General features: G+C 36.3%; 4 protein-coding genes, 1 non-coding gene and 1 pseudogene across 7 annotated transcripts; 4 read left to right on the top strand and 2 right to left on the bottom strand.

The window, feature by feature from the left end:
• The first annotated feature begins 35,773 nt into the window (after nucleotides 1-35,773).
• On the top strand, nucleotides 35,774-39,342 carry LOC145157348 (vacuolar fusion protein MON1 homolog). Its single transcript, XM_079076404.1, has 14 exons — nucleotides 35,774-36,445; nucleotides 36,586-36,665; nucleotides 36,872-36,943; nucleotides 37,072-37,111; nucleotides 37,230-37,331; nucleotides 37,413-37,534; nucleotides 37,618-37,750; nucleotides 37,854-37,945; nucleotides 38,032-38,113; nucleotides 38,192-38,256; nucleotides 38,358-38,639; nucleotides 38,724-38,815; nucleotides 38,896-38,960; nucleotides 39,055-39,342. Exons 1-14 carry the CDS (start codon nucleotides 35,912-35,914, stop codon nucleotides 39,148-39,150), a joined length of 1,857 nt encoding a protein of 618 aa, XP_078932530.1. The 5' UTR covers nucleotides 35,774-35,911; the 3' UTR covers nucleotides 39,151-39,342.
• A 3,314-nt stretch (nucleotides 39,343-42,656) lies between these two features.
• On the bottom strand, nucleotides 42,657-44,188 carry LOC145157343 (CASP-like protein 5A2). The gene is made up of 3 exons (XM_079076400.1): nucleotides 43,721-44,188; nucleotides 43,179-43,311; nucleotides 42,657-43,080 (listed from the first exon to the last, which is right to left on the bottom strand). The coding sequence occupies exons 1-3, from the start codon at nucleotides 43,939-43,941 to the stop codon at nucleotides 42,889-42,891; spliced, it is 546 nt and encodes a 181-aa protein (XP_078932526.1). The 5' UTR covers nucleotides 43,942-44,188; the 3' UTR covers nucleotides 42,657-42,888.
• A 466-nt stretch (nucleotides 44,189-44,654) lies between these two features.
• LOC145151549 (U6 spliceosomal RNA) lies at nucleotides 44,655-44,757 on the top strand. Its single transcript, XR_013732117.1, has one exon. It is a non-coding gene; the product is annotated as a U6 spliceosomal RNA (small nuclear RNA).
• A 9,822-nt stretch (nucleotides 44,758-54,579) lies between these two features.
• LOC145157334 (uncharacterized) lies at nucleotides 54,580-60,250 on the top strand. Its single transcript, XM_079076392.1, has 20 exons — nucleotides 54,580-54,872; nucleotides 55,201-55,304; nucleotides 55,465-55,551; nucleotides 55,631-55,706; nucleotides 55,802-55,876; nucleotides 56,001-56,054; nucleotides 56,162-56,221; nucleotides 56,330-56,446; nucleotides 56,554-56,648; nucleotides 56,739-56,950; nucleotides 57,025-57,122; nucleotides 57,212-57,315; nucleotides 57,386-57,551; nucleotides 57,638-57,760; nucleotides 57,847-57,929; nucleotides 58,029-58,173; nucleotides 58,251-58,280; nucleotides 58,366-58,436; nucleotides 58,531-60,001; nucleotides 60,084-60,250. Exons 1-19 carry the CDS (start codon nucleotides 54,834-54,836, stop codon nucleotides 59,189-59,191), a joined length of 2,400 nt encoding a protein of 799 aa, XP_078932518.1. The 5' UTR covers nucleotides 54,580-54,833; the 3' UTR covers nucleotides 59,192-60,001; nucleotides 60,084-60,250.
• LOC145157339 (ubiquitin-like protein 5 pseudogene) lies at nucleotides 59,765-60,250 on the top strand (annotated as a pseudogene). The gene is made up of 2 exons (XR_013737181.1): nucleotides 59,765-60,001; nucleotides 60,084-60,250. The product of XR_013737181.1 is annotated as a ubiquitin-like protein 5 pseudogene (transcript).
• A 4,066-nt stretch (nucleotides 60,251-64,316) lies between these two features.
• LOC145157322 (GATA transcription factor 11-like) lies at nucleotides 64,317-66,372 on the bottom strand. Of its 2 annotated transcripts, none has more exons than XM_079076382.1 (3): nucleotides 66,200-66,372; nucleotides 65,075-65,344; nucleotides 64,317-64,977 (listed from the first exon to the last, which is right to left on the bottom strand). In XM_079076382.1, exons 1-3 carry the CDS (start codon nucleotides 66,209-66,211, stop codon nucleotides 64,408-64,410), a joined length of 852 nt encoding a protein of 283 aa, XP_078932508.1. In that variant the 5' UTR covers nucleotides 66,212-66,372; the 3' UTR covers nucleotides 64,317-64,407. The 2 variants fall into 2 exon arrangements, with proteins under 2 accessions (XP_078932508.1, XP_078932514.1); XM_079076388.1 differs by having other exon boundaries at nucleotides 65,075-65,302; nucleotides 66,200-66,369.
• Between the last annotated feature and the right edge of the window lie 5,717 nt (nucleotides 66,373-72,089).

Genomic DNA, 72,089 nt, shown 5'->3' with positions numbered 1-72,089 from the left:
CCTTGGCACTTGAAATTGGTACGAATATGTGAGGACAAAGGGTGGGCCGATTTCTAGAAGTGCTAGCTATTCTCTCAAGTTTTCCAAGGTGTTTTTGGTGATTTGCGATTCCACTTGAGGCTTCCACATTATTGGGGCTAATCTCTTAAAGTTCAAGACTTCAAGCTACACCAAGAGGTATGTTATCTAACTAGGCTTTTGTAGTATAGTTACTTCATAATATGCTAGTTAGGATAAAACATTGGACTATTAAATATTTACATGTATAATAGAGAAAACATAGATCCAAGGTTTATAGGGTTGCATGTACACCATAGGAGTGTTAGAATGCTCAAAACCCAACAGTGGTATCAGAGCCATGGGTTGTTTTCGGTTATATTCATGCAAATGTTTGATTTTCAAAGTTGAAAAAAAAGGAAAAAAAAAACATGAAGTTTGTCAAATTTTAAGATAATTATTTGTTTTGTGAAAAACTAATTATTTGTAAAATTTGAATCATTTGTTATATGAGTTGAATTAGGTCAAATTTAGTAAAAGATAAAATGATATGATTATTTTATTAGTTTTAAAAGTTTGATCTAAATGTTTTAAGGAGTTACAAATTTTGTCATAAAATTTTGGAGCTCAAAAGTTTTTTTTAAAGTTGTGATCTTAAGAGTTTTGAAACTTCCATAAGTTATGGATATGAAAGTTTTTTTTTTAAAAAAAATGATTTAAAGTTTTTATGGAGTTACAAAATTTGAAGTTAATGTTTTAAAGAATTCCATAACTTGTTCTTAAGTTATGGAACATGAAAAGTTTCATCATAAAACAAGTATTTAACTCCATAAGTTATGGAATCCAAAGATTTTCAAGAGTTACAAAACTTGCCCTCAAATTTTGGAATTTGGAAAAAGCTTTTTATGAAAAAAAAAGAATTGAATTCTAAAACTCTTGGGTTCATAACTTAAACAATTAATTAAATGGTTTTAATTTTGAATTTAATAATTGGAATTATGATGTTTTATTGAATAATTCAGTTAACTCTTATGGACTTTATTAATAGATAATTAAAGTGTTTAATTAAAAGAGAATTAATAATTCCATAATGACATGGTTTAAGTTTAATTAAATTAAGAGTATAGTTTAATTAATAGATTAAACCACCAAGTATTTTAAATGTCTAAAATACACTCTTATACTATTATAATATTAAAAGTTTAATATATTATATGTATAAGTTAAAAGTCGGTCTTACCGTTAGTAGGCCTCATTCACGAAGCCGGTCTATAAGGGGGGTATAAGGTTACTGCCTATAAAATGGCAGTTTAATGGGTGTCCACTCTCACCCACCGCTTCCTTGACTGGTGGAGGGTCGTTAGCCAAACGGGTAGGACAAAGACTAGAATTCTCCCTTCATTAAAAGTACTAATGATAAATATAATGTAACTAAATGTTTTTATAATTCCCAATCTTAGTTACTTTAGGAAAAATGTGAATAAGGTGCTAACCCATGAAATTACACTTTGCACTTTGCTTAAGTCGTTAGTGGAGCGCGTGTGGTTAACTGGCACACTAACATGGACTTAACAAGGTAGACAAAGGGTAACTGAATGTTTATCATAGTATCGGTGGAGCGCGTGTGGTTAACCGGCACATCGATTAAGGGGTAAATTATTAAGGGTACCAAGTATATTTGCATGGTTATTCACACCTTGTTTTGTGATCCTCGGCATCCCAGTCACAAAACCTGAAGGGTACACTCGATATTGAAACATGTCATTGAACAGTTCAATGAATCTCAAAAGAATCTAGGAGTTTCAAAACCAATTAAAACCTAATAATACATTTCGTTTATCTTGGTGGAAATTGGTGAATCGTCATTCACCTACCTTCAAATATTTTATAGCTTAGATTACGGCATCCCTCTTCCAAGTTATAAAATAGTTTGTTGGGTCCTAGCCTTAATATTTCATATTGGGTGTTATATTAAGGACTTAAATCAACTTTACTTGAACTTCTCCCATTGTTGATGTCTTGTTTAGACAACAATGATCTTCCCAAACCAAGCTTTCCTAATGAATATGACTTCCCGAGTTTGGCTCATGGAAGTCATACTTCTCTTCCTCCACCTCCTCCAATTATTCTCCCTGACCCACAAGTTTAAAGACTTGAAAAGTTCAAGGTCACTCAAGCCCTATTGGCAAGCAAGGTCTATGTGTGATCACATCTTGGAGATGAAGTCACATATTGACAAGCTGGGAGAGTTGGGTGTCAAAGTCTTGAGAAAGTTGGACGTTCAATCACTTTCTAAGTCACATAGTGAGTCCCTTTGGGACTACTATGAAACAGACTATGACATGACCCTTAATGATCTTATCTAGTTGCTTGGTGCTGCTAAATCAACTATGATTTGGAGGACTAGTAAAGCAAATTTTATTAGAAGATCAACTTCCCAAAAGGGTCATTGTTTGCGAAGCTGCTAGATTTACCTGAAAGATATGGTAAAGTTAAAAGTTTGACTCTACTTCATGTAAAGTCCATTAATCTAACTCTATTAAGTTCCTATTTGAGATTCTTATACATGATGTGACTAGTTCACATGTTGATGTTTTAAGAATCAAAGAAAAGAGGAAGCTTAAAGGAAGTATATGTTGATTCTGATCGCGAAGATGGTTTTCGATCGCATGGTTCGGTGATCAGAATTTTGAGCAGTTGCTTAAGAATTATGATATATTGCTTGGGAATAGATAACAACAAGTTTTCATATGCATTTGCATTGTAAGGATAAGTTTTTCCGCAAGTTTTTAAAATAAATAAAGGGTTTTAATTTTATTTATTTTAAATATCCTTACAGTGGCATTTGTGAAAAATGGTTGTTTATATGATTCCATTGATAGCAATATTGGAAAATTGATTTGATTCTTTCTTTTGTGGTAGAGTCATAATTTCCAAATAAGGAAAGATTCTCATCACCCAAGTTTCAGTTAGACCGAAACTTGGAATCATGCAAGTTGTATGAAGAATGAGAACTTCCATCTTTGGAAAATTAAGACTAATTCCTTGTTCACATGTATATGTGAGTCAAGTGAAGGACAAAGGGATAAAGTACACATTTTTGTGCGCTAGTTAAAGTCCACCACAAAAGATCAATAAGACTATTCATCATGATTTACTAAAGTTTAGTAAATATGGTTATACTTATAAGCTTAAGTATAATTCTGAGACATTGGAAAAGTTTCAATGTATGGCAGAGCGAATGAGAAAAATCAAATTTGGCAGAAGGATAAAAGTGTCTCAAATCTGAAAAAATAGGAGAGCACTTTAAGTATCATGTTTTATGATCATCTTAATGATTATGAGAGCTTATCACAATTTATCCTCTAAGTGCATTCTGATGGCTAAGAAGAGGAGTCATGAATGGTTGAAGTGGTTAAATCAAGAAGATGATTCATACGTCGTTCCAAAAAAAAAATCTTAGAGTCATACTCCAAGATTGTAACTTGAGTGACATATCTTAAAGAAGGTTTATTAACACTTGTCAAATGTAAGAGTAAAAGTTTTCTACTTTTACATTTGAAGTTGGTAAGTTGTGATGTTTTGGATAAAAACAAAGACCAACTAAGGCCAATTGTGTGAAGTGTTTGTCTTGATTAGAATCCACACTATCTCTTGAATATTTGACAAGAAAGTCTTATAGGTCAAGAAGACAGTGGGAGTATAAAAGATCATGAAATAGTTTCAAGAACTAATCAAGAATAAAACATGTATCACTAGCACACGACTAGAGGTTTATAACCTATCCTGTTGACATTTCTGTGCCCATTCCAGTAAAGTTGGCTATCCATTTGAGTTCTACATGTTCTCAATTGTTTGCATAACTACTTGGAAGCAATGGCAGGCCCTGTAGTTAAGATTGCACAAGTTCAATCCATATGAGTTTGAATTTTTCACTAACCTTGTCTTGTGATTATGGTTTTGACAAATTCACATGGATAAGAACACATACACCATAAAATCTAAGTATCACAAGGTTTCTCTCCGACTCATGAAAATGATGGTGAGGAAACACTTTCACTAAGTAGTTTTTAAGAAGATAGCAACTGTGATATTTGTAGTTCTCAAAGTCGTTAGTGGAGCGTGCGTGGTTAACTGGCACACTAACATGGACTTATGAGAAATGGCAAAGGTCTAAACAATTGAGACTATGATTATGGCATCCCTTTTCATAGTTCTGAAATTGTTTAGACACACCTGTAAGCTATCTAAGATAAAGTGTATGAGTTTGATAAAGTCTTATCAAAGCAATCTCGTATCGGAAATCTGAACTTTGGTAAGAAAGTCAATAAAGTATTGACTTCTAGAAGCCCAGCTGTTTTCTAGATACATGTCAAAGTAGTGGGAGCATAAGTGTTATGCTAATAATCATCATGTTAGTGGGAGCATGATAATTATGATAAGTATTGCAAGTTAGCAATGTTAATTATAGAAAACAAAAGTTTCAATTCGTGAAGTTGCAGGGGTTGAAAAAGTTGTTATGCTATAATTAAGGGAGAGGATATACTTCATTTCAGTTGTAAAGGCATAGATTGAGACCTTAATCATCTTTAGTCAAGAATATATATATGAATTTCATGTTGGATTGGTTCAACTTAAGGAAATTATATATATTGCGTTCTCAAAATTCGATTATGATTACGACATCCCTCTTCATAGTCAAATTTTAAAAACATGGCAAATAAAAATATTGTAGCAAAAGACTGGTCTAGAATCATGTCTTTATGTGAGACATCATGAATCATGTCCCATTTGCTTTGGGTACAGGATCGATTGTATGTGCTATAATATTTGTCATTTCTAAATTTTCCAAATGCCCAGAGGCATTAAGAAGGGAAAAGGTCTAGAATTGGATATGACTAAAATGATTAAACAATTGTCGAGGACAATCTAAGGTTTCCCAAAGATTGGTTGCTCAGGAACAGTTGGAAGTATTGTGCTAATTTTGGAAGGACCATATTGACATATTCTAAAAAGAGGCGTCTCTTGTTCAGAAGTGATAGTCAAAATGAGAATATGGAGTTGTCTCCATAGGTGGAAGTTATCTGTGTAAGATTAGAAAACTTAATGCAAGAAGCATGTTCAAAGTAATGTACTTTGAATATGAGACTTAGTTTCCATGGAGTTGATCTCCATTGGAATACCTTATAATGACTGTTGACAAGTCTTTGTGACTTTGTACATATTCATTACAAGAGGGTCAGTGCATATAAGTTTAAAATCTAAACAGATTTCGATAAATGATAGGAATTTGAAATTCTCACATTTTTCGATAAGGATTTGGGAGTGTGAAATTAGAATCATTGAAATTATGTTCAATTGGTTTATTTCACAAAGTAAGGATCATAGACAAACAGAGTGCATACTTGGTGTATCGCAAAGCTATTGTTTTGAAAAAAATAGTGTACATGCTTGGAGCATGGGACAACTAGTGTTTTTAATTAAAGTATAAAGTTGATAAAACCGAAACAATGAATAATGAGTAATCAGTATGGTGATAAATAAAAAGTGTTCTATTTATATTCATAGGTTTTGATACCATATTGGATTCAATTATTCTTGTGTTTCATTTTGCATGTTTTGACTTCCAGAATAAACTAGGTCATTCTTCCCGGATGACTAAGTTATTCAAACCATCCACAGTCGGTCATATGTTGGAAGTAGATATGAATCAAGACTGTCATGGGTTGGCTTGTAGAGGTCTAAGATGTTGGACAAAGTGGTGCTACAACACTCATGAGTGCTCATAAGTTCTGAGTATTGGATTCAACCCACGCTCATTTGAATCACTTCATGGATTTTATCACGAGTGATCATGAGACGATAATATCTTATATTCTTCAAACCTAGAGATATGAGTTGTTACTATGAGTTGGTTATACATTGATTGCACGAAAACGCATTTGGTAACTCGATGTTATAAAACATGCCTTTGTGTATGATTCAACAAGTAGTAGAACAAGCCATATGAGTCGAAGTTTATCCATTCCTTTTACCTTCGCGATAAAAGCGATATCTGTGGGCCCCTCGATGATTTAGCGATGACACATGTGAGTGCTTGGCCAAGCCAGGACTGATTTGATCTGTTCAATCAGTCAGTCGTCATAAATCGGAAATCGGGAAACAACAAATGGACTGAGAGAATGATTATAATCCATGTCTCAGAGTTCGACATCGGCTTTAAGAGCTACGATTGCTAGTTGGGTTTTGGACTCATTCGCAATAATAGTTTTAGACTTATCCAAGTGGGAGACTGTTGGATTAGTGTCTAAGTCCATAACTATAATTGGTATGTACTTGACCCGATTTGGCATGGTCCATTTGGGTTGCACTTCACCTGAACAATTTATATGGATAGTCTTTTGAGAGTAGTATGTTTATGATTTATATTAATATATTATAAGTTCTAATATATTAATATGGAATCATATTATTTAATTAGTATTGATCCAGAATTAATTTAGTATTAATTTAGTGATCAAAAGGAACTAATTAAATATGGACTCTTGTATATATATATATATATATATATATATATATATATATATATATATATATATATATGGAATGGGCCAATTTCATTTAGGTTGGGCTAAGCTTGCAAGGATAGTCCATGGAGTTTTTAACCCATGGATCCTATGGAAATGAAAGGTCATGGGTATTAGGGTTTACATGAATGTAACCCTAATCCTCCATACTATATAAAGAGGTCCTTGGCACTTGAAATTGGTACGAATATGTGAGGACAAAGGGTGGGCCGATTTCTAGAAGTGCTAGCTATTCTCTCAAGTTTTCCAAGGTGTTTTTGGTGATTTGCGATTCCACTTGAGGCTTCCACATTATTGGGGCTAATCTCTTAAAGTTCAAGACTTCAAGCTACACCAAGAGGTATGTTATCTAACTAGGATTTTGTAGTATAGTTACTTCATAATATGCTAGTTAGGATAAAACCTTGGAATATTAAATATTTACATGTATAATAGAGAAAACATAGATCCAAGGTTTATAGGGTTGCATGTACGCCATAGGAGTGTTAGAATGCTCAAAACCCAACAATACTATCCCTCCCCGAAGGGATAGAAGACTTCGTTGTCTATTGCGATGCGTCAAATCAAGGGCTCGGATGTGTTCTGATGCAGCGAGGTAAGGTCATCGCCTATGCCTCGAGACAGCTGAAGACACACGAGGTCAACTACACTACCCACGATCTTGAGCTAGGAGCAGTTGTGTTTGCTCTGAAGATCTGGAGACACTACCTGTACGGTACAAAAAGCACTATCTTTACAAACCACAAAAGCCTACAACACATATTCGACCAGAAGGAGCTCAACATGAGACAACGACGGTGGGTCGAGCTACTCAGTGACTACGAATGCGAAATTCGTTATCATCCGGGTAAAGCCAATGTAGTAGCTGACGCCCTAAGTCAGAAAGAATACTCTGGTCGTAGAGTCAAGTCATTGACTATGACTATCCATTCACACTTGTCCACACAAATTAAGGAGGCTCAGCTCAACGCTTTGAAACCTGAAAATGTGGCAAGTGAATCCCTGAGAGGGATGGATAAGAACTTGGAAGTCAAAGGTGGCGGAGCCTTATATCTCATGGATCGGATCTGGACACCGAAACGCGGTGGTTTCAGAGACTTGGTCATGACAGAGGCACACAACACTCGTTATTCCGTCCACCCGGGTTCAGATAAGATGTATCTGGATCTTAAAAAGCTATACTGGTGGCCTAAAATGAAAGCAGAGATTGCTACCTTCGTAAGTAAATGCCTTACTTGCGCCAAGGTTAAGGTCGAATACCAGAAACCGTCAGGATTACTCCAGCAACCGAAGATACCTGAATGGAAGTGGGAGCGGATCACTATGGACTTTATAACCAAGTTGCCCAAGACAACGGGTGGACTTGATGCCATATGGGTCATCGTCGACAGATTGACCAAATCCGCACACTTCCTGCCTATCAAAGAAACAGACAAGATGGAGAAGCTTACAAGAACCTACATTCGGGAGATTATATGACTGCACGGTGTTCCCATATCCATTATCTCAGACAGAGATAGTAGGTTCACTTCAAGGTTCTGACAGTCGCTACAAAGTTCCCTAGGAACTAGGCTGGACATGAGTACATGCTATCATCCACAGACCGACGGACAAAGTGAGAGGACTATCTAAACCTTGGAGGACATGTTGCGAGCCTGTGTAATCGACTTTGGGAAAGCATGGGATACTCATTTACCCCTTGTCGAATTTTCCTACAACAACAGTTATCACACGAGCATAAAGGCTGCTCCATTCGAGGCCCTCTATGGCCGAAAGTGCAGATCCCCTCTGTGCTGGGCTGAGGTGGGTAATACCCAGTTAGCTAAAGGACGAGTTCCTGAAAGCACTCTCATAGGTCCGAAGATCATTCGGGAAACGACAGAGAAGATCGTTCAGATTCGTGAACGATTGAAAGCCTCTAGAGACCGACAGAAAAGCTACGCAGATAAACGAAGGAAACCGTTGGAATTCCAGGTGGGCGACCGTGTTCTATTGAAGGTCTCACCCTGGAAGGGCTTAATACGTTTTGGAAAGCGTGGAAATCTAAACCCAAGATACACAGGGCCTTTCGAGATTCTCGCAAGAATCGGCCCTGTAGCTTACAAACTTAACTTACCTCGTGAACTCAGTAACATACATTCTACTTTCCACGTCTCGAACTTGAAAAAGTGTCTGTCCGACGAGACTCTTGTAATCCCACTCGAAGAGATTGAGATCAACGAGAGCCTCAACTTCGTGGAAGAACCTGCAGAGATCATGGACCGAGAGGTCAAGCAAACGAAACAAAGCCGTATCCCGATAGTAAAGGTTCGCTGGAACGCCAAGCGAGGATCTGAATTCACTTGGGAGAGAGAGGATCAGATGAAACTGAAATATCCTCTTCTTTTTACTTAGTTATTTGTAACTACTTATTTTCTTAAACTCTAATTTCGGGACGAAATTCCTTCTAACAGGGGGATGATGTGACAACCCAAAATTTCTATCTCGATCAATGGATCAATTTAATCAAAGATAGACTCATTTCGCTAGCTTTTAGCTCTATTTGGGGTCTATTTGAGTGTTCTAAACCCAGTACAATTAAGGTAGGAGCCTAGAAATGGGATAACACGATGAATATCAAGCAAAATCGGGCCAAACACTCCAACACATGGAGTGTGCGGCCGCACACTTGAGTGTACGGCCACACACAGGTGTGTGCGGCCGCACACCCATCCCAACCGCACACTCCCACCTATATATAGAACACTTAGCCATTTTGAACACTTCTTCACAGCTAGAACTCGTTTTCTCTCAAGTATCATCCAAAGTTTCACTTCAATCTTCAATCAAGTGAGTGATTCATCCTTTGAATAGCTAATATATGACCTTAACTAGCCTTTCTCCTTGATTTGATCCATGAAAACACCTATTTGGTGTTAGAACACCAAGAACACGAAGAACACCAAGAACACACACTACTCTTGGGGCTTTTAACTACACTTTTAAGCCTCTAAATCGGGTATACACTTGCAATAGCCTGTTATAAGCTAAAGACCCTTGAATTTACACATGAAAAACGCCATTTCATATGATCTTCAAGTGTGTACGGCCGCACACACCATGTGTACGGCCGCACACACCAAGTATAGCCGCACACGCCCTTTTAAGAGTCTAATATGGCAACAAACTTCCATTCCAGCTAGCCAATGGTCAAAACACCTTCCCTAGAACACTCCTAAGGCTTGGAAAAACGTTTTAGCACACTTCATAGTGAGTGTGCGGCCGCACACACACTCTGGCCGCACACCCTAGCCGCACACCCTGGCCGCACACACACCCTGGCCGCACACACGCAAATGTTGTGCATTTTGACCATACACTCCCTTGTATAGCCATATACCCCTTGTATACAACCATAGGTGTTGGTAACACTTAATTTTAAGTGTTTTTATGTCCCTAAGGCGTGTCCCTATCACTTTTAGTGGTTATATACATGGAATGTATTCATATATGTGTAATTATATGTTAAATAGGATTCGTTTGTGCTCAAGACTCCAATTGACACCCAAGAATCCTATATCGATCTTTCATTCGCGTTACTCACTACAGGTGAGTTCATACCCCCTAATCAATCTTTTAAATGATTTTAAATGCTTTTATGGGGGGGGGATACAAGTTGATCTTTGATAGTTATTATATCAATCACATGTGATTAATAACTACCAAACAAGTGGATTTCTTACTTTCAAACTGTGTTATCAAACAAACTACTTTTCAAACTGTTTTGTCAAACTCTTTTACATGTCCAATACTTTTATCAAACTCTTTTGCATGTCCAATACTTTTATCAAACTGTTTTACATGTCAAATACTTTTATTTAATCTCCTTTACACTTATATTATGTTAAATGTATATCTTTATAGATATAGTCATATAAGTAGGATTGAAAGGACTTAGGACTGATAACTCACCTTACCTCCTGTTCCTCGTTTGGTTGTGGACTTAGGGTATCGGTTATTTGTCCGAATGTCGTTTGAATCCTAGTTATATATTATGTATATGTATATAGATATAAAAGTTCCTTCTTTCTATTCAATACCTTTGGGTAGCAAAGGTATACAGATATGTTCATACATACAAATCACATTACTAGTAAGCTACAATAGGCATAGTTTAGGAAGTTACTAATACTATTACTAGAACAATGGAACATACAATGAGTCAGTTCATACATGAGTCTATACATTACAATACAGCTAGTACATACTATACATTTTACAAGGAAACATACATGCTAGACAGAGAGAGAACATACAATACCATAGAGAGAGAACATACATACATACTAGACAGAGAGAGAACACACAATACAGCTAGTACATTCAATACATATACAAGAATACTATTTCAGTTATGTGAGCCACGTAACGGGGCATGGCACTACCTGTCATGACCGTTTTGTATCCAGAATCTCCTTAAAGTGGGGAGCGTATGAGTTTGTGTATAGATCTATACTGGATTAACTATCCTACACCTTACTGCTCGCTACAGTGGGACTTGCAAGTCTACGGGTGCCAAACGTCATTTCTTCCGACATCTTACACTGTCGCGTTCTATAGTCGGTAGCAGGGTACAGGCCGATCACATGGTACTTTAAATACAAATTGGTTTAAGGTAGTTAGTACATCAGTAGTTACTTAATACAACACTACAGTACTATTTCATTTTCCCATTTCATTCACTTTGTGATATTCACACAATAAACAGTAATGTAGAAACTATATTTTTGGTAAATAATAGTCAGATTGGGAAAATACATACTCTTACAAGAGACACACACACAGATACTAGATGCCTTGGTAGAAGGCTACTTTTAGTAGGAAACATAGGGTTTTCTAGGAGATTCAAACCTTTTTGCAAATTCACACATCACTTACTGACAAATACTTTCATACAAATACAGACACTAATATACTTATGATCTCACCAGCCTTAAAGCTGATAAACTCTTTCAAAATAACTTGTATTATCAGGTCACCAGTAGACAGGTACCGGTGCCATGTTTTGAGAAGATGGAGCTCGTTCAAGACTCATCTTTTATTTTGATTCATATTTTGGTGTCTATTTAACTTGACAGAACACACTTGTATTAAAATTATATTATTAATGCAATGGATTATGTTGTTGCTTGTTTACTACTTTGCACTGTTGTGATACTAAACATGACGTCCTCCACCCCCGAACGATTCCGCCGTTCCGGTTTTGGGGTGTGACATATAACCAGGATACAGATCTAACCGATCTCTAACATAGCAACCATCCTAAAACCAGGATGAAATCTAACCGACCAATGACATATCAACCATCCTGCAAACCAGGATGAAATCTAACAGATCAATGACATAGCAACCATCCTAAAACCAGGATGAAATCTAACAGATCAATGGCATATAAACCATCCTAAAACCAGGATGCAAATCATAAAGGGCCGCCCTTGGTGCCGTAGACCCTGTTGATATAGTGAGGAGAAATCACCTGGCACTGCTGAAGTCCCGCAGATAAAACTCCAGCTGCTGGTTGATAGATTCTCAAACTGTCAACATCAAATAATACCCAATTAATAATTGGGTTCCAAGCCCAAGGTCCAACTCACACTCTAAAGGCCCAAAAGTCAAATAATGGGCCAAATCCCAACATATGGCCCAATTTTCCAAATTGGGCCCAGACCTCTACATGGTCTTAACTTAAGGCCCATCCATTTATTTTAGTCCGAACTCTTGGTACTCCAATGGCCCAGTATCTCATAATCATCAAGATCCAATTATGGCCCACATATGGTCTAATTTTCCAAATTAGGCCCAGGCATTTCCAATGGGCCTTATTCTAAAGCCCATCTAAATATTCTAATCCATATGCTTGTTTTTGGATGACCAATCAATGACCCAATCACCAAAGCCCAAAAGAAAGGCCCAACTCGAGGCCCAAGTGAAATTAGGGTTTTCACATGAAATGACGATTAGGGTTAAGTGTTCTTACTTAACCCATTAAGGACTTAATCCATTGAGTCCAATATTTTCTTAGGTTAATTTGCCAATAATTATTAATTAATATTTTAAGTTTATTAATTAATTCCAGTGCGGGTCCCGATCAAATCCCCAAAATTAGGGTTTCATGACATTAGGGTTTCCAACCCAAATACTAGCCCATTAGTCAAATGGTTGGGCTTTTAGGTCAATTAAGGCTTCATTGGGCCCATTAGGGTTTCGTTAGTCCGGCACCACCCACTGCCACCTCGGGTAGTGGTGGTCAACGGCGGCTCACGGCGGCGGCCACCACCTAACGGTGATGGTGACGGATTTTCCTTAATTATTCCGATCAAATACAATGTTACAACGTGATAACCAAATAAATGCGCACACATAATAACACCTACACACGCACCCAGCCACCCTTGTGGCGCCAGGCGGTGGTTAGAGGTGGCAGCGGTGCTCACAGCTTCGTTGGGGAGTCCTCGTCGTCGCCGACAGTAGGGTACAAGGGTGGTGTTTCGACGACTGGCAGCGCCGGAGGTAGAGGAAGGAGGGTGGCGGCTGGTGGGAGACATAAGGTGGCGGATGTATTCTTTTTAGGGTTAGGGTTTCAGTTAGAGAAGGTGATGGGTTATATAACCGATCCCTTCAAACTTCATTCCATAACAACGCCTTTGGTCCCTCCTTCTCCCTTTTCTTCCAATTTCGATCCAACATTTACAATTTCTACCCTGACTCCAGAAACCCCTTTCAAATCCAATCCGTAATTTACCCAACAACCCCTCCTTCTACAAAACCTTTTCAACATAGGTCTAAAATTTACTCTTTAGCCCCTGTTTCAATAAATCCTTCCAGGATAAGTCCAAAAGTTACCAATTACACCCTGCCTTCTAAAATCCTTTTCAAAATAAATCCTGAAATTACACTTTAACCCCTAGAGATTCAAATTTTGTCATTTGGCTTCCCGAAGCCAACACCCAGCTAATTATTATTTGATTTTGTGCTATAATAATATAAAATAATAATTATTATTATTTCTCGGGGTTCCGGATTTATTATTTAATTACTCTATTTTAAACGGGATGTTACAACACATTACGATTGTTACCTGCCATAGTCGGTGACAATGATAATATGTGAACACATATAGCAAGTTAAATGGTCAAATGTGTACATAAAAAGGTTGCCTAAATGTGAAAAAAACGACAATGATGATTACCCTGGTAAGTCATTTTCCCAAAAGTTGATATCAGCAAATAATCAAACATGCGATCAAAAGTGGCCGAAAAGTAAGGAAAAATCGTACTTAGATGCTTATACAATAAAACAAGGCATATTGATAAAAATAACCATAATTTAAATTAATATCAAAGAAAATAACTCACAATTTTGATAACCGGTAAATAACCAATATGTCTGAAACTGGTAATTTTGGACACGATCTTCGTCGTTATCAGAACAGTTGAGTGGCCCCCTTACTTAAAAACCTTTTCGGAATATGGTACCAAATGTTGTGACAAGCTATTCAGGGAATTGGTCGTTTGTCGACGAGTTGGTCTTGGAGGTTTACCAAAGAACAAAACACAGAAGAGTCGTTAAAAGACGATTGGGGGTTCTCCCGAGACGTCACTCCAACGATCAAGTTGGCTTTATTTTTGAGAGAAATTTAGGTAAAATTGTATAGGGAAGAAGATGATGCCCTTCCTTGGGAAGGAAGGGATCCTTTTATACATGTTTCTAACGGAATGGGGTGACTATCCCCATGTGGGAGTGAGACGTGGCACTTTCCTACTGGGAGAAGTACGCTCACGCCGTCTAACATCTAGGCGAAGACAGTTCTGGGCATCATCAGGCTCTTTGTCATGACCTGATTGATCATGAGAGAATGAGAGGATCACGAGGAATATTCTTCCTTGTGGGGGAAAGTGAGTTGTCATCCTGGCGTTGGCCTGCCCGGGCTAAGACTGAGACCCGGCCAAGGCCCAGGCGAGATAACATCCCGTCAGTGCTTTCCGTCAGATTTAACATGGTCGCATACGGTAAGGTTAACAAGTCCCTTAGACCAGTAGACTTATGTGTTGGGGACGTAGCAGAGTCATTCTGGTTTAGTCATAGACACGTGTCGGACTGCTATTGCTAGTCTGTGCGTTTGACAAGACGGAGTTGTCGTTGTTCGGCGGTTTCATCATGAGACGGTTCACTGCTCTTTTTATAGCATTTAAACCTTTGTTTCTCTAAGAATTTCCTCCTCAATCTTTGCCTTTCTCACTTTGCTTCTTTGCTCTAAAGAACCCTTTTGATATTTCCTTGCATTCTTCCATGGCTGTCGCTCGTCCTTTAGGAATGGAACTCACTGCTGAGGAATGGAAATCCTTCCAGTTCTGGTTTGGGTTTGTTGCTGAACATGGGGTTCAAATTCCTCTCCCTGATGCATCGCTCTATCGTCCCCCTGAGGGCAAGGTCGGCATTTTGATTGCTTTGTTCAAGTCGGGTCTACGCTTACCCACTACGGACTTTTTCAACCTGATCATTCACGAATACGGGTTTTATGTAAGGGAACTGGCCCCAATCGCCATAAACAAGATTGTGGGCTTTGAGCTTCTCTCCCGTGTCCTAGGTTACTAGCCGACTGTCCCGGCGTTCAAGCACTTTTTCAATGCTTCCACCCAGTCTGGGACTCGGACCCTTTCTCGCCGACGAGGAGTCCCTACCCTCATCCATGATCAAAAATCCAAAAAGAATTGGCAGGAGAAGTTTTTGTGGGTGAACAATGACCTTGTGGTACTTAGTTATCCTAAGACCAAGGCGTATGTAGACCGTGCTCCAACACTCTTTGGTGCTAACAAAGAGTTGGCAGATGCCCTAGAGAACGTTATCATCTAGGGTGAGGACTGGCTCGACTGCTTCTTGGCTGCTGGTGGGATGAGCACCGTTTGGAGGGCTCGCAGGAAAATGCCCGAGTTTTTCGTCGAGAGAGAAGGTATGATGCTTCTTCTTTTACTTTCCCTTACCCCCCCCCCCTTTTACTCGGTAAAGTACTTTGAAATCGGTAATTTTGTTAACTGTTGTTACCTTTGTTTTTTGTCAGGTGTGGAGGAGATTATCTCCTTAGAGAGATCTCTACGAGGTTTATTCGACGGTAATCTTGAGTGTCATGACATCGACCTTGTAGAGACTCTCCCGCCACCTGTTTCCGGTCGGGGTGTCACACCCCCGAACTGAAAAGGCGGAAACGTCCGGGGGAGGATGACGTCATTATACAGTATCATAGCAATTAAATATGAATGAAACATAACAACACAAACATTCATACATTGGGAATTCAAGTTTACATTGTTTACAACTGTGTTTGCTCAAAAGTTAAATACATATAACTGAAAAGTTGAAAACATGCAACATCGACGCCGGCCCTCAAAATGTTTTTGAATACCTATTTACTGGTTTCCTGAGAATACAAGCGATTTTGAAAAGTGTGAACAATTAAGTTGGTGAGTTCATAAGCATTTTGTATTAAAAGGATCTGTAACTGTTTCGCGTAAAAGGGTTTTGTAAACTTCCAGAAAATCTGATATTTTCTTTAAAAACGAGTTGTAAGTCTTATACCCAAGACTAAAAAAATGTATGTATTCCTTTTGTATATTTTCCTTGTAAAATGATAATGTATGTTTCCAGAAAATCCGATATTTTCTTAAATACGAACTGTAGTCTTAAAACCCTAAGACCAGAAATGTAAGTAATGCTGAACTGAAAGATAGTATGTACTTTTATCTTTTCATAAAACTGATGAAGTGTAAGCTTCCCGTAAACCGAGTAGTTTTGTTAATCCCTATGTGAGTTATTATAATCATGCTTAATATGACTGATATGCCTGAACGACGTTCTTCAGGCGTCGGAATTGGTAGACATTTGTCACCCTAGACTTGCCGGTCTAGCTGTAGCGAACAACTGAGGTGTGGGGTTTTCAATCTCGTATAGATCTATACACAACTATCTCGCTCTCCCTCTAGGAGACTCTGGTTATAATATAAGACTTAAGGTGTACAGTAGGTAGGTACGGTGAAGTAAATGTCTCACAAGAGCATTAACAGATTTATGTGAACTATGACCCCTTTTTCTTGTAAAACATAATAATTATACCTTTAAATAATTATATGTATTGTATCCCAAAACGGTAAAAGTGATATTGAGTAGATTTCTCGAGAGTACCTCTATCTCATCCTCTGTTTGGTGAGTTGCATTTCTCTTATGGGATTTAGAGATAGTGAGTGCCTCGTTGCCATCATACGGAGGTTCCCGCAGCAAATCGAGATGTGTTATCGTCATTTGAGGCAGCGAAACTTCTCACGATAGTTGCTGGAAACTGCTCTTGAGTATTGGCTCTCATATTTCAGTCGTAATTGGCAGGACCGGCGTCATTAGCACCTGGATTGGTGCCTGTGTTCTACACTCGCGGTGATGTTCCTCGTTTACTATCACCAGGGTTAAGAACAGATCTTCTTCTACCGTCCCGATTGATGTTGGGTTTAGATCCCCCTTTTGTAGAGAACCGGCGTCGTCTATTGGCAGTATCACTCTGAGGATACGTCCAGATGGCGCCTAATGTTGTGACAAGTTCTTCAGGGAATTGGTCGTTTGTTTACGAGTTGGTCTTGGAGGTTTACCTAAGAACACATGTAACATTCCGTTTAAATTAAATAAAACAAGTAAATAAATAATAAGCCTTAAACCCCGAGATGTAAATGATATTTTTATATTATTTTATTGAAGCCCTAAATCCATAATAATTTATGGATGTTAGCCATGGGAGTTAAATGTCATAATTTTTGGAATTGTGGGGGTTAAGTGTAATTTTCGGAGTTACTTTGTAAAGAATTCTGAAGTCAAGGGGTGATTGGTAAATATTGGACTTAAATTGAAAGGATTTTGGAATGCTGAGGGTTGAATGGTAATTTAGGGATTTGTTTTGAAAAGATTAAGAGAGGGAGGATATTTGAGAAAGAGGTTATTTGTGATTTATTAATATATTACAAGTATAATATATTAATATGAAATCATAATATTTAATTAGTATTGATCAATAATTAATTTGGAATTAATTTAGTGATCAAAAGAGACTAATTAAATTAAACGGGACTGATTATGTAAATCAGTGATATATATAGTGTTTGGGCTATTGATCCATGTTGGCTTAAGTTTTATGTAAATATCCATGATGAGTTAGCCCACATGAGATATGAATCATAACCTAAGTGTATGGATTAGGGTTTACCCATGACCCTTGGAATCCTACACTATATAAATGATACCCCTTAGCCAAAATCGGACCACCTAAGCATTCTAAGAGAATCATAATTGATTTTGGTGGTGCTTAACCTCTCTCTTAAATTCCTCCTTTGTTCATGGTGTTTGTGAACCATTTGAGGCATCACACTTGAGGTGTTAAGCTCTTTAAAGGCCAAGAACTACAAACTACATCAAAAGGTATTCATCTAACTTGATTTTATATGGTATATCCTCTATTGTATGCTAGTTAGGATGTATACTTTAGAAAACTGAAAATGCATGTATAATTAGAGAAAACATAGATCCATAGCATATAGGGTTGCATGTGCACCATAGTAGTGTTATAGTGATTAAAACCCAACAGTGGTATCAGAGACTATGATTGTTTTCTGTTATATTTGATGCTTGTTAATTTTCAAAGTTGAAAAAAATCGATTTTATGGCCTCTGACTGATGAACTCGCCGAGTCCACTGGCTGACTCGACGAGTCCACTCAGTAAAAGGGCAACTCGACGAGTCATGATCATGCACTCGTCGAGTAGATGGCTTTTGTTGCAGAATTTCGAGTTTTTGGACAGAATTGGATTAGGATCATTATCACAAACTGTATTGTAATAATAAAAAATGTATTTTCTGATTTGGTGATGATGATCCTCATCCAATTAAAGGATAATTGTCAAATTTTAAGATAATAAGATAATTATTTGTATTATTTGATATTAATTGCCTTGATATGAGTTAGATTAGATCAATAGTGAAATTATTGATGGGTTTAAGCCAAAAGAACATCCTATGTGCTCATGCAAACCCTAATGCTTGGATCTAGGTTTCTCTATTGTACATGCATTCATCCAAGTCTTGCAAACCCTAGATCTAGTAGGTATAATTCGAAATTAACATTACAAAAACAGATCTAGATGATTACCTCTTCTTCAAAGCTTGATCTTCTTGTCCTTGGAGCTTAGAGTTACAAATGTAACTCCTCTAATGGCTTACAAACACCACAAGCAAGAGGATGATCTTGGAGAGAGGTTGGAGGCCCTAGAATTCGGCTCTTGCACTCTTAGGAATAGGGTTAGCCGATTTCTAAAGCCTAAGGGGTCTATTTATACTTATGTTGCTAGGGTTTCAGTCAAAACCCTAAATTGATAGCTTAGGCCTTAAGCAGTCTAAAGAATCTTCCAGCATAAGGCCATGGACGAAAATTAGATGGGCTCCCACTCTATTTTCGTCCACCCCTTAATCCCAAAGGATTCTCAGCCCAAATCAACTATCACACAATTGACAGTTCCAGCCCCCTTTACTTAATTAATCTCTTTTAGCCACATAATTAATTCTTAATTAATTCTTGTCTAATATTAATTAAATTATATGATTTATATTTTAATATATTATTCATATAACATATTAATAAATCATAATAACCTCTTTATTCATAAATCATCCTATCATGTTGCTTTGGTGAAGGCAACCCAAAAAACCATGCACAACCGGGTCAATTACTTACCAAAAATAGTTACGGGCTTAGACACTAATCCAACAGTCTCCCACTTGGATAAGTCTAGTAACTACAAATGCAAATACAATCTGATTAGCAATCGTAGCTCTCAAAGACGCTGTCAAACTCTGATCTTATCAGTAACCTGTCCTTTAGATAAGGGATCGTATAATCCTCTGTTCTAGATATCGTGCGGATAATTACATGGAACATAGTCATACTTATTGTCCAGCAGTTAGTTTCTCAACCTCTGATTCATTTGACATAGAACTTAATTGAACACATCAATTCAGTCCTGACCGGGCCCGACACATAAGTCAAATCAAATCATCGAGGGGCCCTGATATCGATTTTACCCTCTTAGGATAAAAGGAACAGATAAACTTCGACTTATATTCATTTACTACCCACTAATCAAATCATACACAACAATGCGTTTTATAACACCAAGTTACTGATGTGTTTGCGCATTATCAATGCACAACTAATTAGCAAACAATAAACCATATATCTAGGTTTTAAGACCATATGATATTATCCTCTTGCGATCACTCGTGATAAATTCCATGAAGTGATTCCAGCAAGCGTGGGTTTATTCCAATGCTCAAATCAAGTTCATAAGCACTCACGAACGTTGTAGCAAACTTTTTCTATGTCTAATACACTTTAGACAATCTACACACCAATTCCTGACAGTCTTCATTCATACCTACTTCCAACATATGAACGACTGCGGACTGTTCGAATAATCTTGTTATTCAGGAAGTCAAAACATGCAAAATGAAACAATAGGTAAATAATTAACATAAGACAGTAACATTACTGATAAATAATACTCCTTTATTTAATCATCGAATGTTAATTACAATTTATATATTACACGTTTCTTAACTATCTAATCTAAACTAATATCATCCTTTAGCCCGATGCTCCTAGCGTGCTGCAAGTGCTTAACCCTGCTCACTCCCTTCGTAAGCGGATCTGCTGGGTTATCCTCTGACGATACTCTCTTCACTACGAGGAGTCCTTCTTCCACCCGATGTCGAATAAAGTGATATTTTCTGTCGATATGTCGAGATCTGCCATGATCCCTGGGTTCCTTGGTCAAGGCAACCGCTCCTTCATTATCACAGAAAATTTCCATAGGCTCTTGTATGGCTGGCACAACTCTAAGGTCTCCGATGAAGTTCTTCAACCATATTGCCTCCTTTGACGCTTCGCTCGCCGCTATATACTCTGATTCGCACGTTGAATCAGCTACGGTCTCCTGTTTGGAACTTTTCCAAGTTACTGCACCTCCATTAAGGGTAAAGACCCAGCCCGACTGCGAACGGTAGTTGTCCCTTTCGGTCTGAAAACTGGCGTCACTATACCCTCGCACCTTTAAGTCATCACTCCCACCGAGGACTAGAAACCATTCCTTGGTCCTCCGAAGGTACTTAATAATATTATTGACTGCGGTCCAATGCGCTTTGCCAGGGTTCCCTTGATATCTGCTGACTATGCTCAAAGCAAAGGCCACATCAGGGCGAGTACAAGTCATAGCATACATGATCGAGCCAACTGCGGAAGCGTAAGGTACTCGACTCATCTTTGCCATCTCGACTTCAGTACTCGGACTTTGAGTCTTACTCAACTTGGCATTACTTTGGACTGGTAACTCCCCTTTCTTTGAATTCTCCATACTAAAACGTTTTAGTACCTTGTCCAAGTAAGTATTCTGACTAAGTCCTATTAGTCTCTTACTTCTGTTTCTCGCTATCCTTATTCCCAGAATATAGGCAGCCTCTCCGAGGTCCTTCATAGTGAAGCACTTCCCGAGCCATGACTTAACTTCCTGCAGTGTCGGGATGTCGTTTCCTATGAGTAGTATGTCGTCGACATACAATACGAGGAAGCTTACTGTACTCCCACTGGCTTTGACATATACACATGATTCATCCTCGCTTCGCAGAAAGCCAAACTCTTTGACCTTCTCATCAAAACAAAGATTCCATCTGCGAGACGCTTGCTTAAGTCCATAAATGGACTTCTCAAGCTTACACACTCTATTAGGATGCTTCGCATTGACAAAACCCTATGGCTGAGCCATGTAAACATCCTCAGCCAAATTCCCATTAAGGAAAGCGGTTTTGACATCCATTTGCCATATTTCATAGTCATGAAATGCAGCAATGGCCAGCATCACCCTGATAGACATTATCTTCGCAACTGGTGAGAAGGTTTCATCGTAGTCAACTCCAGGACTTTGAGTGAAACCCTTCGCAACCAATCGCGCCTTATAAGTGTGCACATTTCCATCCACGTCGGTCTTCTTCTTGAAGATCCACTTGCACCCGACCGTCTTACGACCTGGTACATTGTCAACCAAATTCCAAACTTGGTTGTCATACATGGACTGAATCTCGATGTCCATAGCCTCTTTCCATTTCGCAGACTTCGGGCCTGCCATGGCTTCCTTATAGCTGTTAGGTTCGTCCAGATTCACTAGTGTACTATCACTAATGAACGTATCCCCTTCTGTAGTAATATGAAAACCATAAAACTGGGGTAGAACACTAACCCTTTCGAAACGTCTAAGAGGTAAGGACTCGTCGATCAGTTCAATCGGAGTTTCCTCCTCGGGTTGAGCGCCAGTGTTAGAGGTTCCTTCATCGCTCGACTCTTGAAGCTATTCAAGATCGATTTGCCTCCCATTGTTTCCTTGGCTTATGAGTTCTCGCTCTCGGAAAACCCCTCTCCTTGCAACGAAGACAACATTGTCACTCGGTCTGTAGAAGAGATATCCAAAGGATTTCTACGGGTAGCCGATGAAAATACATCGCTCACTACGAGGTTCGAGCTTGTCGTGAGTCTCTCGTCTTACGAAAGCCTCGCAACCCCAAACCTTGACGTGTGCCAACGAGGGAGCCTTCCCTATCCACATTTCGTGAGGTGTTTTGGCAACCTTCTTCGTAGGGACTAAGTTAAGGATATGGGCGGCAGTTTCTAAGGCATACCCACAGAATGAGATTGGTACTGAAGCACGACTCATCATGGAACGAACCATGTCTAGCAAGGTTCGACTACGCCTCTCAGCTACACCATTCAACTGTGGTGTCCTAGGTGGCGTCAATTGCGAAATTATTCTGCATTCCTTGAGGTAGTCGTGGAATTCAAGACTTAGGTACTCACCGCCTCGATCATATCGAAGCATCTTGATTTTCCTGCCCAACTGATTCTCCACTTCTTGTTTAAATTCTTCGAACTTTTCAAAGGTTTCTGACTTATGCTTGATTAAGTAGATATACCCATATCTACTATAATCGTCTGTGAAAGTCACATAGAAGTGGTTCGCATCCCTTGTGGTGGATCTAAAGGGTCCACATACATTTTTATGTATGAGATCCAATAAACACTCACCCCTCGCACAAGTGCCAGTGAAGGGTGACTTGGTCATCTTTCCAAGTAAACAAGACTCGCACACGTCATCGTCCCTAAGATCGAATGACTCCAACACTCCATCCTTTTGGAGTTGGGCTATGCGTTTCTTGTTGACATGTCCAAGACGACAATGCCACAAGCATGCTTTATCCATACTATTGGAAGAATCCACACACAACACATCATTTCCTAAGTTATCTACAACCATCACAGTCTCATATATTCCATTACAAGACAATGCTGCAAAATATAAAACATTATTAAGATAAGCATAAATACAAACCTATTCATTATCAAATGAATATTTAAAACCTTGTCTATATAAACCATGAAATGAAATGATGTTTCTTGCCATATCTGGCGAATAGCAACAATTGTTTAAATCTAAATCTAATCCATTACTAAGCACTAAGGAATAAACTCCAATCTTGGTGACAGGCGATGATCTTCTGTTTCCCATGATCAGATTCATCCTTCCATGCTCCACATCCCTATTTCTTCTTAGTCCCTACAAATCAGAACAAATGTGAAAACCACATCCTGTATCAAGAACCCAAGAAGTAGCATGTGATAAACCATTAGATTTAATTGTGTAAATACCTGCAAGATGGCTTGATCTTCCCATCCTTGATGGCCTGCAGATATTCTGGGCAGCTTCTCTTCCAATGCCCTATCTTGTGGCAGTAGTGGCACTCAGCCTCCTTAGGGTTAGAGTTGGGTTTAGCATAACCAACTTTGGTTCCACTAGAAGAGGTACCTTCTTGGGACTTTCCCTTGTGGTGGCTCTTAGAAGGAGTCTTCCTCTTCTCACCCTTCCCTTGTCCTATTGCCAAGACAGGAGCAGCAGTAGGAGTTGGAGTTGATGCAACAGATTTATCCTTGAGGTTTCTCTCAGCAGTCCTCAACAAGCCCTGAAGCTTGCTCAAGGAGACCTCCTCCTTATTCATGTGATAGGTCATGTGGAACTGGCTATAGCAGGGAGGCAAGGAGTGAAGGATAATATCAATTGCCAGCTCTTCATCAAAGTTCACATTCAACTTTATCAGGCGATCGACATATCTTTGCATCTTTTACAGATGAGCGGTAAGGGACTCTCCATTACCTATTTTGGTAGTGATCATCGAAGTGATGATCTCCTACCTTTCTTGCCTAGCGCTCTGGTGGTACCGGTCCAGCATATCTTGGTGCATCTCGTAGGGGTACATGTCCTCATAGGACTTCTGGAGTTCTGCAGTCATAGTCGCTAGCATGATGCAATGGACTTTCGTGGCATCACGCTCGTGGGCCTCAAAGGCCGCGATATCTTCAGCAGTGGCAGTGTTGATGTCAATCTCCTTCAGCTTCTCTTCGAGGACATACTCTTTGTCCTCGTAGCGAGTGACCATGCGAATGTTGCGGATCCAATCATTGAAATTGGACCCATCAAAGATCACTCTCCCACACAAGTTCATGAGTGAGAATGAGCCAGAGGAGTTTGAACCAGAAGCGTTGTTGTTGACGTTCGACATCAGAAAAGGAAAAAAGAACAAAGTTTGATTAGAAATGAATTCCCCAATTAAACACCCAAATGAGAAATTAGGGCTAGGAACCAACAACATTATTCACAAATTATAAAAGGGATGCTGTAATCTAACAAGCAAATAATTTGAAGGTAAGTGAATGTCGATTCACTAATTCTCCACCATGAAAACGAAAAAGAGATTAAGTTTTAAATGTATTGAAAAAATCCTAGATCCTTTGAGATTCATTGAAATTTTCAATGGCATGTTTAAATCTCGATATGCCCCTCTAGTTTGTGACTGGGATGCCGAGGATCACAAAGCGGGTGTGAATAACCATGCAAATATACATGGTGCCCTCATTGTTACAGTCACCTATTCGATGTTCCGGTTAACCACACACGCTCCATCGAACTATGACAAACAATGAGTCACCCTTTGCCACCTTTGCTTAGAACCCAATTAATGTGTCGGTTAACCTCACACGCTCCACTAACGTCTTAGCAAGGGTACAAAGTGTAATTTCATGGAATTGCATCAAATTCACTTTTGCCTAAAGTAACTAAGATTGGGAATTTTGTAAAAACATTTAGTTACTTTATATAGATTCATTATACTTTTAATGAGGAAAGGTTTGCCCTATCCTACTCGTTCGGCTAACGACCCTCCACCAATCAAGGAAGCGGTGGGTGAGAGTGGACACCCATTAAACGGCCATTTTATAGGCCATAACCTTATACCCCCCTTATAGATCGGCTTCGTGAATGAGGCCTACTAATGGTAAGACTAGCATTTTAAGTTATATATATATATATATATATATATATATATATATATATATATATATATATATATATATATATATATATATATATATATATATTAATCTTATAATATTATAAAGTATAAAATTCTAGGGTTTGAAATTTAAATAGTTCAAATTAAACTTTTAATCACAAAATTTAAATTTCAAAACTTGAGGACAAGTTTTGAACTTTTCAAAATACAAAGGATCAAATAGCAAATAATTTAAATTAAACAATTAATTTAATGATTATCTAATTTGACCTAATCAATTTTATTCATAAGATAATTCAACAACTAATTCAAATAATCAAATGTTATCAAATAAGGAATTTATTATTTAAACAATTGGTAATTATCTTTTGATTTGGTAAGGATAATCATAAAACAGTAATAAAATTCAGATTTTATTAGTCAACAACGATTTAGGTAATTATCCTTAAGCAAAACAACAAGAAATCCCGAAAATCTCTCTGTCTGACAGCTAAACTCGTCGAGTTCACATTGGAACTCATCGAGTTTATCCAACTCGTCGAGTTCCCTATGGAACTCGTCGAGTTCATCAGACAGATTGCACAAAAAACGAATTTAAAGCATGAATGAATAAACAAGGCATCAATACAATAGAAACCAATCAAGGCTCTGATACCACTGATGGGTTTAAGCCAAAAGAACATCCTATGTGCTCATGCAAACCCTAATGCTTGGATCTAGGTTTCTCTATTGTACATGCACTCATCCAAGTCTTGCAACCCCTAGATCTAGTAGGTATAATTCGAAATTAACATTACAAAAACAGATCTAGATGATTACCTCTTCTTCAAAGCTTGATCTTCTTGTCCTTGGAGCTTAGAGTCACAAATGTCACTCCTCTAATGGCTTACAAACACCACAAGCAAGAGGATGATCTTGGAGAGAGGTTGGAGGCTCTAGAATTCGGCTCTTTCACTCTTAGGAATAGGGTTAGCCGATTTCTGAAGCCTAAGGGGTCTATTTATACTTATGCTGCTAGGGTTTCAGTCAAAACCCTAATTGGATAGCGTAGGCCTTAAGCAGTCCAAAGAATCTTCCAGAACAAGGCCATGGCCGAAAATCAGATGGCTTCCCACTTTATTTTTGTCCACCCCTTAATCCCAAAGGATTCTCAGCCCAAATCAACTATCACACAATTGACAGTTCCAGTCCCCTTTACTTAATTAATCTCTTTTAGTCATAGAATTAATTCTTAATTAATTATTGTCTAATATTAATTAAATTATATGATTTCAATTTTAATATATTATTCATATAACATATTAATAAATCATAATAACCTCTTTATTCATAAATCATCCTATCATGTTGCTTTGGTGAAGGCAACCCAAAATGACCATGCACAACCGGGTCAAGTACTTACCAAATATAGTTACGGGCTTAGACACTAATCCAACAATTATATGATAATGTTGTTAGTTAAAACTGATCTAAGTTGTTCTTGAAGTGAGTTTTGTAACTTGTCCTCAAGTTATATGAAGAGTCTCATTCATGAACATTAAAACTCATAATTTTTCATAAGTTATGGAAATGAAAAGGTTTTCAAGAGTTACAAAACTTGCCCCCAAGTTTTGGTATTTGAAAAGTCTCAAATTATGAAAACATTAACTCTAGTAATTGAAAGGTTTCAAAAGATGCAACTCTTCGGTTCATAATTTAAAAATTAATTAAATAGTTTTAATTTTGAATTTTTAATAACCTATATGCTTTGAATAGTTCAATTACACCTTATGGACTTTATTAAATTAATTAAAGTGTTTAATTAAAGATGGATATTAATAAATCCATAAAAATATGGTTTAAGTTTAATTTAATTAAGAGTATAATTTATTAATAGATTAAACCATCTAGTATTTTAAAAGTTTAAAATACACCATTATACTATATAAAATTAAAAGTTTAATATATTATATATGTATAAGTAAAAGGTCAGTCTTACCGTTACTAAGCCTCATTCACGAAGTCGGTGTATAAGGGGGTATAAGGTTACTACATATAAAATGGTGGTTTAATGGGTGTCCACTCTCACCCACCGCTTCCTTGAATGGTGGAGGGTCGGTATCCAAACGTGTAGGATAGGACATTAATTCTCATTAAAAGTATAATGAAATACCAAGTAACTAAACATTTATAAATTCTCAATCTTAGTTACTTAGGACAAATATGAATTTGATGCTAACCCATGAAACTGCACATTGCAACTTATTAGTCGTTAGTGGAGCGTGTGTGGTTAACTGACACACTAATATGGGACTAATGAAGGATGGCAATGGGTAGCTCGAAGTTAATCATGGATCAATGGAGCGTGTGAGGTTAACCGACACATTGATTGGATGATTTGTAACGTTAAGTGTACCAAGCTAATTTGCATGGTTATTCACACCTTGTTTGTGATCCTCGGCATCCCAGTCACAAACTTGAAGGGCATAATCGAGATTTAAACATGCCATTAAAAGGTTCAATGAATCTCAAAGAATCTAGGAATTTCAATTCATTTAAAACCTAAAATTCATTTTCGTTTTTCATGGTGGAAATTGGTAAATCGTCATTTACCTACCTTCAAATATTTTACAATTGGATTACGACATCCCAGTTCCGAATTGTAGAATATTGTGTTGGATCGTAGCCTTAATATTTCATTTTGGGTGCTATGTTAAGGACTTAAATCAACTAACTTGAATTTCTCCCATTATAGATGTCTAGGTCAGACAGCTATGGTCTTCCCGAATCTTATGGAAAAAGCTTTCCTCATGAAGATGACGTTCCCGGAAATCATACTTAACTTCCTCCACCTCCTCCAATAATTCTCCCTAACCCACAAGTTCAGAGACTTGAAAAGTTCAAGGTCACTCAAGCCCTATTGGCAAGCAAACACCAAGGTGGAATATATGTGTGTGCACATGTCTTGGAGATGAAGTCACACATTGACAGACTGGGAATGTTAGGAGTCGTTGTGTCAAGGAAGTTGGTTATTGACTTGGTTCTTCAATCACTTCCTGAGTCATATGGTGAGTTCATTAAAGATTACTATATGACAGACCGCGACATGTCCCTTATCGATCTTACATATTTGCTAATTGCTGCTGAATCAGCAATGATTTGGCGCACTGGTAATGCAAATTTGATTGGAAGATCTACTTCCCAAACTTCCATGGACATTGACAATGGAAACATTGGAAGTCCAAAAAAGATTTCTCTTTCCAAGGGAAAGGGAAAGGCCAAGTCTGAGATTGTCTCGTGTACCATTCTAAAAGAGTCTGTTTGTTTCTATTGCCGAAAGAAGGGGCATTGGTTGCGAAGCTGCCCTGACTACCTGAGAAATCTAAGTGATGGTAAAGTCAAAAAGTTTGACTCTGTTTCAGGTAAATCCATTATCTAACTCTACCAACTTCCTATTTGTAGATTCTTAATACATGACGTGATAAGATTACATTTTGATGTTTTGTAGGATCAAAGGAAGCTTAAGGGAAAAGCATGCAGAGTCTGATCGCGAAGAGATGAATTTCGATCACATGGTTAGATGATCGGATTTTTGAGTTGATGTTAGGAGTTATGATAAATTGCTTAGGAATATGTAGTAACATAGTTTTCATTTGTAATTACATTGTAAGGACAAATTTATCCGCATTTTATAAATAAAGATAAATTTTAAATTTTATCTTGTTTTTATTTCCTTGCAATGACATTTGTGAAAATTGGTGTTTATATATTGATAGAAATATTGAATATGGATTTGATTCTTTCGTTTGTGGTAGTGTCTAAATTTACCATATAAGGAAAGATTCTCATCATCCAAGTTTCAATTGGATAGAAACTTGGATCATGCAACTTGTATTCTATGATGAATGAGAACCTTCGTCTTTGGGAAAATAAGACTAATTCCTTGTTCACGTGTATATGTGAGTCAAGTGAAGGACTAGGGGATCAGGTACACTTGGTTGTGCACTGGTCAGGTCCACCACAAAGAACGGTAAGACTATTCGTCAGAATTTACTAAAGTTTAGTAAATATGGTTATGCTTACAAGATTAAGTATAATTATGAGTAATTGGAAAAGTTTCAATGTATAGCAGAACGAATAAGAAGAATCAAATTAGGCAGAAAGATAAAAGTTTCTCCAATCTGACAGGAAGGGAGAGTACTTTAGTATCGTGTTTTATGATCATCCTTATGATTATGGAACCATGTCACAATTGATCCTCTAAGGATAGATTAGTGCATTTATATGGCCAAGAAGAGGAATCGTGAATTGTTGAATTGGTTAAATCAAAAGGTGAATCATACTTCGTTCCAAAATCGAATCTTAGAGTCATACTCCAAGATTGTGCCTTGAGTGACATAATCTTAAGAAATGTTTATAACACTTATCAAACGAAGAGTAAAATGTTTCTTACTCTTGTACTTTGAAATTGGTAAGTTGTGATGTCTTGGATAAGACAAAGACCAACTAAGACCAGTTGTGTGAAGTGTTTGTCTCGATAAGAAACCACACTAACTCTTGAATATTTGTTTGTCAAGTAATGTTTCTTGACAAAGAGAGTCTTATATGTCAAGAGGTCAGTGGGAGTCTTAAAAGATCTTGAAAAGTTCAAGAACAAATCAAGGGTAAACCTATTGTTTAACACTAGCACGCGACTTGAGGTTTGTAACCTATCGTGTTGACATATTCTTGTTTCTGTGCCCATTCCAGTTAAAGTTGAATATGCATGTGATTTGTATGAGTGCTCAATTGTTTGCATAACAACTTGGAAGCAATGGCAGGCCCTTGTGCTTCCAGGTGGCAAGAAATTAAGATTGAACAAGTTCAGTCCATATGGGTTTGGATTTGTCACTAACCTTGTCTTGTGATTATGGTTATGACAAATTCACATGGATAGGAACACATACACCATAAAATCTAAAGTGTCATAAGGTCTCTCTCCGCTTCATGAAAATGATTGTGAGGAAACATTTTCACTAAGTATATTTTAAAGAGTTAGCAATTGTGATATTTGCATTCTCAAATTCAATTATGATTACGACATCCCTCTTCATAGTTCGAATTGTGAGAAATTGCAAAAAGTTTGAACATTTGGAACTTATTGTTGTAAGCTCTGAATAGTTTAGACACACATATGAGCTTTCTAATAAAGGGTGTATGAGCTTAGATAAAGGCTTATCAAAGTATCTCGTGTCAGAAATCTGAACTTTGGTAAGAAAGTCAATAAGAATTGATTTCTAGAAGTCCATCTGATTTCTGGATACATGTCAAAGCTAGTGGGAGCATACGTGTTATGCTAGTAAGATAATAATTATTATGCTAGTAGGAGCATAATTATTATGGTAAGTGTTGCGAGTCAGCCGCATAGGAGGTGGCCGGGTGGATGTATGTGTTGGATTAAGTGTCTAAGCCCATAACTATAATTGGTATGTACTTGACCCGAGAGTAGCATGGTCCATTTGGGTTGTCTTCACCAGAACAATCTGATAGGATGGATATTTGAGAAAGAGGTTGTTTATGATTTATTAATATATTACAAGTATAATATATTAATATGAAATCATAATACTTAATTAGTATTGACCAAGAATTAATATGGTGATCAAAAGAGAATAATTAAATTAACGGGGACTGATTATGTAAATCAGTGATATATATATATATATATATATATATATATATATATATATATATATATATATATATATATATATATATATATATAGTGTTTGGGCTATTGATCCATCTTGGGCTAAGTTTTATGTAAGTATCCATGAAGAGTTAGCCCACATGAGATATTGATCGTAACCTAAGTGTATGGATTAGGGTTTACCCATGACCCTTGGAATCCTACACTATATAAATGATACCCCTTAGACAAAATCGGAGCACCTAAGCATTCTAAGAGAATCATAACCGATTTGGGTGGTGCTTAACCTCTCTCTCAAAGTCCACCTTTATTCATGGTGTTTGTGAACCATTTGAGGCATCACACTTGAGGTGCTAAGCTCTTGAAAGGCCAAGAACTACAAATTACATCAAAAGGTATTCATCTAACTTGATTTTATATGGTATATCCTCTATTGTATGCTAGTTAGTATGTATGCTTTGGAAAATTGAAAATGCATGTATAATTAGAGAAAACATAGATCCAAAGCATCTAGGGTTGCATGTGCATCATAGGAGTGTTATAGTGCTTAAAACCCAACAGTATGTTCTAGTATATATGTTGTTGTCGGTGTTTGTGTTGTTGTATGAGCCATATTTGGCCGGAAAACCAATGAAGGCCCGCCACCACCACCGTGAGGTGGTGGTTGCTACCTAATGCTGCCATTCTGCCACCGCCACCACCACTGTGTGCATTTGGGTGCGTCTGGACTGTTGTTTGGAGTACTTTTGGTATTGTTTTGGCCTAAAAACACAACCACCACCACCACGAGCTGGTGGCTGCCGCCGCCGTGGAGCGCCGTTGACCACCACCGCCCGAGGTGGTAGTGGGTGGTGTCCGGCTTATTAGATGCTAATTAACCTAAAAGCTTAACCTTATGGATCTAGTTGGCATGTGTGGGGTTGGAAACCCTAATTAGGGTTTAGAAAACCCTAATCTTGGAGATTTTAGTTTGAACTTGTCGGGAACCGCGTTTTGGACCATTGGATTGAATCTGTGGCTTATGCCCGACTACATGGTATGATTGGTCTAGTGGAGTGATGGACTTAATGGATTAAGTCTTTAATGGGTTAAGTAAGAACACTTAACCCTAATCATTATTTTATGTAAAAACCCTAATTATGATTGGGCTTAAAGTTGGGCCCTTCTTTTGCGCTTAGGTGTTTGGGCTCTTGTTGGGCCATCTAAGAACAAGTGTATGGACTATGATATTTGGATAGGCCTTAGGGTAAGGCCCATGTAACGCGTTTGGGCCCAATTTGGAAAATTGGGCAATAATTTGGCCTTGATTGATTATTTGGCTTTTAGGCCTTCAGAGTATGAGTTTAGGCCTTGGTCTTGGACCAAGCTAGGTTAGGGGTACAATGGTCTTTTACCCCAAATGTGTATTTATGGTTATGCATCGAAACCCAACTTGTTAATTGGGTTTATTTTGATGTTGACAGTTCGTGAATCTGTCAGCCAGCAGCCAGAGATCGTCTGCATGATTCAGTAGTGCGAGTTGAGTCTCTTCACTATGTTTAGCAGGTCGAAGGCACCAATGCCGACCCATGGTTATTATGTTAGGATGTCAGTTGTCTGCGTGACCCTGGCATGTGTTTGTATTGATATGTATGTTAATTATTATTTTATATGCTAGTATCAGGTTATGCATATATGACTTGTATGTGGGCGGGGCCCGTTGATTGTGTTGTATGCTATTATCTTTGTGATTTTTTCATGTGTTGAAATGTTTATATGATTATATGTATGTGAGTATGGGCGGAGCCCGTATCTTATCATTATTCGAGTGTGGGCGGGGCCCGTATCTCATCATTAGCTGAGTGTGGGCGGGGTTCGTGTCTCATCATTACTTGTGTATGGTTATTGGTATGTTTGGAAGGTTGTGTACTTGTTGTCTGTGTGGTACTTGTATGTGTTTGTTTATGTACGTGAGTGTGGGCGGGGGCCGTATCTCATTATTATTTGAGTGTGGACGGGGCCTGTATCTCATGATTAGCTGACTGTGGAAGGGGACCGTATCTCACAGAGTGTGGGTGGGCCCCATATTTCTTAGTTAGCTGAGAGTGGTCGGGGCCCGTAACTTACAGAGCGTGGGCGAGGCTTGTATTTCATAGGGCGGGGTCCGTTATTCGAGTGTGGGCGAGGCCCGTATCTATTTGAGTGTGGGCGGGGCTTGTACCTCCTAGTTGCATGTTATGTGTATGGTAGGTGGTAGTTTGGGGGAAACTCACTAAGCTTCGTGTTTACGGTTTTCAGTTTTGGTTTCAGGTGCTTCGGTTTTATAAAAAAGAAGAGCTCGGGATGATTGCAAAGCACACACCATATGTTTCCGCCTTGGATGTTTTACTCTGATTTTACAGAAATTGATACAGTGGTTTTACGTATATGTTTGGATGTCATTGATAAATACTGTTTTATCTATTATTAAAAATGAAATTTTTGGGACCATATTTTGGATGTTACAACACAACACAAAAGAGTCGTTAAAGGACGACCGGGGGTTCTCCCGGGACGTCACTCCGACGATCAAGTTAGCTTTATTTCTGAGAGAGATTTAGGTAAAATTGTATAGGGAAGAAGATGATCCCCTTCCTTGGGCAGGAAGGGATCCTTTTATACCTGTTGCTAACGGAATGGGGGTGACTCTCCCCATGTGGGAGTAAGACGTGGCACTTTCCTACTGGGAGAAGTACGCTCATGCCGTCTAACAACCATGTGACGTCAATTCTGGGCGTCATCAAGCTCTTTGTCATGAACTGATTGGTCATGAGAGAATGAGAGGATCACAAGGAATATTCTTCCTCGTGGGGGAAAGTGAGTTGTCATCTTGGCGCTGGCCTGTCCGGGCTAAGACTGAGACCCGACCAAGGCCCTGGGGAGATAACGTTCCGTCAGTGCTTTGACTTCTTTCTGTCAGATTTAATGTGGTCGCATACGGTAACGTTAACACCAACTACCTCTCCGAAATAACATTATGGAATCTTTGTTCTTGGAAAAAATGATAGTCGACAGTGAAGATATTGTGGTTTTACGGGTATGTTCTTGCTTCATTTACTAATATCTTTCATTATGGTGAAAGAATTTTAAACACTTATGAAATATAGTGTAACTTCCCAATTTTCAGAATAAAATTTTCATTTTTAAATTAAAAAATATATACATTTTCATAAAAATATGTTCAAGGCAAACCCTTTATTTGTAAACCGTAGTTCAAAATCAAAATTATAAAGAAAAGTATCGTCAAATCTCAATTCATTGAACTTCTTATGAGTGTGTACAGTCATGCCTTCGCCTTTCCACAAATTGATAAAGTACATGAAATACATTTAATCCATAACTATAAGCCAAAATTTTGTGAGTTCCCTATGCATCACATATAACTATACATAACAACAACAAGTCCGTAACAACCTCGGCTCTGTACCAACCCCGAGTCTGTATCGACTCAATAATATGTTTCAACCGAGCGGGTCCGCATCAACCCCAAATTCGTATTGACTTGGCAGAACATACATACATGCAAGTATCAACTAAGACTTAGCTAATCTACCATACCATCATAGCACAATTACTATGACCCACATAACACAGTGAGAAAACTCACATGAGTCAACCAGTAGAAGCTCAACACAAACCTCAACAACAGAACAGCTAAGACAAGCTACCTAATGCCAAACTGAGACTAATCCTTAGTCAAAATACTCAATTCTACCCAGGTTTGGCCAAAACTCAAACTGGTAAAAAAGTTAACGGTCATCAGTTAAAGGTTCACCACGACATTGCAAACCTTTGAAACTTGTATTGAATGATTAGCTTTCAAACACAATCAAGTAAGATACTTCTATAATATGTTATACAACTCTGTTTCCAATTCCAGCACTAAAACACCTATAATGCTTTATTTTTAGCTTCCAGGGGTATTTTACTATGCACAGAAAGTTGTGTTTCATCCAATAGCTCCCCATTTAAAAAATTTACAGTTATGATTCTGTCTAGTTCTAGTCTGCGTCACATACGAGGAGAAAACTAAAAAATTAACATTCTTGGTCAGCTGAAAATTTCAAGGATAAGCAACTAAGATGTAATTTGTATATCGTGTTCTTCAATTGCCTTCTCTTTAGGTTACTTAAAATTGAAATGAAAGTTTTCTTCATTTCTTCATATTATTTTCTATTTTATCTACCAAATATTTATCTATAAGGTTTTTAGGCCCATTGACCCAAATGGTGTAGCCTTGATGTAAATAAGTTGTTATTACGGATAAAAGTAAAAGTACATCGTCCATATAAGTTAAAAAATTAAAGTGTGTTGCTATTTGATGCAATCTTGCCTTATTTAGTTGACTCAACAAACATTAGGTTTGATTGGTTATTTGTGTATTATTGAACAACTATGGATTGTTCTCGAGGGTTTTAACGAGTTTAGCAATTTCATTGGCTTTGTGTATTACTCGGATGGTGAACCTACAAAGGACCTGACAATGGAACTAATTGAAAATGTATGTTACATTACCGAAAAATAACAACCTACTTTCTAATTTAAGAAATGACAATATACTTTTAATATAAAATGCCTTAATAGGAAATTTTCTTTAGAAAGATGCATTGGCTTGGTTTTAGAATCTACGATAACATTAACCAAAAAAATACAAAAAAACAACAGAAATCATCAACCCATTGCGAAGCACGAAAAAACCCACTAATTCATATAAACATATCAAATTATTACATTTTTTTTAGAACGGCAAATCTACACTACTCCTAATACCACATATATCTCCAATGAGACTTGAACCCTCAACCTTTAAGAGGGAGGACAACACCCGATGCCGCTAGGCTAGAAGCCCTTTGGTATCAAATTATTACATAAAAGGATACTTCATTGGACAAGTGGTTTTGTTGTGCAACTCTACTTATCCAATCCTTTTAAATTTGGGCCTAACGAACCCGGCCCATGTTTCTCGGATCTATCTACCTGTTGGAGTGTTGTCCATAACCAATTTTCTGCAGGAGAAGAACAAGACTGGGAGACCAAACACTCACTGATACCTTCCCCAATTTCTAAACTCAGAAACCCTAATCATCTAATTTCACACTTTTAGTTCTCCATCTCCGAATTATCATCGACAATGGCTTCCGATTCAAGTTCCGCATCATCATCATCCGACGAAGACGAGGAATCTGCCGGCCAAAAACCTAACGTTGACGTTAACATCAATTCGATAGATAACTCCCTAGACGCCATCGAGAATCAGTTGTCATCGATCGCATTGAACACTCCAATTGACGAACGAACTTTACCATCTACTGATTATCATCAAGAACCGGTCTCGGAGATTGATGATGGATCGTCGAGGGAAAGTGCAAGCGAGATGCGGAGAAACTCGATTGGTGAGAGTAGTTCATCAAGGGGATCGGGGTTGTGGAGGAACAATTTGGGAGTGGAGGTTGAGGTGGAACCGGAAGCGGATGGGGAATTGTCAAGCCCTAGTAGCAGTGGGTACGCCGGTGAGAGAGGTAGTAGCAGTAGTCCCACTAGTGCTTGTGGAACTGATGTAATACGGGAACTTCGAGACAACGGTTCTTCCATCGGTGATGATGGAGCGGTGCCCTTGGATCCTTCTCAAACACAATGGATTCGTGGTAAACAGCATGCTGATGAGGTGATACTTCTAGGCATGCATATATTTTTCCTCAATTTTAGGATATGATAACTTATTTCAACAAAGTCTGATAGAAAACGAGCCATGGGGATTTAAAATTTGCCGTTTGTGATGCATTTCAACTGATAATGGATATGCAGGATGATGGTTCTATCTCATGGAGGAAAAGGAAGAAACATTTCTTTGTTTTGAGTCATTCCGGAAAACCAATATATTCAAGGTATGCCTCAGTCAATATCTATGATGTGTATATTCAATTTGGGAGTATAGCTAAACATCTAATGCATCTTTTCACCATTTTTTGGGTTATAAGAATATTCATTGAAAGATTCTATCTTGTTAATGAGTTGATGTCATTTGCTTCATGAATCAAATCAAATAGATATAGATTATAGAGTGAATCATACCATCTGAATCAACTTTCAGATATGGAGATGAGCACAAACTAGCAGGATTTTCAGCAACTTTGCAAGCCATCATTTCCTTTGTGGAAAATGGGTAAATATATTAACATCTATTAGCTATGTAATCACATTTACTCCTATTAGTTACACTCTCATTCTTTTCCTAACTTTTTTAAAAACAAAAGTAGTGATCAAATAGTTTCTTTCATTTATCTATTTCAGGGGAGACCGTGTTAAATTGGTCAGAGCAGGAAAACACCAGGTCAGTAATAAAAAGACATGATATTTTCCACTTTTATTATTTTCCAACATGTATAAGACTTTGAGTAAATCATATAGAAAATAAATAAGGACTCTTTTATTCATTTTCTGGTTTACAGGTGGTTTTTCTTGTGAAAGGACCAATTTATTTAGTTTGCATAAGTTGTACAGAAGAGCCTTATGAGTCACTAAGAGGACAACTTGAACTTCTTTATGGTCAGGTAATAGTTTCTTTAAGATTTTAACCTAATTATCTACTCTTAATTATTATTTATTATTATAATCCAATTATATTTCTGCAGATGATACTTATTCTCACAAGATCTATCGATAAATGTTTTGAAAAAAACTCTAAATTCGACATGACTCCTCTGCTTGGAGGGACAGACGCCGTCTTTTCTTCTCTCATCCACTCTTTCAGCTGGTCTGGTTTCTCATTAAACCAAGGGCATAATCGTCATTCTTGAATCTTGATGATTTTAACTGAATCTTTATTAAATTATTCAGGAACCCTGCAACTTTTCTTCATGCATACACTTGTCTTCCACTTGCTTACACCACAAGGCAAACTGCTTGTGCCATTTTGCAAGATGTTGCTGATACAGGTGTCCTTTTTGCAATATTGATGTGTAAAAACAAGGTTTTTCATCCAACCATCTTCTTAATTTTACAATTATTCCATTTTTTTATTCATTTTGTGGTGTATAAATATATAATTCTTAGAAGTTAGAGCTAAATTTCAGGTTATCAGTTTGGTAGGCTTGCAGAAAGCATCACTTCATCCTGATGACATGTTGCTTCTTTCCAACTTTGTCATGTCTTCAGAATCCTTTAGGCAAGTGCCTTTTTTTTTTATAATATTAATGGAAATTTTTATTATTTATATAATTATATGGTATTGATATATTATTATATTTGCAGGACATCTGAATCTTTTTCACCAATATGTCTGCCAAGATACAACTCCATGGCATTTTTATATGCTTATGTACATTATCTTGATGTAAGTTTTTTTCATTAAAAAAATTACTTATTATTATTATTATTTTTTTGCTTATAAATTATATAACATATTTCACAGGTTGATACGTACTTAACGTTGCTGACTACAAGTTCACAAGCGTTTTTCCATCTTAAAGAATGCAGGCATGATGACGTGGCCTTTCCTTTTCCTTTTCCTTTTCCTTTTCTTTTTTTAATAAATAATAATAAATTAGTAAATTACATTATGAAAGTAATTTTTATAGGATACAAATTGAAGCTGTTCTTGCAAAATCAAATGTTTTGAATGAAGTTGAAAGATCATTATCAGAAGGTGGCATGCGAATTGAGGATTTACCTGTTGACCCGTCTGCTAATTCTGGATCTTTATTTCATTTGACTCATCGCAAAACACCAACCAATGGAACAGTGACAGGTGTCGGTGGTCCAGCTGGACTTTGGCATTTTATTTACCGGAGTATCTATCTGGATCAATACGTGTCTTCTGAGTTTGCTTCTCCAATCAGTCATCCACATCAGCAAAAAAGGTTTTTTTTTTTTTTTTTATAATTTATATGTTTTAGTTTTTAATAAATTGAAATTTTGAATTGGTTTGTTTTTGAAATTTGAAGGTTGTATAGGGCATACCAGAGACTTTATGCTTCGATGCATGATAAAGGAGTGGGCCCACATAAAACTCAATTCAGAAGAGATGAAAATTATGGTAATTTATGTAGTTTAAAATTAATTATTCATTTTTGATTTTTTGATATTGGGTTAATATTTTTTATACTTGTGTTGCAGTTTTATTGTGTTGGGTTACACAGGATTTTGAGCTTTATGCAGCTTTTGATCCACTTGCAGACAAGGTTTGATTTATTTAACTTATCAAAAAGAAAAGAAACAACAAATTTTCTTTTTTTTATTTTTTAAATTAAAAACAGAGTTTGTTGTTGGATGCAGGGTGTGGCAATAAGAATATGCAACAGGGTGTGTCAGTGGGTGAAAGATGTGGAAAATGAAATATTTTTGTTGGGAGCAACCCCTTTTTCATGGTGATCTTCCTTTACTTTACTTTTTACTTTTTACAAAAATAATAAATGTAGTCAAAAAGTTTTTATAACACATAACACATCATGTATCATGTATTTGTTTTAGAGAGAAAGAGAGGTTTGACACGTAGTCGTCACATTGATGTACAACTTGTTTTGTTTTTCACATTTTCTCATTCAAAATAACTTGTTGCTTTTACCTGTGTTGTTTTTTCTACTTATCTTTAAGGTTTCTTAGCTCTTTATTTTTAGATTAAAAGAAATCGTAAGCAAGATGCAACAAGATTTGTTTACTAAACACAACCAATGAACATATCTACATCAAAAATCGATCATTAACTATCACTAGACACTAGCTTAAAATATGACTAACACATTGGTTCAATCTTATGATCGCATTCAAGTGTGTTTTTGAATGGAACCATTCAAGTGTGCGGTTGATATAGCCTCTCTAAACGGTTAAGGATTCTACCTTTTCTTATGTCTTAACCATTTGGGTTGTAATTATGTAGTTTTATCAAACATATTAGTTGTATATAATTTTGACAAAATTGCAAGAATGGTCCTTGTGGTTAGGTGGAAATTGTCACTTTGGGCCAAAAAGGTTTGGGCTAGCACTCGTGGTCCACAAGTTTTCATTTTGTTGCGAGTTTGGTCCATTTGTCTTGATTTTTTTATAAAATGACGATTTTACCCTTTGTTTTTTCTTTTTTCAGTTTTTTTATTATAAAAATTAAAAAAGGAAAAAGAAAAAAGAAAGTACCCCTCCATACTCTCTCTCTCTCTCTCTCTCTCTCGTTCTTGATTTTGATCTCCGACGAAGAAAGGAGGCTGCCGACCACCACCTTCGCAGCCCCTCCCTGCCTCTCTCCGGTCGTGTAGGACCACCAAACACCCATCCCTTCACCCCCCTATCTCCGACAAATCGACCCCACTTGTCCTCCTCCAGCACCGACTCAACCTCCAAATCGACCACCATTTGAACCCTTAGTCTTCATCTTGCCATCACAGATCCACCTGCAACTTGAGAACACGAAGGAAAAAGAGGAAAAAACTCTAAAAAACGATTATCATTGTAAACCCTTTGTGCGTATATGTGTTCATCCCTCCAAACACACACACCCACACACACATAAAATTCCTTTTATCACATCAAGATTCAAGAACAAAAATCGGACATAGAAATCGACCAATCGAAGTCATCCTGAAACTCTTAACCTATTCAGTTTGCTAGAGGTGGTGGTGACGAATCAGATCTTAAAACCAAGCCGAGGAACAATCCCATCTTCGGGAGGCTGTCAAACTCTGGCAGATTGCCATGACCACCACTGCCTTTACCACCAGACTTCTCTTCCTCCATCGGCAGCTCAATGGTTACAGAAAAAAAAACAGAGGTTGGCGTCGTGGTTTTTTTATAGGGGAAAGGTTGGTCTGTAAATTTTGTTTCTGATTGAAGAAAGAAATTAGGAACTGTAAATCTAATTGGATCTGTTATATTGTTTTCTTATACTGATTGAAGAAAGAAATTAAAAGGGTGTTCTATTAATTGAAGAACCCTAAATCTAACTGTATTTGTCGATTACTTTCTGGGGATGATGAAGAAGTTGCAGGTGAAGGATTTTGAATAAGAAAATGGGGGTAGGTGGGTTATGATGAAAAACAACGAAGAGAGAGAGAGAGAGAGAGAGAGAGAGAGAGAGAGAGAGTGAGTGTGAGAGAGAGTGGAGGATTACTTTTTTTTTCTTTTTTCTTTTTTAATTTTTATAATAAAAAAACTGAAAAAAGAAAAAACAAAGGGTAAAATCGTCATTTTATAAAAAAATCAAGACAAATGGACCAAACTCGCAACAAAATCAAAACTTGTGGACCACGAGTGCTAGCCCAAACTTTTTTGGCCCAAAGTGACAATTTCCACCTAACCCCATGGACTATTCTTGCAATTTTGTCTATAATTTTTTGTTTACGGGTTTCTTCTTAGGACCTAAAATTCTATTTCTATCTCATTTCATTATTACAAATTAATGATTTCATCTTGTGGTCGCATGATCACATCCAAGTTTTTTTCATCCCCATACATCGATACATCACATTCTTCTTTTCATTTATACGTTTAAATAAAAAGATTTATATCAATGGCATATGGCATTCTTATATTTCTAGAATCACATTACTTTTTCTTTTTGTCTTATATTAGCTCAACTATAGGTAATACCTGTTAAAAATTATATGAGTTTGTAGGATAGTTTTTATCACCGATCTGATCCATTAATAACCCGCCCCACATAAACGTTAGAATTATACATTTATATTTTATACAACATAAAGTTTAATTTTAATTTCAATCGAAAGTCCAAAGACCAATCTATTTTTACATAGGACTCGAAGAGTCGACTACTAGATTTTTAGTCTTCTACCAAGAATCATGATGTCATTTCATTTTTATTTCATCAAGCAACCATCAATTTCATTTATAAATCAATAAACTCATTAATCAACAACAATAAAGTTTGCAATTGTTATTCTCTATTAATGCAATCGATAGTCAAAAATCAATCAAAAGTAACTATAATAGTGATTTTAATTCCAATCGAAAGTCCTTGAGTACGTAATCCGTTTCCTAAATAAACATTTAATTTATTTAAGAAATGTTATTTTAAGAATTAAGTAAAATGTGTTTGATCATTTAAAATAATGTGGGTTACGGGGCGAGTTTGAATATCCATTGATTTGATGGATAAGGGTATGTGTTTGATTATTCAAAACCTTGCGGGTTACGAAGCGGATTGGAATCAGATTTTGAAATTTGTTATAAAGTTTTGGATCAAGATTGTTTCGCTCCAAACCCGCCTCATGGTCATGTCTACCTGTATTCTATGGATCTATCAAAATATTATCTTAATCTTCCTGTATTCTATCAATCTATCAAATATATGATCTTTCTATAGTCCTATTGTAGTCTCTATGTTTGATAAAGAAAATTATCTTAGTATAACTTTATTGTATTATATCTATTTTTGATTGACGGATGACATTATCTTAATGTGAGCATATTGTATTCTCTCTTCCCTTTATTTATTTTATTTTATTTTTTACTTTTTTTTTTTTTTAAATATTCATTCTATTTGACACGAAGGATAGTATTATCGTATTGTATCATCTTTGTCTGAAAGTGGATATAATCTTACTGCATTTTGTCAATTAACTAATTATGATGATAACCGATTACCTCACGATTATGATTAATATAAAATTTTCAGATATCTATTAAAAACCTTTATTTATATATGTATGTGACAAAATTCTCTTTCTTATACTTAACATTGTCTCCCATATGTATAACAACATCATTGTTGCACAAATTTACATATTTTTTAGGAATTCCTTGAAATATGTTCATATCCTCCCAAATTTCAAAAAAATTATCAACTCGACTTTAGGCGAATTTCAACACATAAAATAAAACCAATACCACATTTGCATTTGGATCTTTAAATATGTAAGCATATCACAAAATTTCAACACAAACTTTCCACATCTTCATTAAGATACAAACTAAAACAATCCACAAGCCAAACACGCATATATACATTGATGATGAATCCCCAACATCCATGCGGTTTTATATTTTTTAAAAACAAATGTAAACCACAATAACCTAAAAAATACTTAAAAAAGACAATCTACACAGCCAAACAAGACTCAAAAAAAGTATCAAATCAATGGTTTATTTCACCATAATTCCCAGCTAACGAGAAGACAATGACCAGAAATTGAGAAGAAATGAAGGCAATGCAGTAAACCAGCTAAGAAAAGCAAAAGCAGTAGCAGTTTCAAACTGCTTGCAGTGATTTTGAGCACAAAGTCCAAGATCATTACCTATAAGAACTGTAATTCCAGCAGATGCACATGCAGCAGCAAATGTAAGTGTAGATGTCACCTGAAAAGTTTAAACAAAGTGTAGATGATCATCAATCTGACTTTTTTTTAAAGAAAAGTAGAGATATAATCATATAAGAAGTAAGAAGTTGTTCTTACCCCATCACCTATGGAAAAGAGACTAACAACTCTGTAATTCTGTAAGGTTCGTCCAACCAATAGAGCATGGATGTCAAGAATGGCAAGTGATAGACTCCATAAACTCTGTAAGGCAACAGCAGCAACAAGGTAGCTGAGAAGAAAAGAATTCAGAGGTTTTGTTAATGTTGAGTGGCATCAAAGCATAAAAAGATGACGAATTTAGTTCTAGAATTGTTCAAACAGTGTGGATCGGATTATTGCATAAGGAATAATATCATATCCAGAGTTCTTATTGCTCATTCAATCAAACAGAAGAAACCCTAATTCCCAATTCTTATACTGCTACAGTATACTACGAGATCGATTCCATTTCTCCTGATTTTATTGCATCGGGGATACGATCTCCAACTTGCTATTTCAAATTTGGAAATTGGAATTTGAAATGTGAAATTGAATAGCTAAATGATTCAACAACGATTATGTGTTTGATTAATAGAGTTTCACAGCGACATTAAACAGTGAGATCGCGATTAAATAATGAAATCGATGAAGTAAATTACCAGAAGGCAGTGACGGAAGGAAAATCGCTTGTGGTGGACATGACAACGAGTGAGACAACTGCGTACGCAAATTGGAAAAAACGCAAGCCAAGACCACCGATCGTCCCAGGCATGCCTTGGATGACCTTCATCCTCACTATCGGTGGTACAATGACGCGGCCGTCAGTCGGTGGTAATGGTGCCACTTCAACCGGATGCACCGACGGGTGGCTGACGTTCATTTTACCCCGCCGCCTCCAACCACCACCTGTAACGACGTCTTATCTACCTGAACATCATCAATCATAAAAGAATTTGGTGATTTGATTCGCAGATCTAACTTTGTTAGGTGCAATTCGGAAATTTGATGCTCGTTGGTGAACCAATCGTAGGATTTTGAGACGATGTGAAGTGTTTCAATTTTTAAGAAGAGTTTGGGTATTAGCCTGCCTAAACCTAACTAACGTGTTTACAAATTTAACGCTCGGTGGTGAACTCGACTCTTTTTACTTTTCTTTAATTAAGTGTCCGATTGCAAATAAATAAGGAGAGATTATTAATTTGGGATAATGACTTAGAGGGTAATTAGGTTTCTAGTTTGTCCGTATTAGGTCACTAAGGTTTTTTTTGTGCGTATTAGACCAATAAGGTTGTTATTACCGTTTAGAAATAGTCATTTTTATCGGTTTCTTCCTGTTTAACCGGTAAAAATGACTATTTCTAAACGGTAATAACAACCATATTGGTCTAATACGCACAAAAAAAACCTTAGTGACATAATACGGATAAACTGGAAACCTAATTACCCTCCTAAGTCATTAACCCTAATTTTAAAGACATTGAGAATATATGACCATCAACAGTAAACTAGTTCGTTTAGAACTCGCGTCGTCCCATATCGACCAGAAGAAGAACCTGCTACTCCTCTATATGGCGAAGCTCTTCATTTATAGTCGTCCCTTCGGGGACATCCGATAAAATTGGAACGATACAGAGAAGATTAGCATGGCCCCTGCGCCCGGATGACACGCACAAATCGAGAAATGGTCCAAAAAAAAATTTAAACCCTTCGTCGTCTTCTCTGAAACCCTAATTCCCTTTTCAAATGCTAATAGAGTTCAATTGCAATTCTTACGTTTTAGTAGATGAACTACTGAAGTCATGATCAGACAACATGTGGATTCCATAGTCAGATTGATCTTCTTGTTGATGTCTTCAACCATTTGTGGCAAGTAAGGGTGATCTTTCTTGCTATAAAGTCTCCTTTAAGTTTTTTACTTTTCTTGTCATTAAGTTTCATGCTTTATAAACTTCCGTTTATGTGTTGTATATAGTCTGTATGTGTTTGTTATGTGCTGATTTTTTATTCATTTTGCAATTTCAGTTTCTTAGTTCATGTTGTGGTTTTGTTGTTTATAAAATAATTGATAATAGACATCCTTTGCAAGTCCCTGTTGGTTTTACATTTCCATTCGTTATCAAATGTAGACACTGATGGGAGGTATCAAAGTGAGATTGTTTTTGTACATATGGATGTGTTCATGTAAACATTTAAATGACAAAAAAGAATTTATTGATAAAATGTTGCATATTTATGTAATGAAGATCATCAATCATATGAGTTTTTGGACCTGGAAATTCTGGAAGGGTTGTGTGATAAGTTTAAATGGAAACAACTATTTTCAGTCAAACAAGTCAGTCACATTGATTAGTAAGCATGTTTTCTAAATAATTATGGTTAATAAATTAGGAGGGTAATTAGGTTTCCAGTTTGTCTGTATTAGGTCACTAAGGTTTTTTGTGCGTATTAGACCAATATGGTTGTTATTACCGTTTAGAAATAGTCTTTTTTACCGGTTAAACAGGAACAAACTGGTAAAAATGACTATTTCTAAACGGTAATAACAACCATATTGGTCTAATACGCACAAAAAAAACCTCAGTGACCTAATACGGACAAACTGAAAACCTAATTACCCTCCTAAGTCATTATCCCTATTAATTTGGTCGTTTGGTGTCTTTTTTATTGAGTGTAGTGGAGATTGGTCTAATTCGGTTAGCGATGTCTTCATTAGAAGTTTTGGTTCGGTTTTATATCCTCTAATGACTCGATTAACAACTATAAAATAGTTTCTAACCCATATAAATAAAGGTTATTAACAAAAATAACTTTTAATTTTTGGAATTTGAAAAAATAACCAATTTCTTTGTAATATCGTGTTCCATACTACATAGGTTCGTTACGGAGTTGATGGTGTTTGGTGTGATGTGACGTAAAAATATTCTGAAATCTGACATTGTACATTCTGGACCAACTTATTAAATTTTGAAGTACAGTCTCGATTTTTTAAACCCAACCTGCAACTATAAAATTTATTACTAAAAAAGAAGTTTTTATCTCCCAAATTAGTATGTAATCCAACTCCAAATCTTTAAGGTTTCTAGTTTTCTATTAATGAAATAAATTTCTATAACCATAGTTTTTTTAGAGTACCTACTTATAGTAAAGGGAAATGAATGTAAACAGACGGCTTTATGCAATATATTGCTCCATACTACACATGTTATGGTGTAGATTCAACCAATGATATCAATTTTTTTAGTTGACTAATTTGGTTGCTTCGAAATCTAGATTACATACTAATTGTATATGTCTGTCTTTTCAATGTCTTAGATCAAACATACTTATTCATATTATTGAGGATAATGATGTTAGATATTCTCTTAGTTTTGTAACTAGTATGTATTCTAACACAAAACAAGTGTTTGTAGTTAATCATGTTATGGAAAGTGGTGTCAATCAATTCACAAATAAATATGTTTTGGTGGTAATAGGTTGTCGAACACCGAAAATAACCACTGATGTACTTTATTATATATGACATTGAATCGGGTTCCTTGTTATGGTGGGGCATGTATACAAAGGTGATCTTAGGTATAAATAGACATAGCAAACGTGTTGTGTCGTGTCGGGTTAAGACATTAAACGGGTTGAGAGGGCTTGAACCTAACCCAATCCGTTTAATTATCGTGTTGTGTCGTGTCAACTTGTTTATTTTCATGTCGAGTTTCGGGTTAAGGTTTAGACCTTGTAAATATGTTGTGTCATGTTAGTTGAAACATTTTAAAGATTGTAAGTAGGAGACGGTAAGGTGAAAGGGAAAAAGTGAAACACTGGAATTGGGATGTGGAATGACAAAATTCATAGTAGGCTTAAAAGGCAAAACGAAAAGAGTTAGGGATGGGGAGCAAAGGGGATAGACAGTGAGGATTAGTAAAATTAAGTCACTTTGAAAGTTTGTATTTTAATTTTAATTTTTTATTTTGGCCCACTATACGTCTATAATATGTAATATATTTATCAAAATATGAAATTCATAAAAATGATATATAATTAAACGAATTGTAACGTCCGGTCTCTGGTACGCATTTATTTACAAATTATTCATTTTTATAAGGCTACTCGACGAGTTGGAAGCCCCGGGCTCGTCGAGTAGAATTGAGTTTTTGGACGCGGGATTTCAGCCACCTACTCGATGAGTCAAGAGCCCTCGACTCGGCGAGTAGATCTGTCAGAATGAAACCCTGATTTTGGGGTTTTGCACCCTATTTAAGCATCTTAATCCCCACCTTTTGGCCTCATTTCCAGCCTCCAAAGTCCTAAACCCTAACCCACAAAACCCTAGAGTGTCTTGTGAGTTGTGAGCCGTTCTTGAGTGTTTTGGTGTGTTCTTGAAGCTAGAAGAAGAAGAAGGAGCTAGAAGGTGCAAGGAGAAGATAGTATATCCAGGGATTTCCTTCCATCCTCATCACTTTCTGGTAATCAAGTCTCAAACTTGATCATTCATTTCTTTGATCTATTTACTTCCATTTTATGAGGATTTTGGTGCAAGAACCTTGGTCTTTGGGATTTGGACGTCCCAAGTGACTTATATTTCAGATCTGGGATCTAGGAGGGGTTCCATGGCATAAAGGTGCAAACCTTATGGCCATGGGAGCTCCATGCAAGCTTAAAAACGTTATTATGGCCTTTTTAGCCCTAAAAGGCCATGCATGGAAGGAAAGCTAGGAACTTTACGTGTCCAACTGATGTCCAAGGCCTAGATCTGTTATAGTGTGCTTTGGTTTAGAATATTATGGCTTGTAGACCAAGATCTATGTTCTAGAGAGTTAGGGTTTGAGCTAAACCCATTAAGAAGGACTAATAGCGGGTAAAGTTGGAAACTTTACCAAAGTGTATTCCCAGTGTGTAGGTGAAGTAAGGAGTTTAGTTTGAAGGGTAAGAGCTTAATTCATTGAGATGGCTCAATCAGACACAGGAACTCGGCTAGTCCACGGAGGGACTCGACGATTTTAGTTAGTTTGTCCCATTATAGCTTCAGGTAGAACTCGTCGAGTCGGTGAAGGGATTGGACGAGTTAAATCGGTAGATCGCGAATGTGAGTAGCCTGGGAACTCGACGATTCAGGGGGAGACTCGACGAGTTAGATCGCGATTTCAGGTTCTAGGACTCGACGAGTTGATGGAGGAACTCGACGAGTTAGGTCAACCAGAAGGTTAACTTTGACCCAAGCGTTGACTTTGACCAGGGGTAAAATGGTCATTTTAACATAAGAAGGATTATCAGATTTTGATTAAGTGTTATTATGAAACTGATAGTCGGGGAGTCGTCGGAGGAGCAGTCAGAGATTCCTCACTCGAGATTTCAGCAGTCCGCCTGACGAGGTGAGTTTTCTTCAGTAGGAAAGGGTCTACGACACCAAGGTCGGCCTGTAGTATGATATGTTAGTAGCTAAGTGTGGGCGGGGCCTGAATCTCATATTAGCCGAGTGTGGGCGGGGCCCGGATCTCGTAGTATTACTTTGAGTATAGATATGTATCTGCTTGATAAAATTAGATATACTTGTTGTCTGTGTGATACTTGTATGCATGTTAGACAGTGGAGCATGGGCGGGACCCGAATCTCCTAGACAGCGGAGTGTGGGCGGGGCCCGAATCTCCTAGACAACAGAGTGTGGGCGAGGCCCGAATCTCCTAGTTGCATGTTATGTATATGGTATGTGGTAGTTTGGGGAGACTCACTAAGCTTTGTGCTTACAGTTTTCAGTTTTGGTTTTAGGTACTTTCGGCAGCAAGGGGAAGGGCTCAGGATGATTGCATTACACACACCATTTGTTCATCCTGGGATGTTTATACTCTAATATTTTGATATACATTGATATGGTGTTTGAGATATTATGACATGTGATAACTATGGTTTTATTAATAATTAAAAACGAAAATTTTGGTCTGTATTTTTGGGATGTTTCAAGTTGGTATCAGAGCCTTGGTTTGAGGGATTCGGGCACACTCTGGGGTGTGTTTGAACTCAAACTAAGGACTTGATATAAAATTTTCAAAAGAAAATCATTTTTACAAAAAGAATTTTGAAAAGAGAAAAGAATTTTGAAAAGAGAAAAGGGGTGTGGTGCATGCAATCAGCCAAGCTCAAGTAAGTACTCCAAAATTACCCATGCAAGTTTATGTTATGATATGATTATGAGAACTGCATGCTAGACTAGGACTAAGGATCTCGGGAGGATGCCTTATGTGTCTATTATATGTGTATCAATTTTATGAGAATTGCATGCTAGTTTAGGACTGAGGATCTAGGAAGGATGTCTTATGTGCCTGTGATATGTATCTCAGCTTTATGAACGCGTGCTAGTACAGATTAGTCAGGGATAGCCTGAGAGAGAGATATGCTTGAGTATGTATACTCGATGCTCGAATGTTACTTGCTTTGTGCTTTTAGGAGTTCTAGTTATCTTTTACTAACTAGTAAACGAATATGTTAAGTTACATATTGCGAGGACCAAATAATTTCAGAAGGTTAGGTTTAGCCTTATTTCGTAGCTCTCGTTTGAGTCTAACTGTTGTAGGGTAGAACCTCTCGTTCGAAGAATTATCTTGTCTTAGTGATATGTAATGGTATTTACGAGCTAGTTAGGGGAGATAGTTGAAGGGTTTTGAGCATTATAACAATCCTATGGTGTGCATGCAACCCTAGATGATTTGGATCTATGTTTTCTCTAATATGCATGCAGACTTTTATTTTTCCAAAGCATCATCCTAACTAGCATACAATGGAGTATCTTTACTACAAAATTCTAGTTGGATGACATACCTTTTGTTGTAGTTGGAAACCTTGGACCATTAAGAACTTAGTGTCCCAAGTGTTGCACCTCAAATGGAATCACACAACACCACCAACAATGGAGGAACTTGAGAGGAGGTTACTTGCACTCATAAAATCGGCTTGCCCTCTTGTAAGCTTACTTAGGTTCGATTTCATGAGCTAGAGGAGTTCTTATATAGTGTGGCTTGATTAGGGTTACACCATGCAAACCCTAATGTGCATGACCTTCCGTATTCCTCATGCTCCATGGGTTTAAACCTCTATGGATCATCCATGGGTCACCACATGGGTATATCCCAACACAAAGAACTATGGATCATAAGCCCACATTATAAGAATAAATGATTTACACAATCAATCCCCATATATTTAATTAGTCTCTTTTGATCACAAAATTAATTCCCAATTAATTATTGATCAATACCAATTAAATAATATGATTTCATATTAATATATTAGAACTTATAATATATTAATAAACCATAAATAACCACTTCTCAATTATCCATCCTTCATATTGTTCCGGTGCTATGCAACCCAAATGGACCATGCTATTCCCGGGTCAAGTACATACCAATTATAGTTATGGACTTAGACATTAATCCAACAGTCTCCCACTTGGATAAGTCTAATAACCATTATTGCAAGTACGACTCCACAACCCGACTAGCAATCGTAGCTCTTAAAAGTCGTTGTCGAACTCTGACCTAGTCATTGACGCGTCCATTAGAGAAGGGATCATATATTCCTCCATTCTAGATATCATATGGACTGAGACATGGATTATAATCATTCTATCTGTCCATCTGTTGTTTCCCGATTTCATATTTATGACGACTGACTAATTGAACAAATCAAATCAGTCCAGGCCTGGTGTCATCACTAAATCATCGAGGGGCCCACAGATATCGCTTTTATCCACATGGGGTAAAAGGAACGGATAAACTTCGACCCAAATGCTCGCCTGTACTTACTCATCAAATTACACACAACAATATGTTTTATAACATCCAAGTTACTGGTGCGTGTACATATGTCAATGTGCAACCGACTCGCAACTACAACTCACATGTTTCCGTTTCAAGAATATAAGATATTATCGTCTCACAATCACTCGCGATAAAATCCATGAAGTGATTCAGATGAGTGTGGGTTGAATCCAATACTCGAATCTAATTCCAGTAGTACTCATGAACACTGCAGCTATGTCTAAAACACCTAGACAAACTACAGACCCATTCACGACAGTCTTGCCTCAATACCTACTTCCAAAGTATGATCGACTGTGGATGGTTTGAATAACCTAGTTATTCGGGAAGTCAAAACATGCAAAGTGAAACACAATAATAATACTAATCCTATATGGCCCAAAAACTTTTTGAGTCATATTGATTACTCATTATTCATTGTATAATGTTTCGAATAATCAACTTAATACTTGAATTAAAACAATAGCTATGCCAACCATATAGACAAGTAGCTTATTCTCTTAGAACCTCCTCTTGCATATTGGTGTTTGTGAACCATTAGATGCATCACACTTGAGGTGCTCAAGCTTTCAAAGGCCAAGAACTCTACCCTACTCAAGAGGTATGTATCCTAACTATGTTTGATTATATATAGCTTCAGTTGTATGCTAGCTAGGGTGAATGCTTTGGAAAAAAGAAAATGCATGTATAATTAGTGAAAACATAGATCCAAAGCATTTAGGGTTGCATGTGCACTTAGGAAGTGTTATGGTGCTCAAAACCCAACACCATTATCCAACATGCAATTCTATTAGCTCATATAATATCAACTCTACACTACTCATAATATAAATTGATGTATTTTGGGAAGCTACCGCTCGAGCTATGGTTGATCGTACACACTGCTTCACTGGGTTTTTCTTCTGTAAAAATCTTCATTTCTTTGATTTTTTTTTTTGAAAATCTTCAGATCCTTAGTTTGAGTTTGGAATTACCCTAGAGTTCATCCAAATCCCTCAAACCAGGGCTCTGATACCAAATTTTAAAACAAAAAGTTCATTTTTAAATTACCAAAATATTATTCATGAACCAAGTCATCCAAAAACATAAATGTCAAATACAAATTATCATCATAAAATATCAGAATATCACAGACTGCCCTAGTAACAAATCTCCCAGCGAGTGTGTACAATCAGACATTCGCCTTCCCATAATCCTCAGAAATACCTGAAACACATAAATCAACAATTGTAAGCACAAAGCTTAGTGAGTTCCCCAAGATACCACATGCAACACAACATAAATAAACAACTATGGGTTATCAGCAATCCTAGGGACTATCAGCAGTCCAAGTGGGCAACAACACGCCCTATGGGTTATCAGCAACCATGGAGACTATCCACACTCTCAGTCACACATAAACGACATCATACAAAATAACATTTAGACCCAACTGGTTATCACAAATACAACTATTCTACCACACAGGTAAGAATAAGTGAGGAGACTCACCTGATATCGATGACATCTAAATATCACACCCGAACTGCCGGAACTAAACTCCGCTTAATAACACAATAATTAACCCTAATTAATGATTAAGGTCCTCAACTCAACTCGCAAGTCCAAATTCCACACTAAGACCCTTAAGGGAAAAAAGATCATTTTGCCCCTCCCATGGTCCAAAACCCTAATTCTTGACCAAAGGTCAAAAGTCAGCAAAAGTCAACTGCCTAGCGCGTACGTTGGGCGTACTCATTCTTACGTGAGGCGTACAAATCAATCAATGACCATTCTTAAACGGGCTTGGCTACGCGGGGCGTAGCCAGGAGTACACCCGACGTACTCTGCCTGATCCCCATTTATCAACTTTTATGTCTTAATCCGTTAAGACACCTATCCCAACTTCAGATCTGACCATAATAGCATGTCTTAACCCATAAAGTCACCGACTTTAAGCCTTTGCATGGCTAAAAAGGACCGGATACACAAAACTCTAACTTTCATCACGCTCTAAGTCATTTAACTCATGCATGGGTCAATTGAAATGATCAAGCAACCATTTTTATGAATCCACAAGACCTATAACACATGAACGAACAACTACAATGCTTTGGAGTGCTCCAAAATCACAAAGGTTCAAGCTTTGGGATAAAAAGCTCATAAAAACTCATTTATGGAGATCTAAAAAGGAAACACATCAAGGTATAAACTTTATACCTTCTGAAGATGCACAAGGTGAAGTAGTTTCCGGATCTACAAGCTTGTAAGCAACACCTCCTTCTTTACTAGCCTTATTCTTCAACAAATGAGCACCAAAATCACTAATAAGCTCCAAAAGGGTTTATGAGGGAAGGGGTAGTTGATAAGAAATGTCCAAGGTAGGCATAAGGTTGATTAAATAAGGAGCAAACCCTTAAAATTAGGGTTTAGAGGCCGAGCTAGTATGCCCAATGTACTAGCATGGCTTCCACGATCCGAGTTCTCACAAGTACGTTGTGCGTACCTCACGTACGGGATGAATTGTGATTCTTTAAACAACAAGGGACCAAATATGCAAACTTTAAATAGGCTAAGGGCTAAAATGAAAATACCTAAAAATCGGATGTTACAAAAAAATCATAAAGTGACCTAATATTATATCTAAGTTATTTAATGAGCAAAGTGAATACCTTTTACCTCCAAATGATCATATGTAAAGTGAAGATACACGATCCACGATGGAACCAAGCACACAAACACCAAGATGGTCTCCTTCTTCTTTCAACCTTCAGAAAGTTGGCTTCACACACACTCAAGCACACATATGGACGCTAGGGTTTGGGTGGGATAAGATCTCAGAGGGTGGAGACTGCCAAATGAGGCAACCCTAGGAGTTAGTGCACTTAAATAGGGATACAAACAATGTTTATGTCTCAGATGATGGTGGATCATAGTTAATGTTGATTCTATTACCAACACTTGTGGAACGTGACTCGGATCAGAATATTCACCGATTTTAAAATTGCTCTAATCATATCTTGATTCACGTTGATGAAAGATTGGAATGACGATTTCGAACACCGGTTTTGGGTTGGGAACACCAACCGGTTAACTGATAACAAAATATATGTTTTCATATTGGACTAAACTTTCTTTGCAAGATCTTTCTTTTACTTACGGTGTAGCATGGTTTCATATTGGACTGAACAAGGTTTTATTGATTGAGATTGACCCCATGGTCTCGTGTATCGAACCCTAGGCTTACTTGGTTAGCTGAACTCCAAAATCAAATTGGTTTTCATTAGTAACATATGCGTTGCGGGAAGATTAGAACACCGATTCAGTCGGTGATGGTAGTGATTAGTGGTTTCGATCGAGAAGGGAGAGTTGCAACAAATAAGAAAGTGGGAAAGAAGGGATGATGATGGGTAACGACACTCTTACTTGCTGATTAGGAGGCGGTCACTGGTTGACCCCTTCATTTTCTAAATAAGGATTTTTTAAAACTAAAGAAGTTGAGTTTATACCCTTAGGATGAAAAAAAATAACATGTAAGACATTTTAAAACATAAAATGGTATTGGGTCACAATGATATCAACCCTAATATATTTATATAATGTTTACTTATAAAATAAGAAAAATAATAATTAAAAGAATATTTTGCATAAGAAAGAGGGCAACAGTAAAATTACATAAATGTCCAATACACGCAGGGTTGTTAATGCCTATCAGTATCAGGACCTTTTTGTACTTTTGCAACCTGCCCCTGTCTTTGCCCCGTTCGCACAACCCTCGTATCTCTCTTGGCTCATTGTGAGAAATTTTTTGGAGCTCATCTCTCTCAAATTTATCGATTTCACTGTTTTTCATCTAAAAATCCAAAAATTAGGGTTCTTGTTCTCTTTTGCTTCAATTATTCCAAGTGGCCAATCGTTAATCTCTAGTTTCTGTCATCTCTTTTACCCATCTAGGGTTTTGCAGATCTAAATCCAGTTACAATTCAACATGTTTTGGCATCTTACAGCTCTCTCTGCTTCGTCACCGGTAAGTTAGAAGAACAACACGATTTGTTTTTATTTGCACACAAGTTGTTGAAATTTAATCTGAAAATTGTCAATTACCAAGTGTTTGTTGTGATTTGTGTTAGTCGTGTTCTATTCTTCCTCTCGAATAGATCTTGTTATTATGTTTATTGACTAATAAATATGCCTTGGTGAGTTATTGGACTCGTTAGAGCTTAAAGCTAAGGTGATTGACTGTATGAAAGAAGTATCACTTCATTTCATATAGTTAAGCATCGAAGTAATAATGATTAAGTTTCATTTAATAACTTACGTTATTTATGATCACTGAGTTTTTGTCATATGTTCAGATTGAGTCTATCTTGGACAAAGAAAGTTTCACATTGGAAGAGCTCTTGGACGAGGAAGATGTCATCCAAGAATGCAAAGCTTTGAATAGTCGCCTCATCAACTTGTAATTCCACTTTTATCTTAGTAATTTAGACTCATCTTCTTGCCTCCACCATCTAAATGAGCTAATACTTCCCACAGTTGTGATATTTCCATTTATTAAACTGCAAATAAGATGACAAGAATCTATGTCATGAATACTTAAAGAAAATCTTTGTTTTCAGCTTGCGTGACAGAGTCCAAGTTGAACAATTACTGCGATATATCACAGAGGAGCCTCAAGCTGATGCTGATAGCAAACGAATTTTCAAGTAAGCCATTTTCTTGTTGTATACAATATATATTTGGATCAAAGATGGTTATGTCTAATAACTTATTGTACATGTTTAGGTTCCCTTTCATTGCTTGTGAGATCTTTACATGTGAAATTGATGTGATCTTCAAAACTTTAGTGGAAGAAGAAGAGGTTTCTGAGTTTTATTTAGTATTATGTTGTTACATAAATACATGCTTCATTACATTCTCTCACATGATTTCCTTCTTCAAACCCAAAACTTGCAGCTAATGGATCTACTTTTCTCATTCCTGGAGCCAACCCGTTCCCATAGTGCCTTGTTGGCTGGGTACTTCAGCAAGGTATGTTCTTTAAAACAAGGTGTTTCTTGCATTGAATATAAGTATTATCATCTACTGTAAAGATCAATTGGAGAAAGGGCATTTTGGGCAACTATTGGTTGACATATTTTCTTCTGTGTCATAGGTTGTGATATGCCTCATGTTGCGGAAGACAGTTCCACTTATGAATTATGTTCAAGTGAGTAAACTTATCTACTTGATATTACAGCTTCTAATTTCATTCTTGAATATATCTTTTTTGATCATCACACTTCACATTTAACTAATTATTCAATATGTCAACAGGTGCATCAAAATGTTTTCCAACAGCTGGTTGATTTGATTGGAATTACATCAATCATGGAGGTTAGTAAATTTTCCATCCAGCATTAACTGTTTTACACTTTTACTTTGAGCTTTATGATTTCTATAACTTAAAAATAAATGGTTACTTTGTTTTTTTTCTAAACACAGGTCTTGGTAAGACTTGTTGGAGCTGATGATCATATGTATCCCGATTCTGTGGATGTGATGCAATGGTTAACAGATAGCAATCTGTTGGAGATGATTGTGGATAAATTAAGTCCATCAGTGAGTACAATTTCATATTCAATATATGTCCATATATATTATTATATTATATGTTTACATGATTTAATATTGATTGATTGATTGTATCTAAATAATGATGACTACAGAGTTCTCCTGAAGTACATTCAAATGCAGCAGAAACTCTATGTGCTATAACTAGAAACACATCATCTCCTCTTGCCTCTAAACTTTCTACCTCAAGGTTAATATCTTCATTCCTTTCATATATTATATTATAATTTCTGTTTAATGACTATATATATATTTTTTTCTATGTTTTTATCTCTCCCAGTTTTGTTTCAAGGATTTTTGGTCATGCATTGGAATTGGATGATTCACATTCAAAATCTGGACTTGTGAACTCATTGTCTGTGTGCATATCTTTATTGGATCCAAAAAGATCATTTCCTTCACCTCCATTTTATTCTTTTCGTGGTCATCATGTATATGAGTCACCTGTTCAAGTCAATCAAGAAACTGTTGGAGCAATGTTGCCTCAACTCAGTGAGTTTTATACATATTATTTTCATTTTTTCATGCTTTACAAAAACATTGTACTGATTATTCAAATGTCTCAGGTGACTTGTTGAAGTTGTTAAACGTGTCACTAGATGAAAAAGTCTTGCCAACTACATATGGCCAGTTGAAGCCTCCTCTAGGAAAGCATCGGTTAAAGGTTAATTTTTGTTAAAAATATTTTTTGTCTTTTTTTTAATAGCCATAAGAACAAATTTATATTAATAAGCGATAAATATCTACTTGCAGATTGTGGAGTTCATTGCAGTTTTATTGAAAACTGGAAATGAAGTTGCAGAAAAGGAATTAATCAACTCTGGAACCATACAAAGAATTCTTGATCTTTTCTTTGAGTAAGCCATTAACCATGATCTAAATCTAATTAATTAAACTCTATATATTTTAATTGTTGAATTTACCTAGGTACCCTTTTAATAATGCTTTGCATCATCACATCGAGAGTATAATATATTCCTGTTTAGAAAGCACAAACAATACTGTAATTGATCATCTGTTTCAAGGATGCGGTTTGTTTGCTAAGATTCTTCAAACAGAAAATAATCCTTTCCTTTCTGGAGAACTTAATCAGGTAATTAGTTATTCTTTACTTTAAATCCAAATAATATTTTTTAAACCTAATCTGTAACAATTTCTATTATTATTATTTATATGCAGCCTACATCACTGGCTTCCGGAAGAAATCCACTCCGAGTTGGAAACATCGGACACATCACTCGCATTGCCAATAAAATCATGCAGTTGGGAAACACCGATACTCGCATTCAGATGCATATTCAGGTGTTTTTTTTATCTATTATAAATTTATAACTAAATAATTATAATGAGTATAAATATTATATATTTAAATACTTGTGGTGATTTAGGAAAGTAGCGAATGGAATGAGTGGCAAGCTACAGCTCTACAGGATCGGAATATGGTTGAAAATGTTTACAGATGGGCTTGTGGGTGTGTGTTTCTAACTTTCTATAATTCTATCACATCATATTTTATTTTTTTATAAAAATATTATATCATATGATTTATTTATTTGATGTATATATATAGGAGGCCAACTTCAATTCATGATAGAAATAGGGATAGTGATGAAGATGACATTCATCATGATCGAGACTATGATGTTGCTGCTTTAGCAAATAATTTAAGCCAAGCATTTAGATATAATGTCTATGACAATGAGGAAGGTGAAGAGGTATATATCTTCAAAATTCAAAATTCAAAAATTTAAATTCCTATTTTTATGCTTTTTACTATTTATTTTGATATCAGGGTCATGGGACTCTCGGGCGTGATGATGAGGTACTAAATCTTTCATTTATTTGTTTATTATTATTATAATTTATATAATATATTTATAACAATTTTACCTTTTTATAATGTATAGGAGGGTTATTTTGACAATGAATCTGCTGAAGTTGTGATATCATCCTTAAGACTAGGTGATGACCAAGGGAGGTAAAAGAATCTAGAATCATCTATAAAAAGTAACCCACTTTCATTTTCATTAATTTTGAATATAATAATAATATTTTTTTTTGTCTCTTTTCAGCAATCTGTTTACAAATTCAAATTGGTTTGCTTTCCAAGACGATAAAATGGGGGGAGACACAACCGCCACGTCACCGGAAACAATGGACGAAATCAACTTGAACGGGGCGGCAACCACCAATGAGGATCACGACGATGTGGTGGTTGGCACGGATGTCGATGAAGATTTTCTCAACACCAAAAATTCCAATAATGCCCCTACCCGAAGCCCAAACCCATTCAGTGAAGACTATGTAGAAAACGAAGAAGATCTGTTTGCAGACAGACCGATGCCCGAATGGGTAGGATGGGAAGACCCGTCAAATGTTGAAATCCCGGTTCCGGTTCCTGGGTCCGGGGTCAACCCGTTTGAAGAAGATTACAATAATACCCCTGATGTTGACATTCCAACACCAGTAGAAACGCCAACGCCAACGCCAACGCCAACGCCAGTGCCTTCGTTGTTTGAAGAAGATGTGGAGTTTGTAGGGGTAGAATTGGAATTGGATGGGTCGGAAAAGGCGATGGATAAGGCTCTCAAGGAAGGGATTGTGGGGGAGGCGGGGGCGTTGAAAAGGAAAGTTGTACCTGGTGGGCCCGAGAAAGAGAATGTTAGTGACCCGAAGGAGTTTAATGATAGTAATTATTGGAGGGTGGATCAAGAAATTGCTGTTTCTGAGTGACACTGACAGTGACAGTGATATGATATTATATGTCAGGTTTTGTATTAAAGGGGATGGATGGATGGATGTACAAAGTATAATTTTGTTGAAAATGGACATAGTTGTTGTTGGGTTAGGTTAATTTGGGATGTTGACAACTTGATTATTGTTACTTTGGATGTTATTTTCTATTTGTTGTTTCTAGATATGTCTTTTAACAGATTATGGGGAGGTTTTATACTTTTATATTCCTCCCTTTTGTATTATTATTTTTGTATTTTTGGTCATCTACAAGACGTCATTATTTACATTTGGTAGTTGTGTTGGAACAAGTTTATTTTTATTTAAATTATAATTGTATTTAATCCAAGTTATAATTAGCCACACATTTGAGCGGGCTGAATTGTTACACGTGGACAAACACACGCTCAAAACCACCCCTCACGCTCGGAACCTTCTCGAATCGTGCTCCCCAAGTAATCACCAGCGCCTATAAAAGCAAACAAGTTTGGTTTTTTTTCTCATTCTAAAAAATAATCACTTACGTGTTGGGGACTTGGGGTTGGAGATTTTGTTTTCTCTGAATCGAACAAAATGATCGAGGTGGTGTTGAATGACAGATTGGGGAAGAAGGTTCGAGTGAAGTGCAACGAAGATGACACAATCGGCGACCTGAAGAAGCTTGTGGCAGCTCAGACGGGAACTCGCGCCGATAAGATCAGGATTCAGAAGTGGTACACTATCTATAAGGATCATATCACTCTCCAGGATTACGAGATTCACGATGGGATGGGGCTTGAGCTCTACTACAATTAAATTTCATTAAATCATGTAAGACGTCGTATACCTAACTAGTTTCATTGTTATCAACATTGCTTATAGCCTGATTTTTGTTTATCGTTATCAATTTTAGGGTTTGGATAGATGATATCGTCAATCGGTGTATTGTAAGGTTGATCTGGATCATGTATTACTGATAACATGAGTTTTCATTGATATGATCATGATACGACGGTTTAGTCATGTGATTGTGCCTGTTGTCTTCTTCAAATAATTGATATATCGTCTGTTTTTCGTCAATTTTATGCTTTATGTTGATTGAATAAGTTTTTGATTGTTAACAATTGGCAACAAAGCATGGGTTTCTGTATATTAATTTTGAAGAATCATTGGCCTACTTTGGATCCAAAATTAAGAAAACTGGTTGAAAATGAAACCAGGGTTGAGATTGGTATTCTCGTAAGATTAGATCCAAAAGCAATCAAAATGAGATATAAAGGAGATTTGATGAACAGAAACAAAGAAACAAAAAGTTGTCACAAGAGTGCTATAAGAAGTTATTGAGCGTTCATCTATCCAATAATAAGAAAAGCAAAGTGGAGGGAGTTGCAAATAGCTGACAATTTTCCAAAATATGTATGTACATTGTTTCTAACTTTCTCGTGGTGTTTTGATTGCATATTTCTCTTTCCCTCAGCTCATTTACATTAACCACATTTTCAGTCTTTGTATTTTGTAATAGTTGTTTGGGATTGAGAGTTGAACTACTTTGTAAACCAATTTTGTTGGGTGTTTAAGTTTCTTGTTTTGTTATTATTTCGTAAAAATACAATTAAGTGTTTGTGATTTTAGTGTCACTTGCCATTAGTGTAATAGGAATTAACACGAGTATCAAATGGAGATTTAATTGTGACTTAATACAAACTGGATGGTGTGGGGTACACAATGCATACTTGTATATAAAACGAGTTTGATCCCCAAAAATAACTACATAATTTGTGACATGGAATGCATATGAAAAACATGTTTTAGAATGAAACAAAGTAAAATAAATAAAAGTTTGGGTATGCTCGGTGACATCTCAAGCTGCCTAACAGCCCGAGTTGTCTTTTTGGGTGGTTTTGGTAGGTAGCTCGAGCTGTCTGGTAGTTTTCTAGTAACCGTCTCTTTTAATTGTCTATTATGTAATTTCCGTTGATGTTATCTGCTTTTTCAGATAGATAAGTGTTTATGCTTATATTTCGTTTATTTGGAAATCAGAGTATTTGAAAATTTGATCACAAATTTTTTGATGGTGAACATTTGTACCTTTGGAAGTATAATAGCTTTCACCCCTTTATAAAAGATTTGGAATATTTTTGCTAACAACGAGATGATTATGGACGTTTTTTGCAACGCGCTTTTGAGAGCTTTGGAGTTTTTAATAAAATTAGTCGATAACTAGATGACATAAGCGTGAAATGACTATATAATAGTATATTTGAAATTTATGGAAAAATCCTCGTGGATTTATCATAAGTTATCTCAAATAGTTTAAAAAAAAGGATTTAATAAGCTACTTTAATCGCCTCATCAAACACTATATTGCAATAAAGTAAAAAAAAATTAAGTCATTTTACTCCAAACACAACCTAAAGTTTTTTATTTTAGAACAAAGTTTTTTTATCCAAAATAAACTTTAAGTAGCGTACATCCCTATTGTAGCAAAATTACTAATTGTGTTTGGCAAAACAAACTGATAGTTAGTAGCTAGAATCAATAACTTTAATATGTTATATAAGAGTTTGACAAAAATAGCAGAAAACTTTTGATGTGTGTAAAATTACCTAAAAAGGCACCTATTTAAAATAAAGATCACGATGACAAGTAAAGTTAATGGCAATTTTGCAAATTGATTAAAAAAACTTAATATTTTTTTTTGAGTTTTTTCTTAAATGCTACATGAAGTAGTTTTTAGGCTTTTGGAAGTGATCACCACTAACCACAAATGTGGCAATATGATGGGATGTGAACACCAGAAAAAGAAGCCATGAAAAAACCATCTGCCAAAAAATTTGCCGAATTATGGGACAGTCTAATCTCATACACCGAAGTCCATTCTCTGATGGGCTTTTACCCAGTAGCCAGACGACCAGGTCCTAAAGCAGTTTTCTTAGCCGACTTATCAGATCCTATGACTTTATGGGATTATTTTATTCATGGATTCATCGACACCATCTATCTAGAAGACACCAATCTACACTGCATCAGCGAATTCCCTTCTGCTGTGCAAACTATCATCAGAAATTATAAAATACGCTTTGCAAAACAAGAAAGAGGATTATTCATCAAAATGCATTCTAGCTACCCAATTTTTGATGAAGAATCTCAACTAATTGTCCCAAGTATTACTTTTGCAAACATGAGAATAAGCAACGGCTCAAAACCAACAAAAGATGATCTACCCCATGAATCCCCAACACAAGAACATCTAATCTTTGCACTTGCCGGTGTTTATTTAGCATCATCACGCATTGGCAACGGTAAAGATCAAAGGTCAAGAATCAGAGTAAATTATGCTAGTAAAACTTTCATTATCTACTCTTTAACAGACAATGAAATCACTTCGGAAGCAATGAATGCAATTGAAACATTCGAACAACCTTTCGAAAAATTTTCTCATCAACTGGCTGAATTACCCGATGATATCAAGAAACAACTTTGCAAACATATTATGCATGCTCCAAGACACAATTGCAGTCACTGTTCAGAAAACACAGAAGAAACACCATTCATGGAAGATTAACATCAGCCATGACACAAGCAAACATTATTCAAAAACATGTCTTTTCGGAGGCGGGAGGAATGACGTAAGCAATGACATAAGAAGCCATTATTAAAGAAGACATTATTGAAAACACGTGTCCTTTCAATAATGAAGGGATTGTTATTAAATTAAAGTGTCGGTAGGATAATTATTATATGTCTATTGTATTATTGTGATGTAACATAAAGTGTTAGTCCCTCAATAGTCTAGGGGGCTATATTGTAAATATGTTTGTCATATTGCAATCATACGATTGCAATTCAATTATGTAACCGGCTCCTTTGAGCCTATAAATAGGGCATTTGCCCATATGAAATGAACAAGCTAAAATTGAGTGTTTAAGATTTGAGTTGATCTCAATCTTCTTCTGTTGAAATAGCTCGTCTATTTCTGAATAGCAGAACCCTATCCAAACATATCCATATATTCATATAAACATATCAAACCCAGACAATCAATCCATCGTCAATCCATTCCGACGCATCATTCAGGTATATTCTATCCTAATTATATTAATTCCGCCATGTTTTTTAATTCCGACGCATCATTCAGGTATATTCTATCCTAATTATATTAATTATATTAATTCCGCCATGTTTTTCAATTTGGCTTAGCTTTTCACAGCCAAAAGTTCTTTTTGGAAAAGAAAAAAAGCAAAAGATGTTTGACAAAACTAGTTTTAAAAGCTACTTTTGGAGTTTTGATACAAGGAAAAAGAACTTTTTGGAAAAGTCAGGAAAACCTGATTTTTTGTAACTTTTCCAAAAATGACTTTTGGGCTGTGAAAAGCTAAGCCAAACACCCCACTAATACGGTTTTGTGTGATGAAGAGGTGACAGTGACATGACACATATTTATGGTTAGTGATAACCACTCCGAAAGACCTTAGATTTGAATTTTTTTTGTTTAAACTAAAAGCTAAAAATTTGTGCTCTCAAACAAAACTTTTTGTTTATATCGAGTTTTTTTTTGCTAAAGTTAAAAGCTAGAAGCTCAAAAAAACACTCGCTGACAAACATAGTTGTTCTTAAACTAATATGTAGCCCAGCCAAACACATTTACACAAATAAAAACAACTCCGGCTTCCGCCTATTTTTTGCTAAACATACCTTAATGTTTGAAAAATCCATATGAGAAAGTTCACCAAATGAAAAAAATCTAATGTTAGAGATTTTAATGTCATGCATTTTAGATGATTGAAACTTACAACACGTTAGATAGACTGAAATTTACAGGAGCATTAAATATGACCAATACAAAGCTCAAATACAAATACATGTCTCTAGTGTACACACATGCAGGTTAGTTTGAAACATTATGCAAGTCATTCTAAGGATATAAACAACTATTGTCAAAGATTTTACAAGTTTACACCTTTTTGAGTACTTTTGTTACCAAGTTGAAGCTTTGTAATTTTATCTTTTGGATCACATAAAACATATGATCAAACACTTTGCTTCAAAAATCCTACCCCAAATGTTAGATTTCTCCTAGCACAACTTCATTCATCATCATTGAAAGAATCAATATATCCAATTTGCCAAAATTGTGAACCAAAAATCAAACAAACGATCACCTATTTAATAAAATCATAACAATCATCTAATTTTCTAAGTCTTACACAAGCTCAAAAATCAACAACTAACAAAAATCAACTAGTGTCTATTAAATTGGAGCTCCACACTTTCTTTTTAAAATAATCATCATTCACTCCTCCACCCTTCATTCTCATCTCCACCACCTTCCTGTGAGAGTTTGAATGCAAAGCCGGGACAAAACTCGGGCTAGCCGCCGGGCGGTACTCCGGGAACAGCCGCCCGGATCTGTAGCGGACCCCACAAGCATTACAAAGTGTTTTTGGGCCCATTGGGCCTTCTCTCCATTGTGGGGTTTTAGTTATCTCACAATGGCTGCATTTCTTGTTTTCATTGTTACCATTTTGTTGTTGACCAAAATTTCTTCTCTTTTTCTTTTCCTTGACTTTTTGAAGAGGGATTGGTAGAGTTGACTTTGACCATGGACTCTCGGTCAGGGTTGACCGTGCCCGTTTTGTTCGAGTCCTGACCGGAATTGCGATTTCGGTTCCGAATGAGATTGTTTTGCCTGCTGAGCTGGACATTCTGCGTTCAAGGACTGAATCAGGGCTAGGTGCTTCAAAGGATCTTGGTTTTGATTTTTTTAAGGTTAAATCTTCTTCTTCATATAGAATTGGCGTGTCTTTCTGAGGATAAAATCGTCAACAAACATATAAATATAATTAAATACTAAAAAGTAAAAAAGAAAACCTCAAAAATAATCAAGGGTATGAAACTACTTACAAGAAGACAACTTTCCGGGAAGGAATCTGCAGAACCACCGGTACCACCACCACCACCACCGCCATTGACATTGCTGACTGGCGGCGGGAGAATCTCTCTGAAAACCTCCGACGGGATAGGACCAAGTTTCTCCGCCCAATCTTCAACAAGAGCGTCTCCTTCCAAAGTCTCAACAGGGTAATCCAAGATATTAAGAATGTCACCCAAATAATCATCATCATCATACACCTGAGGATAATAATCAGCATCCGTATACATTCTACTCTTATCCTGGATGATAAACGGATTATAATTGAAAACAGAGATGATCAGAAGAGCCAAAAGTTGATGCATCTTTTTCTTTTTCTTATTCTTATTCGTATTCGTATGATTTTACTTCAAGTATGTGACTTGTGGAAGGAGAAACAAATCGTTTATATAACTGATGCACAATGCACAATATTATCAAGAAAAAGTCAAAAAAAAAAAAACAAGGATAATTCATGTTTGACTTCGTGTATATCTCGTGAGAAAAGGTAAGCTATCAATTGGTAATTATACGTCATCGAGATCGAGATTAATAATAGATAAATTCACATATGGAATGAAGTGTTTCTTTGATTTAGGGCTCGTGTTAAAAAATCAAAAGACTTTTTTCGTAATACAATCCGATTTTTCAGTAGAGATAAAAGTTAAGCATCTTGGGATTTAACCAAAAACCCTAAAATTAAGCAAACATAAAACCAAACCAAGATTATAATATCCGAAAATCAAGCATGCATTGTCTGAAAGTTATCTCTTCGACAAATATAATCAGTATCTATTCATGGAAACTTCGGATAAAATAATACCCCCAAAAAAATTAAAAGTAAAAAGGAAAGTTTCGTATTCGTGAAGTAAAACGGCGTCGTGATAAGGGTTTTAGGGTCACACACGGGTTTTGATTTTGCCCTAGAGTAGTAACACGATAGCGACTCAGAAAATGGGAAAGGGGCGTTGCAGAAACAAAAAGGTGGAAACGGTAACTTTCGTCAGCCGTTTTGATTAATGGAACAAGGGACACAGTTGGAGAATCGAGAAACGAAACCTTAAGTTCGCGAAGAAATTCGAGAGAAATGTAGCGAAAATGGAGAAATGAAAACTCACCTGTGCGTCCATGGCGGAACTACGTTTTTACAGCATAGCAGTTTGGAAGAATTTACACCGAGAGAGAGAGAGAGAGAGAGAGAGAGAGAGATGGTTGGTCTGAGTGTGTAAATATGAAGGAGATGGTGGAAGTAAATTTTTAGGTTTAGGGAAAGGGGGGAAATGGAGGTGGTGGAGTAAATAGGGGTGATGGTGCATGGGATCACATGGTGGTCCACACTGTACCCGATTAAATTTTGTACTCTCCCAAAACATTAAAAGCAACATTTTTGTTTTTTCATTGTGTGTGAGAGTTGTGCACTATAAAAAATATATATATAAAATAAAAGTAAAAATAAAAATAAATTCAAATAAGATAATACTTAAAAGGATAATAAATTTTTATTTTTGTTTGTACTTAGACCATACCAATGTATTATATGAATTTATATAAAAGAAAATATAAATATGAAATTCTAAACATTTGAAAAGTTTGAATTTATAAAAAATATGAAAAATAATGAATTATTAAAATTAATGTTTTTTTTTCTTTTTTAAGTTAAAAAAATAGTTTAGATAAATAATCAAATGAAACTAATGAGACTTTAATTTAATAATTTTGAAATTTTGGTTTAAAATTATTATTTAAATTCTTTAATTAGAAGAAAGTTTTGCATAGACGTAGCGGGTAAACGAGCAACAAGCTGTGTCGCAACCCCTTTTTGGATGTCAAAACTAATTCTTTTAAAAACAACATCTATAGATCTTGGAGTCATAACATTACTATGCATGACTCGTTGGACTCTATTGAGTAGCTCCACAACTTCTGGCACAAGGAAACCGAAAGTATCAAATGCAAAGGGTATAAACGTGTGTTGATTTTGAAATTAGAAGGAAAATCTATTAATTAAATTGATATACATTTATTATTATATTTAAATATATGTAGAATTTAATCAAATGAAAAAACCATAAAATAACATGAAAATACTAAGAAAAAGCCTTGTGGTATAATGTATTAGAAGATGACAAATGACAGAACCATTTTTATTTATTAGGGAGAATTTAGTTATTGATTTTTTTCGTGTTTGATTTACCTATGAATTATTTAAAAACGTTCATATTTAACCGTTATGACTGATTGTGCCGATCATAACGGTAAAATATGAATATTTTTAAATAATTCATGGGTAAATCAAACATGAAAAAAGTTCAGTGGCTAACTGTGAACAAAATTGAAAGTTCGTTACCTTTTCTAGTCATTATCCATTTTTTAAAAAGTCAATAAATATAAAAATATGTATTCAAATGTACAAATACTTTTAAAAATAGTTTCAAAACTTTCAAAAGGAGTTTTTGAAAAGGTACATCCCTTTTACTTTAAAAAAAATACTTGACTTATTCACGCAAAATAACTATAAAATATAAACTAATCCAAACATTAAAAAAAAGCTTATAAACTTATAGCTAATCCAAATACTTTTTTAAATTTTTATCACCATATAAGCTAATAAACATTTTTTATCAGAAAATGCTTATTGAGTTAAATAAGCAATCACAAACAACCCTTAATAAATTGAAATTTTCATGGTATTTTAAATGTCATTTACTAAAAACAACATGAATAAATCTTGTTGTATCCATATTTATAAATAAATTTGTGTCTTATTATCCTTTAATGGAATTTTGTCACCATTGAAATTGGATGCTCAAACTGTAATATCTTTTAACTTTCTTTTTAGAAACATGGAACACGAAAAACAGATATAACTTCTGTTATCATATAAGTTGTGAAACTGAGAGTTAAAAAGGCAACAGACATGCTTGGCATAAACTAGAAGTTTCATTATTCATACAAAAAATCAAATGACTAGAAACAAGATGTTAAAAAACTAGATGAGATGCGCGACAAAAACGCTAATGACAAAGAGATAGAACAGGGGAAACGAGAGCTCGTGGATATGTTTATGTAACATAATAAGGAATGATAACTTGAAAGGGTAATGAACTTTCAACTTTGTTCACATTTAGTCACTAAACTTTTTCGTGCTTGATTTACCCTTAAATTACTTGAAAGTTTTCACATTTTATCCTTATGACCGGTTGTAGACGGTAATAAGGGTAAAATATGAACAATTTCAAATAATTCATGGGTAATCAAGCACAAAAAAAGTTTTAGCTACTAATGCAACGTCACAAAAATTAAGACTAAAATTTTTTATTTTTAAATTAACAAAACCATTATCCAAAACAACATCATAGAAACCATGGTGAAACAAAGTGTATCAATAACATCCACGTACACCAGAGTAATATAAAAAATGCAGAACGATGTGGTATGTGCACTGCAATCATCCCGGGCTCTTCCCCTTTGAACCAGAAGTACATGAAACATAAACTAAAAACCGTAAGCACAAAGCTTAGTGAGTTCCCCAAAATACCATGATACGTGTGGAATGTACTAGTTTTAATCCTACTAACTTAGACACAAAGACAAACACACGAAAGGCAGTGTACCTATCGATTAGCAGTTTAGTTCAGGTAAGTAGGGTATCGAACACAGGGAACGGTAAACAATTAAAATAAATACTAGTATTACCTAAATAAAACAAGTAATAAAAAGGGTTTTCTCTAGTTTTGCAAGACTAGAAACTTAAGAAATTACTAAACACTTAAACAAAAGACAATTAACAACTAAGGAGAAACAAAAAACAACTAGATTCAATCACCTTAAAGAGACTTTCGTTTAGATTTCAATCCCCTTATTCCTATGGTTGATTTCGTGGCAAGTGCAATGGATTAATATGTCATTGGTTACCGATTTCTAATGTGATTAGGTTCATGTTCACTATTACTAATCCTTTAACAAATAAGTTAATTCAAATAGTGGCCAGTTGATTAAACTAACAGATTTCCTAGTGTTCAGTTTGAATCAAACAAGACTTGTAATATTGGTTAACTAAACTTGTTATTGTAAGTCCCTAATCTACTTGTGTATCAATCAGATCCGTTTGATGGTGCGGAATCCCAATCAAACGGATGATGTCAGATCAAATAGAAGAGAAGGAGAAGAAGAAGATGATGAATCTTGTATGTATTGATATGAATGAAGATCCGGATACAAGATTCACACACACTAACACACACACTTAAGCTCCTCTAGTGTTCATCCATCATCAATCTCTTCCTCACACCCCTCACCCCTATATATACTCGACTGGGCCGCAAAATGGGTTTACGGCCGTAAACGTGTTTACGGCCGTAAACTCTGTTTACGGTCGTAAACGTGTTTACGGCCGTAAACTCAGTTTACGGTCGTAAACTCACAACACATTACAGAAAAATACAATTTCTTAGAAAAGCAAAGTATAAACCATATTTTTGACCCAACAGTTAATTCAATTAACTCATATGTGGTTGGTCATCACACATGCTCACACATTAACTTACTTATTTTCTAGTTAACCCTAGGTTCATGTTCACTAATACTAGGCATACAAATATGATTCAAGCAATTAAGAAGATGTTCATACAACTCAATAAACTTGATTATTAACGAAAAATAATTATCATTAACACATAAGGATATTTTAACAATCTTAACAAGATAAATAACCAAATCAAATTAATCCAAGCCACTCAATTAAACCATATTCATAAGATCATCTACATGTAAACAGAAGTATAGATTTTAGCCCACAACTTCAGCAAAAACAATCATAAACTCAAAATCTAATGTTATCAACATGATTCAAAACAAATATTTAGAGAAAAGTGATACTTTAATGCCTTTGATCTCTTCAAACTTGAACTTCTAGTTGAAAATCAAAAACCAGAGCTTCTAAGAACCTCTCTGGCCTCCAAAAGTCGCTCAAAGCCTCCAACATTAGTTGGGGTTTCGAATGATAACGCGCTCTCTCTCTCTCTCTCTTTATATATATATATATATATATATATATATATATATATATATATATATATATATATATATATATATTCTGAAAAATAGAGCAAATCGACGAGTTTTATGGAAAAACTTGTCGAGTTTCTCACTTAAATCGTGTGTACGACAAGTCACTAGTTTATCGGGAATTTTCATCTTAACTCGTCGAGTTGTGTTTGGAATCAACATTTTCTCAAAACACAAAAGTTGTCCGAAATTGTGTCTAGTTTTCAGAACATTTTGAATATGGTCAATCGGATTTACTGTTCATGAGATATGGCCAAAACACTAACGATGGGTCAAGTTGTCCAGCAACATCCTTCTTTCTTCAAAATCCAAGATCCAAGCTTCCAATCGCCAATTCCGCTTCCTTTTCCTTCCGAGCATGTCTTTGTTGCTGAAATGAGATTTTAAACTAATCAAGCATCTTTTGTTCATTAAATGAGATAAAATCAACATAAAGTATTAAGATAATACATGAATTTTATAACTAAATATGCCCATATCATACCACATACAATACATATCAACATATAATGGGTCCCGCCCGATATCGGGCCTCGCTCGGACTAGATATGTCGGTCATCAGGCCCCGTCCGATATACATACAACATATAAACACATGCATACAAATCACAAAGATAAATAACATGAAATACAATCATCAGACCCCGCCCGGTAAACATATAAACACATAACACATGCAAGAGTCACGCAAACAACTAGCATCCTAACATAACAACCATGGGTCGGCATTGGTGCCTTCGACCCGCTAAACACAGTGAGGAAACTCACCTCAAGCTGCAGAATTCTTCGTGGTCATTTAATAGTCTAATCTCATCCTATTGTTAAATTTAAGATCGGTCGAGAATTAGCTGGTGGAGTCTAAATAAAAGTTGTAGATCTTGTTTTTAACTACGTGTGGAAAAAAAGAACGTCGGAAACGGAGCTCGTATGCGAAAGTTACGGGGTTTAGAAGTCGGCAGGGTGCTGCTGCAAAAAGGGTGACGTGGCTGATTATGGGCCAAGGCTTTCTCTCCAAGGAAAGCCACCAGAAGGTGACATGTGGCATGGACTCGACGAGTAGGAGGACCTACTCGACGAGTAGAGCTGTTTTCCAGCCTATAAATAGAGGTGTCGGGTTCCCTCATTCTTCACACCATTCCAACCTCTTCTCTCTCTCTCTCTAGAACCTCTCTCTAGCCCCTAAACCCCCCAAAAAGCCTAGGGAACCTCCCTAGCACCCGAAGGAAGCCCCGAGGCTCCCGGAGTCCCGAGAAAGGAGCCTTTCGGATCGGGAACGTTGCTCCGGCGAAGCCCGGTTTTTGAGAAAAACCCGCTGTAAGTGCGCTACGCTTAACCTATCTTTAGTATAACTTATGTTTTAATATAGTAATGTTATTAGGACCTTATAATAATTGTTTCGGCTATTATTATGAGTTATATAGTGTTGTTTAACGCTTATATAATAATAATAATAGCTACACTATTAATTAGTCTCGGTTAACGTTAGACTAAACCCTAGTGGTATTGATACTAGGTTTTGTCAAGGGAAAATTGTTTTGAGATAACGAAGCGCTGTCCGAGTTTCGAGTCACCACCTTTCAGGTGAGTGCATAGTTACTTTCATCTTACACATAGATATGAAGTATTTTATATAAATTACATGCTATGTGTGTATACTGTCTGAATACTTGTTGTCTATGTTGGATGAAACGTTTTATATATGTTTTAAATGATCTAAACTGTATATGTATTTTATATCTACAAAATGTGTTGGGTAAAACATGGGTAGATTAGAGGTGAGATAAATGATGAGCGATGAAAGATGAGATAAATGATGAGCGATGAAAGATGAGATGAACTATGAGCGATGATATATGAGTGATAAAATATGGTGCGAAGCGATGAGCCAAACGATGACCCAAGCGATGGCCCCGTCATCTAGCAGAGTATGGATGACAACCA

The sequence above is a fragment of the Lactuca virosa genome, chromosome 1 (assembly GCF_052849685.1).
Source record: "Lactuca virosa cultivar CGN04683 chromosome 1, Lactuca_virosa_CGN04683_v6, whole genome shotgun sequence".
NCBI classification, from domain to species: domain Eukaryota; kingdom Viridiplantae; phylum Streptophyta; class Magnoliopsida; order Asterales; family Asteraceae; genus Lactuca; species Lactuca virosa.
This window is presented reverse-complemented; position numbering and strand designations above follow the sequence as displayed.

What these genes read in the sequence shown, in the direction of transcription:
- LOC145157348 (XM_079076404.1), top strand. Translation starts at nt 35,912, where the DNA reads ATGGCTTCCGATTCAAGTTCCGCATCATCATCATCCGACGAAGACGAG. An exon ending in TATTGATGTGTAAAAACAAG is followed by an intron (nt 37,751 to 37,853) that starts GTTTTTCATCCA and finishes GCTAAATTTCAG; the next exon opens with GTTATCAGTTTGGTAGGCTT. An exon ending in CTTATGTACATTATCTTGAT is followed by an intron (nt 38,114 to 38,191) that starts GTAAGTTTTTTT and finishes CATATTTCACAG; the next exon opens with GTTGATACGTACTTAACGTT.
- LOC145157343 (XM_079076400.1), bottom strand. Translation starts at nt 43,941, where the DNA reads ATGAACGTCAGCCACCCGTCGGTGCATCCGGTTGAAGTGGCACCATTA. An exon ending in CCTTCCGTCACTGCCTTCTG is followed by an intron (nt 43,312 to 43,720) that starts GTAATTTACTTC and finishes TTTTCTTCTCAG; the next exon opens with CTACCTTGTTGCTGCTGTTG. An exon ending in TCTTTTCCATAGGTGATGGG is followed by an intron (nt 43,081 to 43,178) that starts GTAAGAACAACT and finishes TAAACTTTTCAG; the next exon opens with GTGACATCTACACTTACATT.
- LOC145157334 (XM_079076392.1), top strand. Translation starts at nt 54,834, where the DNA reads ATGTTTTGGCATCTTACAGCTCTCTCTGCTTCGTCACCG. An exon ending in AATAGTCGCCTCATCAACTT is followed by an intron (nt 55,305 to 55,464) that starts GTAATTCCACTT and finishes CTTTGTTTTCAG; the next exon opens with CTTGCGTGACAGAGTCCAAG. An exon ending in TCTAAACTTTCTACCTCAAG is followed by an intron (nt 56,649 to 56,738) that starts GTTAATATCTTC and finishes TATCTCTCCCAG; the next exon opens with TTTTGTTTCAAGGATTTTTG.
- LOC145157322 (XM_079076382.1), bottom strand. An exon ending in TCCCGGAAAGTTGTCTTCTT is followed by an intron (nt 64,978 to 65,074) that starts GTAAGTAGTTTC and finishes TTTTATCCTCAG; the next exon opens with AAAGACACGCCAATTCTATA.